Source organism: Lampris incognitus, chromosome 3, assembly GCF_029633865.1.
Source record: "Lampris incognitus isolate fLamInc1 chromosome 3, fLamInc1.hap2, whole genome shotgun sequence".
Lineage (NCBI taxonomy): Eukaryota > Metazoa > Chordata > Actinopteri > Lampriformes > Lampridae > Lampris > Lampris incognitus.
This window is the reverse complement of record NC_079213.1, coordinates 62291286-62363374: the sequence shown is the minus strand read 5'-3', so window position 1 is coordinate 62363374 and position 72089 is coordinate 62291286. Positions and strand designations below refer to the sequence as shown.

Genomic DNA, 72089 nt, shown 5'->3' with positions numbered 1-72089 from the left:
GTACTGTATCATCCTCCCTGCTTACTTGTTACATGTAGCACTGTATCGTCCTTCCCGTTTACTTGTTACATGTAGTACTGTATCAGCCTTCCTTCTTACTTGTTACATGTAGTACTGCATCATCCTTCCTGCTTACTTGTTACATGTAGTACTGTATCATCCTTCCTGCTTACTTGTTACATGTAGTACGGTGTCATCCTTTCTGCTTATTTGTCACATGTAGTACTGTATCATCCTTCCTGCTTACTTGTTACATGTAGTACTGTATCATCCTTCTTGCTTACTTGTTACATGAAGGACTGTATCATCCTTCTTGCTTACTTGTTACATGTAGTACTGTATCATCCTTCTTGCTTACTTGTTACATGTAGTACAGTGGCAAAGCGAAAGGGAAATCCGCCAGGCTATGTTGACACGATAAACAATTTCACTTTCATTCATAAGATAAGCAAAAAATAATAATGATAATAATAATAATAATAATTTACTGCCACTGAACAAACTTTGATTTAAAATGCAAGAAGACCAAATATGTAAAAAAAATAAAGTAAATGATAACAATAGCAGTATATCTATTATTTTGTGCACAAAATATAGATGGTTTCTCTGCTTAGATAAGACAGAATTAAGGAGGTTTTACCTCTAAAACAGCATGCAGGGCTCACCTTAATGGAACACCACTTTCAGTTTCTATTCAGAGGGCTGCAGGGTCAGAGGAGCACACAGGGACTGCTGAGCTACCTAAACTTTCATGCTTGAGCGTCCGGGTAGCGTGGCGGTCCATTCCGTTGCCTACCAACATGGGGATTGCTGGTTCGAATCCCTGTGTTACCTCCGGCTTGGTCGTCCGTCCCTACAGACACAATTGGTCGCGTCTGCGGGTGGGAAGCCGAATGTGGGTATGTGTCTGTTATGTCTGCACACATCGACAGTGCTGTATTTGATTTGGTGCTGTTCTATTGTGCTGGGATCGATTGGTGATGCCTGCGGGCTCTGGGTTGTTTGATCGGGTCTGCCTTTGATGCTTTGTCAGTCTAAATAAAGAATGCCACGGAGAGGTTGTGTCGAGCGACAGCGCTGTGTCCTGACGTGATTTAAAAATACAATATTGGCGACGAGGATGGCTGATATCTCTCTCCCACCACCTGCCCCCTTCCTGGCATTACCTGGCGAGCCTCCGGTACCATGGACTCGCTGGCTACATAGTTTTGAAAATTACATCATCGCATCAGGGCTCGACGACGTGAGCCAGGCTAGGAAGACGGCTCTGTTGCTACACTGCTTGGGAGCAGAGGGTCATCGTGTGCTCGGGACTCTGGGGAACGTCACAAGCTTTGCCGAAGCTGTGGGACTTATGAGCACCCATTTCGCTGCTCCACAGAGTGCCCTCCTTCGGCGATTTATAGTCCGTCAGCGACACCAACTGCCTGGTGAGTCTGTGCGGCAGTATGTAGCTAATTTGCGAGGGCTAGCTGGCTCATGCAAGTTTGGCGCGCTTCAGGACGAGATGGTTCGCGACCAGCTAATCGAACACACCAACAACGCAAAGGTGCGTGAGACTCTCCTGCTGGAAAAAGACGATCTGCTGCTGTCCAGAGCAATTACCATCGCACTACAGGTTGAGGGAGCAGCTGAGTGTGCTGCTATGCTCAATACACAGCAAGTGGCCACCTCCAGTCAAGCTGCCAACGACTCCTCCCTCTACTCACGGCTGCCCCTCGGGACGCAACCCAACCAGAGCGAGGCGGGCGCCGACTCTACTGGGGACGTCTTGCAACTGCAACGACGGCGTTCTCGGCCCCGCCCTCAACAGTCCTGTGGTAGCTGTGGGTCTCGGTCTCATGTTTCAAGGGCTCAGAACTGCCCTGCCCGTGGCCAGACATGCCGTAGCTGCGGTAAGCACAATCACTTTGCCAACGTCTGTCGATCTTCCCCGGCTGGGTCAGAGGGCCACACCCCCCAGTCTTCAATCGCCGTCATTCACAAGGTGAGCTCTGGGCCAGTGTCATTCAAATCATGCACAGTCAACATTAATGATGTGTGCATCCCCCTGCTGTTGGACACCGGTGCAAGTGTGTCTCTCCTGAATGTTGATACCTACAGTCAATTTTTCGGTTCACTGCCACTGTCCGCACCCTCAGCTGTCCTCTGTGGGTATGGTGACTCCAAAATCGATCTGATTGGCTCTCTCCAAGTGACTGTCCGCTATGGAACCAAGCTGGTGCCCAATGCAGTTTTTCATGTGGCACGCCGTGGGGCCAACCTGATGGGCCTGGACCTGTTCTCCGCTCTGGGGTTCTCCCTCTTAGACACAAGGGGGGCAGCAATCCTGACTGTCGCCACACCTTGGCAGCAGAAGTGGCCATCGCTGTTTATGGGGCTGGGCTGCCTCTCCGCCTTCACCCATCAACCTCTCCTCAACCCTGCTGTGAAATCTGTCATCCAACCACTGCGCCGCATCCCGTTGGCTCTCCGTGATGGGGTCTCCGCCGAGCTGCAACAAAGGCTGGAAGCTGGCATCATTGAACCGGTGGACGCGTCACCTTGGGTCTCAAACCTCATGGTGGCTAAGAAGAAGTCGGGGGGCCTGCGTGTCTGCGTCGATCTACGTGCAGTAAATAAGGCAGTGGTCCCTGATAAGTATCCACTGCCCACCTCAGAAGAACTCACTGCTCAGTTCTATGGCTCTGAGGTGTTCTCCAAGCTCGACCTCAGACAGGGGTACTTACAGGTGCCCCTCCACCCCAGCAGCCGAAACCTCACAGCCTTTGTGACACATGCAGGAGTGTTTCGCTACACCAGGATGCCTTTCGGTCTCAGCTCCGCCCCTAGCTGCTTCCAGAAAATCATGGTCTCCGTGCTGGCTGGCATACTGGGCGTGGCCATTTATCTGGACGATATAGTGGTACACGGGCCCACCAGTGAAATCCACGACAAGTGCCTTAACATGGTCTTCGCAGCCCTGTCCAAGCACAAGCTAACTCTCAATGCTGAGAAATGTGTCCTCTCTGTGCCAGCCATCGACTTCGTGGGGTTCCGGCTGTCAGCGAGCGGTGTAACTCCACTACAATCCAACGTGGACGCCATTCAGGCCATCCCTGAGCCCAGTTCGGCCGCCCAGGTCGCCTCCTTCCTGGGTATGACAAGTTACTACCTGAGGTTTCTTCCCCAGTACTCTGCGACCACAGCCCCCCTGCGCCAGCTGCTGCGTAAGGACGAGCCATGGGTGTGGTCAAAGGCATGCAGTGACGCTGTGCGTGATCTCAAGACTCAACTGACTTCACCACCAGTGTTGGCTCACTTCGACATCTCCAGCTCCACCTTTGTGACCTGTGACGCATCAGCCACAGCGATAGGGGCTGTGCTGTCTCAAACCCAGAACGGTGTGGAGAAGCCCATTGCCTTCGCCTCCCGTGCCCTCAACCTGACCGAGCAGCGGTACTCCGTGGGTGAGCGTGAGGCGTTAGCCTGTATCTGGGCTTGTGAAAGGTGGCACCTCTACCTCTATGGCCGCTCCTTCACCCTCAGGACAGATCACCAGGCCCTGACAGCGCTGCTGTCCACATCTGGGACAGGCCACAAACCCCTGAGGCTGCACCGCTGGTCTGACCGCCTCCGCCAGTACAACTTCAGCCTGTAGTTCACCCCAGGCAGAGACAATGTTGTCGCCGACCTGCTCTCTCGCTCTGTCTCCACCCCAGCTCCACAGACGGACACTGACTGTGTGGAAAAGGACATTGTCCAAATGCTACACACACCCCTCCAGGCCACTGTCTCTCTGCAGGAGCTGAGGGCAGCCTCCGAACAGGACCCTGTCCTCTCCCAGCTCCGCACCTACATCCAGATCGGCTGGCCTCACAAGGTCCCAGAGGAGCTGGCTGCGTTCGCCCGAGTCAGACAGGAGCTCTCCTGCTGGAACGACACCTGCGTGGCACATGGGTTTTGCACAGTGGTCCCAGCTGCTCTCCGTGCACGTGTTTTGAATACGGCGCATGAAGGCCACCTGGGCATTGTGAAACTGAAACAGCGCTGCCGAGACCTGGTGTGGTGGCCGGGGATAGACAGAGATATTGAGGCTCTGGTGAAGGACTGTTCTGCCTGCCTTGTGAGTGGCAAGACTGGCCACCAGGCTCCCCCACCCCTGCAACCTCTCGCCTGGCCCTCTCAGCCCTGGGAACACCTGCAGTTGGACATTTGTGGAAAGATCCATGGAGTTCCCCGCCACCAACACTTCATGGTGGTCGCCTACGATCTACACTCAAAATGGCCTGAACTCACCACTTCCAGCACTGTGACCTCACAGATCATCATCGACTTCCTGGACTCTCTTTTCTCTCGCTGGGGCCTCCCAAAGGCCATCACCACTGACAACGGCCCTCAGCTGGTCTCTGCTGAGTTCACTGCTTTTCTCGAAAGCAAGGGCATCCGTCATATACGCACTGCGTACTACCACCCCCAGGCCAATGGCGGCGTTGAACGTTTTCACCAGTCACTGAAGAACGGCCTCAGAGCACACATGGCCCAAGGGTGCTCTTTCACGCAGGCCATCCGTCACACTCTGCTGCACTATCGGGCCACACAGCACTCGACCACAGGCGTCTCCCCAGCCTCTCTCATGCTAGGCCGGGAACTGTGCATGCCCCTTGACAGGCTCCGCCCCTCCACACCCCAGGCACCTCCCTCTGGGGTCAGAGCCTCAGTCACTCGTCAGCAGACGCGGATGAAGCAACGGTTTGACCAGTCAAAACGAACCAGGGTGCCAGACATCAATGTGTCAGACTGGGTCAGGGTCCGCAGGCCCCACAGGGACAATAAAATGGCTTCATACTGGTCCTCTCCTCTCCAAGTCACCCGTCAGCTGGGCCCAGCCACTTACCTCCTCAGCGATGGCACTCGGTGGCACTCCAGTCGTCTACGGAAGGTGTCAGCACCGCCACACACAGCTGGTGACACAACCATAGCCATTCCCTCAGCATGGCGAGACGCCCCGGGGCTTCATGCAGCTCCTACACGGGCCCCAGACATTTCTGGGCCTCAGCTTCCCCTGCCATCTCCCTCCCCACCTCGGCCTGCCCAGCCTCAGGCCGCCCCGCGACCTGTTCGCACACGTTTACGCCCTGGCCACCTAGAGGACTTTGTGTCAACCTTTCATGTTTGAAATCCTGCCGGGGGGGGGGGGAATGTTATGTCTGCACACATCGACAGTGCTGCATTTGATTTGGTGCTGTTCTATTGTGCTGGGATCGATTGGTGATGCCTGCGGGCTCTGGGTTGTTTGATCGGGTCTGCCTTTGATGCTGTGTCAGTCTAAATAAAGAATGCCATGGAGAGGTTGTGTCGAGCGACAGCGCTGTGTCCTGACGTGATTTAAAAATACAATAGTGTCCTGATTGCTGCACTATTGCCTCCTCTGGTCGGTCGGGGTGTCGGTTGGGGGGGGGATAGCGTGATCCTCCCACGCGCTACGTCCCCCTGGTGAAAGGTGAAACTCCTCACTGTCAGGTGAAAAGAAGCGGCTGGTGTCTCCACATGTTTCGGGGGAGGCATGTGGTAGTCTGCAGCCCTCCCCAGATCGGCAGAGGGGGTGGAGCAGCGACCAGGATAACTCGCAAAATAGACTAATTGGCCAGATAAAACTGGGGAGAAAAAAAGGGGGGGATCCCCCCCAAAAAAACCTTTCATGCATTAATACCAGACAATAACAATGATTTTTTTTGTATTCTAGTCTTCTATTCTATAATAAACCTATTCTGTGTTTAAAGTTTATTGTAGCTCAGTGGAGAATATGGAGATCAGAATGTGCTTACCTCCTTCACCACTACAAAAACAGTCTGGATCCAGTTTTGTGTGGGGAATGGCACGATTTACTGGTTCTTCAAAAAGGCGGATTAGAGCTGGGCGATATATCGATATAGTATCGATATCGTGATATGGCACTAGATATGCGTTTCAAGGATTTATTGAGAATGGTGTAAAAAGCAAAGAAATACCAGCGGTCGACAGTCCCGTGGATAGAAACAGCTTGTGGATCAGAGGGGTCAAAGGAGAACATTGGTGTGCAGGAAGTCATCTCAGAATGCACCCGTTGTTCACCACTTATCAGACTTGGTCTCGAATGGGCTACATCAGCCCAGGACAAAAAATGTGAATTTGAATTTTCGGCCACTAATGTCTTGGAAACTGAAAAACTATTGTCTGAATTAAAATGCGACAGACCCTGTGGTCATGACAATCTAGACAGTAGACTCATAAAGCTGTCAGCTGGAATTGTGGCCTGTCTTATATGTCATATTTTCAATTTGAATTTTAATGAAGGAATTTTTCCTCAAGTATGGAAGGTAGCTAAAGTCACTTCTCTGTTGAGAAAAATAGAAAAGAATCATTTACTGGACCAAACAGTAGGCCAATCAATTTATTTATTTATTTATTTATTTATTTTTTATCTGTATTGAGTAAACTTATGGAAACAATTGTATTTAAGCAAATTCAAAATTACATCTCTATTAAAGGCATCAATTCTGACCTTCAACATGCTTATAAAACTGGCTATTCAACATGCACAGCTCTTACACAATTGACAGATGACTGGCTGAAATAAATTGACAGTAAATTATTGGTTGGAACAGTGCTGTTGGATTTTAGCGCAGCTTTGGATATCATCGACCATGAACTGCTACTGATAAAACTAGCTGCTTACGGCTTCCAACTCTCAGCTATTGACTGGGTGAGAAGCTAACTATTCAACAGACAACAATGTGTCATGTTTAATGGAACTTTATGAAGTATTACGACACTACAATGCGGCGTTCCTCAAGGAAGTTGTCTTGGACCTCTACTATAGGCAATATTTGTAAACGATATGCCACATATTTAAAAAAATGCTCGCACTGCAACTTATGCAGACGACACTACAATATATGTTTCCGCAAAGAATGCCACAGAACTGAACAGTCTACTTCAGGATGAGTTAATGCAGATTTCTGGATGGGGCACTGAAAATAAGATGAAACTGAAAATATTCAAAACAAAATGTCTCGTTATTTGCTCAAAGCATGCTCAGAGAAAGGAACACAGACTGCATTTCTTTGCAAGGTGCTGATATTGAACAAGTTAAGGAGGCCAGATTGCTGGGGGTTACAATAGGTGAAGCACTCTCTTGGGCTACTCACATTAATAATATTGTAACAAAAATGAGCAGAAGTATTTCAGTCATTAGGAGTGCCTACTTTCTAACTAACAACTACCAAGCAAGTCATACAATCCCTGGTCTTGCCACATCTTGACTACTGCCCAGCAGTCTGGTCAAATGCATCTAAACAAGAATTAAATAAAATCCAGTTTACTCAAAATAGAGCTGCGAGACTCGCTCTGCATTCCTCCATTAGAAACAGTGTTGAAAGAATGCGTAAAGGATTGTCATGGATGAGAGTCCATTAGTCATGATGGGTGACTGGTCGTCCTGAGTATAAGCCCTTGCCACCAGGACCAACCTGTCATGGAAAAGACCGTGCTCAAAGAGCTTGGATAACAAGAGCGGTCGTTTTTCTATAACAGCCTGAAGAGGGCGCTGAATGTAGCGATTCCGCCATTATGGACTGAAATCTGGAGAAATCTCAAGGCCAGTCGGGCAGCATGAAGACTAACGTCAAACAGCCGCGGATTCCGCGGAAAGAAATAAAAAATCGAAAACAGTGTTCAGCTATTAACTGTCAGAACTATCCGATGTCCATCTATCAGCAGCATCGACTAAAATATATCAGAACTATCCCACGTTAGTCCCCCTGAGGGTGTCCTTCCACAGTGTGCGCTGGACCTGCTGAGTGTGATGGCTCCACCGATATCAGCGTCTGGAATAGATCATGGTGGCAGTGTAGCTGGGTATATAGGCAGTAAGGTTGTACAGAAGTATAGTACCGGTGGTCACTGTGAAGAGTGTAACATCTCTACCACAGATGTCCCTGACGATCCACGGTACACATTTCTAAGCTACAAACAGGACACTGATCTCAAACTAGGAGAGAAGGGCCTTAAAGTGCCCAGCCGGGCACTGGCTGATCTAATCACAGCCCTGGAAAGTAGATGTCTGTGAATGTACTCATTCATCCAGGTCATGGTTATCCAAAGGAATTGAATCGAGCGCTCGATTCAATTCTCGATTCAATTCCACATTGGTGTCAGAATTGGGATGGTGAGACCGTAAGGCCATCGGAAACCACGAATGTAGCGAATTCGGGGGCCAACCACAGGAACTGCCGCAGCCGGGACGCGAACCCGTATCTCCCACACCGCGGGAGACATCGCTAACCACTCGACTAAAGGGTCCGACCAGTTAGCCAAGGGCTACCGAGCCTATTCATCCATGATCGTTACAATACCAAGTGAACAATAACTACATAACGGACACTTAAGGAGATGACACTAAGACAGGACATTAGAACAGAGTAGGCCTATAACTGATAATAAAGGACAATAAACAAATGATAACAATAATACAATATTGATAGATTTGATTGTCATTGCATTAAAATGAAATGTAAATAATGTAATCAATATGAAATGTACATTTCAATGTAAAATGGAATGTAGATATGTATTTCCAACGGCAAATGTGAATAATACTACCAAATGAAGATATATCTAACATTTCTGTCTTGAGGTGAATTATTTATTTCTTCTCGAATTCTGAGCGCTATCGTCAGTGTCTGCAGAACTGCAAGTGCACTTCTTTCCATTTATGATTTTGATGCATTTGCATCCACAGTTCAATTTTTTTTTGAGTTTCCGGTACTGTTCACACATGCGTAGTGAAAGTGCTGGCAGCAGGCTGTGCACTTGATCATTTTGCCAAAGCTAGGCCTCCTGCAGTACAGACGTTTGATTTCTTCAGCCAGCTGGGGGCTTGATTAAAGTTTGTCGGTTATGCTGCATATACTATAACTGGCATTGGTTTGTTGTCTTTTTAGCACGAGTTTCTTCCTTTCCTTTGGATTGGTTAGTTGGCTGCTGAGCGTCAGGAGGCAGGTGGACTGGTTGGGTTATCTGTTGCAGGTGTGCTGCCCCATGGGGATAAAATTGGACTGGTTGGGTTATCTGTTGCAGGTGTGCTGCCCCATGGGGGTGAAAGTGGACTGGTTGGGTTATCTGTTGCAGGTCTATCTGTTGCAGGTGTGCTGCCCCATGGGGATAAAAGTGGACTGGTTGGGTTATCTGTTGCAGGTCTATCTGTTGCAGGTGTGCTGCCCCATGGGGGTAAAAGCCCTGTGTGCTGAAGAGGCAGGAAGGCATTCTGGAGTTGGAGCAGCGCGGAGAAGGTGTTATGACAGGGAAATGGTGTTAAAGTCACTGTTAATCTGTTATCACAACTTGGTTTTATTGAGAGTCGCTGATCCTGATGGTAAGCATGGTAAGCATTTGAGGTCGACACCTCCGTGACGGCAGCCCGGACGGTGCGAGTTGTAGCTGGAGACACACTTCGTTGTTAGGTGTAGTTCTTACCATCTGATCCGTGCTGTGCCGATTTTATGTCGTTTTAATTGGGATGCACCTCTTAATTCTGCTGTATGCTGAGGGCTCTTTTCGTCATTGTTTAATGCCTGGGGGTGCCGTTTAGTCCACTGTGTTTAATAAAATCTTTCCCCAGCTGACCATTGCTGTTTCTATTGATTCGTGGCTACACACTCACAACCTCACTGCGAGAACCTGTTCAGTGTTTTGCAAAAGTGTTTCTTAATTGACCTTTCGCAAAGTCCCGCCCCCCTTAGTTACTGTTGCTATGCCCGTCAAGCGTTTCAGAACTATCCAGCATTTAGCCGGAAAACACCAAAACATGAAGGAAGAAATCAGCGCATTGTGTGGGTAAAAGTAACAGTAATAATACGTTAGCTGTATTAGCTATGAATAATAGCTAGTGGCAAGCTTAGCTTGGAGCAGACAGGTATTTTTGTTGATTTTGGATGGATTAAGTTGGCCATGGGGTCTGCTATACTGCCAAATCTATTGCCGACATTGCGCTTCTTGCGTTCTGGGTTTCGGGAAGGGAAAGAAAATTAACCCCCCTCCAAACTTTTCACATATCTAGTATCCGATTTGCAGATCCCATAGGCACACCGTTTCAGCATTTTGCTGTGTGTTTGAAAGCTTGACGGACCGTTGCTAAGGTAGGATTGGACAAGCACCGTTCTGGGGCGGTACTTTGCGAAAGGTCAATAGGGAGTGGTGTTGTGGGGGGGGGGGGGGGTTTAAAATTGCTCTGAAACACTAGCCGTCGGCTACATGTACGTTTATATGGATGTAAACTGGTCTTAACATGCAGGCTCTAGCAACGACTTTCCTGCAAAAGGACCAGAAAGAAACGTGTCTTTCTGATCAGCTTCTGCTCAATACAGATCTAGAGGGCATGTTAGGATTTGTGGAAGACCCCAAGCGCACGACACCAGACAGAGATGGGGTTAGCCGAAAACTGGCGTACTTTATTCAAACATAGGAAGGCAATGAGCGACAAGGAAAAAACGGAAAGTCCAAGAGGGAAAAAAACTCGCGGGTAATCCAAACGGGAACAAGGCAGGATACTTCCACGGGGAAACTTTGCAAGGGAAAAACATGAACCAAGGGCTGGGATGAGTTCGTAGAGAAAAGGACCGTGAGAGGAGAGTCGCCGCTACTGCGGGGAGGTTACAACACGAACTGACAACGGGCACGTGGGAGGCCACCAAACTTAAGCCCAGCCATGATGACTAAGCCAGGCCCTGACGAGCCGATTGGCTGCCGGCGTGGGGTGGGCGGGCCACGGCACGGGGTGGGCGAGCCATAACAGTACCCCCCCCCTCCTCCACGGGAGCCGCCAGGCGACTTGCCCGGCTTGTCGGGATGGGAATGATGGAACTCAGTGAGCAGCCCAGGGTCCAGGATGAGCTGGCGGGAGACCCAGCTACGTCCAGCAGCCGGCGGACCTTCCACTGGGGGTGCCCATCCACGATCACAGGGGGAGGTGGAGCCGGAGCCGGAGGCATCAGAGGACTGTGGGAGACAGGCTTAACCCGAGACACATGAAACACGGGATGGGTCTTCAAGGAAGCCGGAAGCTTAAGACTCACCGCCGCGGGGCTGAGAACCTTCCTGATCTCAAAGGGGCCGACAAACCGGGGGTTCAGCCTCTTCGCGGTGGACTGAAGCGGGAGATCCTTCGAGGACAGCCACACCCTTTGGCCTGGTTGGTACGTAGGTGCTAGGGACCGGCGTCGGTTGGCTCCCCGACTGGCGCGCTCAGCTGCCCGGAGCAGAGCGGCTCTGGTCACCTCCCAGACGCGACGACACCGGTTCAGATGGGCCTGCGCGAAGGGAACCGCCACTTCCGACTCCTGCGCAGCAAAGAGAGGCGGCTGGTAGCCCAGGGACATCTCAAAAGGTGAGAGGCCGGTGGCAGAGCTGACCAGGGAGTTGATGGCATACTCGACCCAGGGGAGGAACCGGCTCCAGGAGCTGGGCTTCTTGGCGGCCACGCACCGGAGGGCAGACTCCACGCTCTGGTTCATCCTCTCTGTCTGTCCGTTAGTCTGTGGGTGATAGCCAGAGGAGAGACTAACAGAGGCACCCAACCCCTTACAAAAGGCCCGCCATACCTGGGAGACGAACTGGGGCCCTCGGTCCGAGACGACGTCCAGGGGAAGGCCGTGGAGACGGAACACGTGGCTCGTCAGGAGGTCCGCCGTCTCAGAAGCCGATGGGAGTCTGGGGAGGGCCACCAGGTGCACTCCCTTACTGAAGTGGTCCACCACTGTCAGGATCACAGTGTTACCCTGGGAGGGCGGCAGTCCGGAGACAAAATCCAACGCCACATGGGACCAGGGCCGGCTTGGAGTTGGGAGGGGCTGCAGCAGACCCGCGGGTGCCTGGTGAGAGGCCTTGCTGCGAGCACAGACGGAGCAGGCCCCTACGAAGTCCCTGACGTCGTTCCTCATGGTGGGCCACCAGAAAGGTGAAGGTGCGGTGGACACCTGGATGGCAAGCAAACTGACTGGCATGGCCCCACTGGAGAACCCGGGGCCGGACTGCGTCCGGGACGAATAGGCGGCGTGGAGGGACGTGGCTTGGGGCGGGATGGGACCGCAACGCCTGCCTGACCACGGTCTCGATGCCCCAGGTAACCACGCCAACCACCCTGGCCTCAGGAAGGATGGGAGTTGGCTCCTCTGTAGCTGGCTCCCTCCTCGGGTGTTGTCGGGGCAGGGAGTCTGCCTTCGTGTTGCGGGACCCGGGGCGATAAGTCAGCGTGAAGTCATACCGACTGAGGAAGCTGGCCCACCGTGCCTGCCGACCATTGAGGCGCTTGGTTGCCCGGATGAACGTCAAGTTCTTATGATTCGTCCAGATGGTGAACGGCTGTTCTGCCCCCTCCAGCCAATGGCGCCACTCCTCCAGAGCAGCCACCACTGCCAGCAGCTCCCGGTTCCCGACATCGTATTTCTCCTCAGCGGGGAGGAACCGGCGAGAGAAGAAGGCGCATGGGTGGACCTTCTGGTCAGACGCTGACCGCTGGGAGAGGACAGCCCCCAACCCGGTGTCCGAAGCGTCCACCTCTACGATGAACTGCCTCTTGGGGTCGGGGTGGAGCAGGACCGGGGCGCTGGTGAACCTCTCCTTGAGGGACTGGAACGCAGAGCGGGCAGCCGGGGACCAGATGAACGGCTGGGAGGGGGAGGTCAGCCTGGTGAGAGGTTCTGCCACGCAGCTGTAGTTCCAGATGAACCTCCGATAGAAGTTCGCAAACCCGAGGAAGCTCTGTAATTCCTTCCGTGATGTGGGATCGGGCCAGTCCACCACAGCCTGGATCTTGCGGGGGTCGGCCCGGGTCTGTCCCTTCTCAGCGACGAAGCCCAGGTAGTCAACGGAAGGGGAACGGAACCGGCACTTCTCTGCCTTGACGAAGAGCCGGTTCCGGAGGAGACGTTCGAGTACCCGGCGGACATGCTGGACATGTTCCTCGAGGGTCCTGGAGAAGATGAGGATGTCATCGAGGTACACCACCACAAACTCGTCGAGCATGTCGCGGACAATGTCATTCATGAGAGCCTGGAATACCGCCAGGGCGTTGGTGAGGCCGAACGGCATGACCAGGTACTCATAATGACCCCGGGGCGTCTCAAAGGCTGTCTTCCACTCGTCCCCCTTTCGGATCCGGACCAGATGATAGGCACACCGGAGGTCCAGCTTAGTGAAGACTGTAGCCTGGGTGAGGGGCTCAAGGGTGGAACTCATGAGAGGAAGGGGGTACTTGTTCTTGACGGTTATCTCATTGAGTTGGCGATAGTCAATGCAGGGTCGGAGGCCCCCGTCCTTCTTCTTCACGAAAAAGAATCCAGCTGTCACCTGGGAGGACGAGGGCCGAATGAGCCCCGCTGCCAAGGACTCGGAGATGTACTCGTCCATCGCAGCTTTCTCGGGGATGGTCAGACTGTAGAGACGACTGCTGGGAAGGGGTGCCCCAGAGTGGAGGTCGATAGCACAGTCATAAGGTCGATGAGGAGGAAGAGATTGGGCCCGGGTCTTGCTGAAAACCTCACCTAACTCATGGTACTCAGGGGGAACAGAGGAGAGGTCGGGAGGCGGGGTACTAGGGGCACGTCGGGGGGATGGGGCGGGAGCAGCCTGGAGACATTGGGCATGACAGGAGGAGCTCCACTCCATGATGGTACCGGAGGCCCAGGCGATGTGTGGCTTATGCTGCACGAACCAGGGGCGCCCTAGGATCACAGGGACTAACGGGGACTGGATGATGTAGAACCGAATTCTCTCCACATGGTTACCTGCTATGGTGAGAGAGACAGGGTGGGTGCGTTGGGTGACGCTGGCCAGGCAGCGCTCGTCCAGCGCGAAGGCCTCCATGGGCTTCTCCAGCGTCTCTAGCGGGATGTTAGCCTTGGCCGCAAACTCCGAGTCCAGGAAACACTCATCAGCCTCCGAGTCGAGGAGTGCACCCACCGTGAGCCGCTGGTCAGCCCAGGCCAGGGTAACGCTAACTAGATGGTTCTGTGGGGCAGGACGGCGGGAACAGGAAAGTCGGCTCACTAGGATCTCCCGGGGCCCCAGTGAGCCTAGTCTTTTGGCCGAGTGGGGCAGCCGCTGATCAGATGTCCCTTCTGGCCACAGTAGAGGCATTGACCCGCCTTGAACCGGGCCTCCCGTTCGGCCGGACTAAGGCGCGTGCGCCCCAGCTGCATAGGTTCCTCCCCCGTCGTGGTCTGGGGCTCGGGGGGAGAAACGGCCACAGGGAAAGAGGGGCGAACAGGAGTAGGGATCCTGTTAGGAATGCTGGACGACTGGGGAATGGAGGGGGATCCACGCAGGGCTCGCTCGCGCCTCCTCTCCTGGAGGCGTCCGTCGATGCGGATGGCGAGCTTGATCAGGTCCTTGAGGGAGGTGGGCTCCTCCCGGGTGGCTAGCTGGTCCTTGACAGCCTCGCTGAGACCTCTCCGGAAGGTGACCTGAAGTGACCGGTCGTTCCAGCCGCTCTCAGCTGCGGCCAGCCTGAACTCCACCGAGTAGTCTGTGACACTGCCACTGCCCTGCTGGATACTGCTCAGCCGAGCACCAGGGTCCTGGCCACCGACTGGATGGTGGAAAACCTTCCGTAGTTCCGCCTCAAAGGCCTCGTAGGTGAGGCAGAAACTGGCCTTCAAGGACCAGGAAGCAGTGGCCCACTGAGCTGCTCGGCCTGTGAGCAGGTTGGTCACGTAAGCGACCCGGGCAGCATCAGACGTGAACATGCTGGGTTGGTGCAGGAAGACCAGCTCACACTGCATGATGAACGTGGCACAGGTCTCAAAGTCGCCATCAAACGGTCGTGGGCTGGAGAGGCAGGGCTCCCGGGGAACTGGGTTGAGCTCCACAGGGTTAACCGGGGCCGCGGGCCCAGGGGGCGGGTTACCCACGACTCCAGGGGCAGGCTGACCCGGCGGCTGGATGGTGAGAGCCGCCGTGATGGTTTGCAACTGCCGCAGGATCTCTGCTTGTTGGCTCGCCAACGCCGCCTGCTGCCTCGTTAGGTTACCCACACAGGCCTGGAGGGGCGGGACCCAAGTCTGAAGATCTCTCACCGCGGCGGAGGCCGCCTCTAGCTGCTGGGTGTGGGAGTTAGTCAGGCGGATCTGTTCGATGAGGGCCGCTCGAAGCGGGCTGGCCGGTACGCTCTCCGTGTCGGCTTGGGTCGTCATGGTCAGTTCGTACTGTTAGGGTTTGTGGAAGACCCCAAGCGCACGACACCAGACAGAGATGGGGTTAGCCGAAAACTGGCGTACTTTATTCAAACATAGGAAGGCAATGAGCGACAAGGAAAAAACGGAAAGTCCAAGGGGGAAAAAAACTCGCGGGTAATCCAAACGGGAACAAGGCAGGATACTTCCACGGGGAAACTTTGCAAGGGAAAAACATGAACCAAGGGCTGGGATGAGTTCGTGGAGAAAAGGACCGTGAGAGGAGAGTCGCCGCTACTGCGGGGAGGTTACAACACGAACTGACAACGGGCACGTGGGAGGCCCCCAAACTTAAGCCCAGCCCTGATGACTAAGCCCGGCCCTGACGAGCCGATTGGCTGCCGGCGTGGGGTGGGCGGGCCACGGCGCGGGGTGGGCGAGCCATAACAGGGCATCGTCTTTAAATGATGTTTCTGCCCAGTCTACAACACGCAGGGCTTCAAATGTTGTGTTACTCTTTCTTGCAGCTGCAAAATGTAATCCCCCAGCGAGGATGAATAATATAAAACATCCATCTCGTCTCTTCATCTCCTTATCAGGAAGAGAATAAAGGTTGCTTACATTCACAGATCGATACTGCCTCTCCTGAAGATTACCGGGATGACGTCACGTGTGGACGCTGGTTCAACCGAGAGTCCCATCCGGTGTTGGTCTCCTGTGAGCGGAGTATTTTTAAGGGTTGCTCTGCTCTTCTTCAGGTCGGCGTTCGACTTCAGCACGTATTCACAGCACGCGTGTCCCCCACAAACCAGCGTAGGTGTGTACTCACAAGAAGAGAGCCGTCCCCATAACAACGCTCCACCCATCCGTTCATCCATTAGCCAAGCCATTTATCACAACTGGGGTCGCGGGATGCTGGAGCCTATCCCAGCATTCATTGGGCGGCAGGCGGGGAGACACCCTAGACAGCCCCCCCCCCCCACACACACACACACCTATAGGGATACTTTAGTACGTCCGAGTCACCTGACCTACATGCAGGGTCCCAAATTAACACTCGCCACCCGCCAAAAGCAGTGGCGCCCCCAGAAATTTTTCATAGGGGTGGCCAAATGAGGCCACTGAAAATCTTGGGCTGGCACACCAAAACCAAAAGCCATGACTGAATTTCGGGAATTCTATGATGCTGTTGTAGTATACTGTATAGGCTAGTGGAAAACTGTCAATATGAGAGTTAAGAAAAATATACATTATTGATTGAAATGAACAGCACCTAATGTAAAATATCAGATAGAAGCATATTATGCATAATCAGAAGCATATTCTGCATATGCGACTCGTGGCTGGGGGGACCAGGGATAGTATCAGGGTGGCCTTGGCCACCCCTGGCCACCCCTTGGGGGCGCCACTGGCCAAAAGGCGAGTAGATTTTCTGATTGGCAAGTAAATCTCAGAAGCCTACCCGCCACATGGCGAGTAACGGGAAAAAAAGAAAAGAAAGTGAAATTCAACCACTTAATCCCCCCCATCTCTCTTGCTCTCTCTCTTTCTCCTCAGCAACAGCAATAACCGAAATTAACCAACCAAAGTGCATTAAAACAATAACATAGCAACAGCAATAACAGAAACTAACCAATCAAAGTGCATTGGAATGTTGCTAGGTGCTACTGGCGGGTAACATGACGCACACACTCGAGAGGAACAACGACAGCAGCACCGTCAACCTCGGTACTAGTCTACCCTATTCTTTCAACTAAAGTTAGCGAGCAACATCAGTTACGTGGCGATATTTACAAGGCACAAAACCACCATCAGAAAGACAACCACGCCCCGTAGAGGAGGAAGAAGCCACCATCACCACCAAACCGGAAAAAAATAAAGTTTAGTGAAAAGTGGAGGTATGGCGATAAAGGAGGCGCCAGAGGCTGGCTGGAGTATAACGCACAGACCGTGATAATGAGTTGCTCCGTCTGTCGCCAGGAGACCAAAAACCGCAGCAGTTCATTCGTCATCGGTAACAAGATAATGAAGGTAGGAAACATCAGGGCACATGAGACCTCCAGATGCCACATCACCTGTACGAAGGCCTCTCGGGCTCAGTCGGAGCCTGTCCTCGCAACATCCTCCGTAAAGGCGCTAATAGGCATGTCCGAGCAGACCAGCATGAGAATGCAGAACATGATTAGGACTGCACAGTCCAGTCCCCCCCCCGACCACAGGCGGCGCTAGCGCAGCGACACACATACCCACATCCGACTTCCCACCCGCAGACACGGCCAATAGTGTCTGCAGGGACGCCCGACCAAGCCGGAGGCAATACGGGGATTCAAACCGGCGATCGCCGTGTTGGTAGGCAACGGAATAAACTGCCAGGCTACCCGGAGGTCCAGGACTCAGCCTTATGTGGTACGCGCTCTACCAGGTGAGCCACCGGGGCGCCAAATTCAACGAAGCGCAAAACGCAAGATGAAGAGAAGTGTCTGTTCTTACCCACCAGCAGAGGGAGTTAGTCTAGCTCAGGGGTGGGCAGTCCTATCCAGACAGGGCGGGTCTGGGTGAAGGCTTTTGTTCCGACCAAGCAGTTACACACCTGTGTCTCCTCATCAACCAGCAGAGTCTCTGCTGAGGAACCCGATTAGGAGACACAGGTGTGTAACTGCCTGGGTGGAGCATGACTTGTTAATAACGAAGCCTACACCACCTCCCTTTACCCTGCCGGTCACCGGCATGGAGGGGTCCATGCAGTGCACAGAAAACCCCTCTGGTTGTGTTGCCCTGTCAGGTGTATTGAGTCTCTGTAAAGCAGAACACACAACAACAGAAACAACAGCTTCCAACACCTCAGCCATTGTTCATTTTAATCGTTTTCTTTTTCTTTCTTTTTTTTTTTACAAAATATAATAATTATAAATCATCATACATCATAGAAGCAGAACAATATATAAATTGCTTTAAAAAAAAACAAGACTTGACAAAAGGCAGTGCTTCTACTCCCTTTCCTCCCCTGGCGGTCACATCCGGAGCCTCCTGCATGTAAACGGACAAACGTCTCAACAGACGTGGATCTCCAACCGGCTCCTTCGACACATCTCACGTATGTTTCAGACAGACATGGGAAATAAATAGAGGAGGGTAGGAGGGTAGGATGGAGGCGAGCCGAGGCTGGGTCAAACTACGATAAAATGTCTCGTTTCTTGTCCTGTGAATTTTGCTTTACCTCATTTTGGGCCGGGAAAATATGACATACTGGTGGGGAAAAAAACAACAACCCCCCCCCACACACACACATTTGCATATGAATGAATAAATAATTGAATTTATCTATTAAGTCCAAGTCTGAGGCCATGGTTCTCTACCGGAAAATGGTGGATTGCTCCCTCCGGGTTGGGGATGAGTTGTTGCCTCAAGTGAAGGAGTTCAAGTATATCGGGGTCTTGTTCAGGAGTGAGGGTAGGATGGAGTGGGAGATTGACAGGCGGATGGTGCAGCATCAGCAGTAATGTGGACGTTGTACTGGACCATTGTGGTGAAGAGGGAGCTGAGCCGGAAGGCAAAGCTCTCAATTTACCAGTCAGTCTTCGTTCCAACCCTCACCTACGGTCATGAGCTCTGGGTAGTGACTGAAAGGGTGAGGCCGCGGAAACAAGCAGCTGAAATTAGTTTCCTCCATAGGGTGTCTGGGCTCAGCCTTAGAGATAGGGTGAGGAGCTCAGACATCCGGAGGGAGCTCGGAGTAGAGCCGCTGCTCCTTCACGTTGAAAGGAGTCAGTTGAGGTGGTTCGGGCATCTGATTAGGATGCCTCCTGCGCTCCTTCCTTTGCAGGTTTTCTGGGCATGCCCAACTGGGAGGAGACCCTGGGGTAGACCCAGAACTCACTGGAGGGACTACATGTCCAGCCTGGCCTGGGAACCCTTTGGGATCCCCCAGGAGGAGCTGGAGGGCGTTGCTGGGGAGAGGCACATCTAGAGTGCCCTACTTAGCTTGCTGCCACCACAATCCGACCCCAGAGAAGCGACTGATGATGAATGAATGAATGAATATTAAGTCCTCAAAAACACATGAGGATGCTCAAATTATGGGATCTATTTGCACTACATGGCATTTTTAGAATATACAGATGTTTAATTTATTCTAAAAGTATGTTCAAATACACGATTTTGTCTAGTACTTGACATGTTTTTACATATTGACATATACATTCATGATTATCTCTGCTGATATAGTCGTTCACTTGCATGAGTGGACTTCAGAGGTTATCATTGCCATTTAACATATTTACACATATACACATATGGGCCTCTTTTCAAAGTACATCACAGCATATTTCAATGGGAGCTCAAGGTAACACACTGCAGTAGTTAATTTAATCAACAAAAACAGCCTTAATCTGCAACGCTGCAATGCACAAAAAACCAAAAACAAAATGAATGCCATGGCGCTCTGGATGGCTCCTCTTAAAAGAATGGATTGTGTTGACTTTTCTGTTCCTTACTGGGACTCAACCCCAAAAAAATCTATATCTATCCAGGCCCCATTTTTTACAAATCAAATCGACCGGTAGGATTACTTGTCCATCCATCCATTATCCGAACCGCCTACCCTGCTCGCAGGGTCGCGGGGATGCTGGAGCCTATCCCAGCAGTCATTGGGCGGCAGGTGGGGAGACACCCTGGACAGGCTGCCAGGCCATCACAGGGCCCACACACACACACACATTCATACCTAGGGAGAATTTAGTACAGCCAAGTCACCTGACCTACAGGTCTTTGGACTGTGGGAGGAAACCGGAGCCCCCGGAGGAAACCCACACAGACACGGGGAGAACATGCAAACTCCACACAGAGGACGACCCAGGACGACCCCCAAGGTTGGACTACCGCAGGGCTCAAACCCAGGGCCTTCCAGCTATGAGGCGACCGCGCTAACCACTGCGCCGCCGTGCCGCTAGTGGTCCTTCCACAGGTTTCCGTAGGGTTACTTGTGTTTGGCCGAAAAGAAGGTCAAAGCTGCAGCACAGAAACACCTGACTGATGGGGGCTGAGCAGTCTTGCTGAAAGTGAAGGACGTCTCTCAGGTGGGTGATATTTGGCTTTGGACCGTGACATCATTTGTTAAACCCCCCCCCCAAAAAAAACCAAAACTGTCTTGTTGGAACTCTTACACTGAGTTGCGATGCGACTAAGGGAAAAAAACAAAAAAAAACAAAGGACATACCATTTTTCCAAATGTCTTCAAAACGGACGTCTATCCAGAAACAGTTAGAAAAAAATGATTCAAATCTCTGTCCTGGTGTGGAGATCCCCAGCGTTGCAGAACCTGAGTGACTGTGTTTGTGTTCAGTGAATTACTTGTACTGTAGTAGCATTTACAATTACACAACACAATATTATATACAGGCTACAAAGCATACTCTGTTCATCAAGTAGATTCTTTAAAGGTACTTTACAAAACATAAACTAGCATGGCATCACGACTGAGCAGAGTGTTGACAGATCACTCTACACCTTGCAAAAACTGTATTGTGACCCCTCAAGTCAAAGCGAGGAACTAGGAGAGAGCATTTGTAAAAAGCCTTCACAAAACCCCCCCCCAAAAAAACAAAAAAACGAGCACACGCACTGAAGTAAAACCCAAAGTCATTGTGCCAGGATTTGCAGGACCATCACACGGTGCTCTCGCATTGAATTCCACTTTGTTTACAAAAAAAAATCATATTCAGTTCTCCACGAAGTGTTTGAGGGGAAATTAAGGAGGACTGACTCGTGTCTCAAAGGTCCAGAGATTGACAAAGATGTCAGAGATGGTGGTTGTACAGACTAAAGACAGACAGTTATCATCTGAGCTGACAAGATGACAGGCTCTTTATAGATAACGTGGAGAAATGCAGCTTGTATTTAAATGCACTGCTCTGATATGATGTGGATAAGAATAATTACGATGCATTCACGCTGCCAGCAACTGTGTTTATTGTGCCACCATCCATTTGTGCTGGTAAACTTGCTGCTTGGGGTCTTGTTCATGAGTGAGGGTAGAATGGAGCGGGAGATTGACAGGTGGATTGGTGCAGCATCAGCAGTAATGCAGATGTTGTACCGGACCATTGTGGTGAAGAGGGAGCTGAGCCGGAAGGCAACGCTCTCAATTTACCAGTCAATCTTCGTTCCAACCCTCACCTATGGTCATGAGCTTTGGGTAGTGACAGAAAGGGTGAGATCGCGGATACAAGCGGCTGAAATGAGTATCCTCCGTAGGGTGTCTGGGCTCAGTGATGGGTGAGGAGCTCAGACATCCGGAGGGAGCTCGGAGTACAGCCACTGCTCCTTTCGACGTGAAGGAGCCAGTTGAGGTGGTTTGGGCATCTGATTAGGATGCCTCCTGGGGGCCTTCCTTTGGAGGTTTACCGGGCACGGCCAACTGGGAGGAGACCCCTGGGTAGACCCAGAACTCGCTGGAGGGACTACATGTCCAATCTGGCCTGGGAACGCCTTGGGATCCCCCAGGAGGCTGGAGGGCGTTGCTGGGGAGAGGGACGTCTGGATTGCCCTACTTAGCTTGCTGCTACCGCGACCCGACCCCGGAGAAGTAGCTGAAGATGAATAAATGAATGAATGAAGTTGCTGCTTTCTAGCTGTGGCTCTGATAAGTGGACCATAAAGGAACCCAGATATGTACATTCCTTGATTTGGAGCAAATGTAGGGACTTTGCATGCCTGGTTTCTCCCGTTTCTAGTGGTTGGTGTACACACAGTGACGCTGTGCTTTGTGACCTCCACTGTGCTTCTAGAAACAATTCTGTGTTTTTTTAATGTCCAGCTAATTGTATTGATGCATCCTCAATAATCCAGGTAAGAAAATGACTGAAGATGTCACTTAGTTGAGTGATGAAACGTATCTGTCAATAAACGTCGTATCCAGATGAACTGATTCAACCTTCTTTGAATGTCCAGTTAATTCAACTGCCTTGGTAGAAGCCGGTCCCGGATACCAATTACCTAAAAGGGATAAACAAGAGTGTCGCTCCACAACAGCCAGGGGTTTCGCTGTATTTCTGTTCACTTCAGAGACAGAGGTCCCCCTATCCACAGAAGAAAAAGAAAAAGAAGAAGTCTTCATTAATCCCCATGGGGAAATTCATTCTTTCCAATTTACTCATTCTACTACTATAAGGAGCAGTGGGTAGTCATCCTTCAGTGAAATATGCAAGACAATGAAGTTTAAACAGTACGCTTCCTGTCTTGGACAATTTTTTTTTCAACTTCAGAGCAAGGTTGAGCACCAATCAGAGCTCTCTCTTTCCCATTAAATCAGGAAGTATATTTGGCTCTTTGATTGGACCACACTTAGTTCACTGGGTGAGGGAACGGGGGTGCTGGACGGGAGGCGGGCACAGGAAACTCCCAAATGGCCCGAAGTCCAAAGGGAGGGTAGCAGGTGAAGGTGGGGAGGCGGAGGGCTGGCCAAAGTCCACCTGCAGTGTCTGCGGGGTGCCGTTCCCACAACCTGCAGTGATGCGATCTCGGCTCCCCAAGACAAAAGGCCCGTGCAGCTGGAGCTGGTAGAAGCCAGTGCTCAGGAGGGGATGCTCGCCAGCGGGGGACAGGGGGTTACCACAGGGCCGCATGGAGTTCCAAAGAGAGGGCTTGGCCTGGAGTTGGTTTGGTGGTGAGGGGCAACATCTACCAGGGCCAGGTCCCCGGAGGTCCTCCGTTGGTGGGAGTGGAGAGAAGGGAGAGCTGAACAGTGGCGGAAGATATTCGCTGACGTAGAGCTCTGACATCCCCCCACCTGGAGTGAAACAGAGGAGTTAAAGACAATACGTTAACCTCTATATAAGATCTACCGCCTGCTCAGGGTAAATTATATTATCACTCTCTGATATAGACACTCGCTAAGCATTTTACATTGATTAAATGTCAGAGGGACGTCGAAATATTATGCATCATCTAGGCTAATGCTGGGTTGAGTTTGGTTGAAAAGTGAAAGGCTATTAAAATATCCAAAAGTATTCTAGCACAATACATAGACTTATATGTCATGTACTTTGTTGAAGTTGTCTGATCATACATAAATATATAATAAATAAAACAGTTAGGTCTAGAAGTGGAAAATTAGCCAGATATATGCCGAGCCAGATGCGAGCTAAGTAAGGCGTAGCCATGTGCAGATTAAGACTAGTGTTCAGCGGGTAGAAGGCATTATTTTTGTTTTTTTAAACCAAGAAATTTTGTTGGTACTAAGGAACAGCCTGACTGCCGCTGCCTCTTTTAACACGAACATAGACTTTATTGACATTAGCCAAGATTGTGTTTGGAATTCTTGTTTTTTAAAGACAAACATATCCAGATTTCCAATATTCAAATGCAGAACAGAATAAACATCAAGCTTATTTATCTATTTATTATTTTTCTTAATCTGTATTTATTTCTATTTTATTTTATCATGTATTTATTTATTTTATTATGGTTATTTTATTTTACTATTATTTATTTATTTGTTTGTTTGTTTGTGTTTGTCTACATGGTGATGGTGGTCGCGTGGCTCGGGTCCTGGGCTGTTCCGGTGGTGTCTGCACACCGCTTGGCATCCTCCTCATCGTATTCTTCATATATTTTATAATTCCATTATAATTCTGCTCATGTCAATTCTTTCAATGTTGTATTGTGTAAATTGTGTAAACACACCATCTATTGCATTGTTGTCCGTCTTGGGAGAGAGATCCCTCCATTGTTGCTCTGCCTGAGGCTTCTTCCTGTTTTTTCTTCCTGTTGAAGGTTTTTTTTTTTAGGGAGTTGTTCCTTATCCGATGTGAGGGTCTAAGGACCCTCACATCGGAAGGAAGTTGTGTTGCTGTAAAGCCCTCTGAGGCATATTTGTAGTTTGCGATATTGGGCTATACAAATAAAATTGACTTGACTTGACTTAAACACAACGTCATATCCCCTTTTACCTTTCATATTACGGTTTACTAGTTTTATCCATACTACTTTTTGTTATCTACGCTACTTTTCTTAAATTTTACGTTACGTCCAAGTGTTACAGTAAACAACACAAAGTTGAACTAGATGTGAAAATTTACCCGGCAAATAAAACTGATTGATTCTGATCCTCACACAATCCTGACCTCTTTTAAATTTATTTACTTCGATTAAATTCGTTTTGTTGGACATTTATATTATATTTTTAAATGAACTGAGGTTCAACATTTAAAGAAAAATAATTCATGTTTATGGAGGTAACACTAAGGGTGGTCTGACAGGACGCGGAAGCAGGGCAGGCTAAGCTAACTGCTAGCCCATGCAGATCAGCAGTTCCGCCAACACCGAGGGCGGTATGGCGGCAGCCTCGCCTAGCCTTGGCTGTGTTTTCAGTGTGGTCGTGTGGAGTGCAGGGAGGTGTGTTGAAGGCGTCTAGCTGGGAGAGCTGGCGCTGGATTGGCTGAGGGAGCTTGGTCTGCTACATCCTGTGGGCCCAAGGACCACGGCCCTGACCGGAGCTGTGCCCGAAGAGGAACACACCCAGCGGGAATGACAGGATGTGGAAGCGGGGCAGGCTAAGCTAACTGCTAGCCCATGCAGACCAGCAGTTCCGCCAACACCGAGGGCGGTCTGGCGGCGGCCTCACCTAGCCTTGGCTGTGTTTTTAGTGAGGTCGTGTGGAGTGCGGGGAGGTGTGTCGAAGGCGTCTAGCTGGGAGAGCTGGCGCTGGATTGGCTGAGGGAGCTTGGTCTGCTACATCCTGTGGGCCCAAGGACCATGGCTCTGACCGGAGCTGCGCCCGAAGAGGAACACACCCAGCGGGGATGACAGGATGTGGAAGTGGGGCAGGCTAAGCTAACTGCTAGCCCATGCAGACCGGCAGTTCGAACAGTCATCCTGGCTGGCGTTCGTTCTCCTGGACAGTGATTTTTTTTTTGTTTAGTTTAGATATATGTGTTAGTTTGGATATATGTGTTCTTGTAGTTCTTGGATGTGTGTCGGTGTCTTTGTGTTGCACTGCTGTGGGCTGGGGGAAACGATGGTTCATTTAATTTCAGGTGCGCAAGTGCATGAAATGAAACAACAAAGTGTTTCTGATTCTGATCCTGATCCATGCGTCCCCTGAGTTAGCATTTACTTCTTGTAACATTTGCTAAAAGAAGGAGGTCATAGATGTGGTGGACATGGACCCTGGGGAGGAGGTTGTTTTCCTGCAGGGGTGTTGTTTGGATTTAATCGAGTTTACCGGACACTCATATTGATCAGCGAGGTTGACTTTTGACAGAGAGGAATGCAAGAAACCCCGCCGTCAGGTTAAATGAGATTGTCTGGACGCCATTTCTACTAGTCAATCAATCAATCAAGTTGCATTTGATATAGCGCTTTTCTAGCTGCAACAGCCACTCAAAGTGCTTTACAGTAGTAAACTGTTGAACATGAAGTAATATGTACAGCGGTACAGAGTGTACCTTTTATTGTATCACTCATGTAGTCCTCTGAAACTTTATTTAAATCTTGAAAAAAGCCCCAACATTGGGTAATTATTAGCCACTAAGGCAAATAAGCCCCCACTGAAGTAACGGGGTGGAAAGGATACGGTTTGATAGTTCAACTGTTTTTAAGTTAAATCTACCCAGAAACCAAACATCTACTTTAAAGACCCTTTCACCCTCCCGCCCCACCCCCCGCCCACTCATAAAAAGGAAGTCTTATTCCAGGTGTTTCATGTATTTTTGGACCCCCCCCTTTTTTTCTCCCCAATTGTATTCGTCCAATTACCCCACTCTTCCGAGCCGTCCCGATCGCTGCTCCAACCCCCCTGCTGATCCGGGGAGGGCTGCAGACTACCACATGCCTCGTCCCATACATGTGGAGTCTCCAGCCGCTTCTTTTCACCTGACAGTGAGGAGTTTCACCAGGGGACGTAGCGCGTGGGAGCATCACGCTATTCCCCCCCAGGTTCCCCTCCTCCCCGAACAGGTGCCCCGACCAACCAGAGGAGGCGCTAGTGCAGCGAACAGGACACATACCCACATCCGGCTTCCCACCCGCAGACATGGCCAATTGTGTCTGTAGGGACGGATGACCAAGCCGGAGGTAACACGGGGATTCGAACTGGCGATCCCTGTGTTGGTAGGCAACGGAATAGACTGCTGCGCCACCCGGACGCCCCTCGTGTTTCAGTCTTTTAAACTTCCTCTCTGTCTGTTGTCTGTCTGTTGTCTGCCTGTTTACCTGCAGGCCCTGCCTGCTTTCTGCAGCCAGTGTGCACCAAGCTCACGGCTTTAAGAGAAAGCGTGGCGTTCGTCTGCGTCGGGGACGGCCCTCCTCCTCTGAAGTTCCATATGAACACACACACACACGCACACACACACACAAACGTGCATAACACATGCATGCATGACAATGCGTCCACACCCGCACACACACAGACAACAAATCAAAACAATGGGCAAAACAAGTAACCAAATGTGGTAAGAGAACATTAAAACTGCTCCAAATCATAGAAGGAGAACGTGACATCAAACAAAAGCCAGAGCATGTAACTCAAGATGAGACATCCATATACACAAATGGAATGAGAAGACAGCGTTGTGGACAGGCTGATGCTGAAGTGACTTGGAGGTGACTGGACAAAATGCCGAGTGCTTGTGGGACACATGTAACAGTCCCTCACATGTGGTAACATCCGCCCATGTTTAAACTGGACTGCCACCTCGTCAAGCCTCTGTTTTACCCCGCAGGTCTGGTTCCGGTCTTACCTTGTCTGTCCAGGTCCATGCTCGGCTTTGGAGATGGGGTGGACTCCTGCAGCTGGGGGCCCATGGAGCCGTGGGACAAACCCCCGGAGTTACTGCTGCCCTCCAGCTCCCCCGCATCACCGTCCTGATCCATGTCCTCTCTGTGACATGCAACAACACCACCTCATGTGACAACTCAACAAAACAACAGACATCACTGACGACAGGGCACATCAACAGCACTCCTCCTTGTGAGGAGTATTCGGTAGTACATGCAGACACTTTGAACCATAGTGGTGGTGAGAGCGTACTCTGGTAGCTTAGAGTAGCACCAAAGTGGGCATCTGGGTCGCATAGTGGCCTATTCTGTTGCCTACCACCATGGGGATCGGCGGTTTGAATCCCCGTGTTACTTGGTCAGGTGTCCCTAGACACAAACGGCCATGTCTGCAGATGGGAAGCCGGATGTGGGTACGTGTCCTGGTCGTTGCACTAGCGCCCCCTCTGGTAGGTCGGGGCACCTGTTCGGGGGGGAGGGGGAACTGGGAGTGTTAGCGAGGTCCTCCCACATGCTACGTCCCCCTGGTGAAACTCCTCACTGTCAGGTGAAAAGAAGTGGCTGGAGACTCCACATGTATGGGAGGAGGCATGTGGTAGTCTGCAGCCCTCCCCGGATCAGCAGAGGGGGTGGAGCAGCGACCAGGATGGCTCGAAAAATTGGGTGGTTGCCAGATACAATTGGGAAGAAAACGGGGGGGGGTCTAAAAAAAGAGAACAAAGTGATTACAATCTCTATATTAACCCAAGCTCCCCAAAACAGAGACTAAAAGGTAAAAGTATTCCCATGACTGAGGCAGAGGTTTAGGCCACTCAAGCAAGAGAATCTTATTCTTTCAGTTTGCCCCCCCCCATATACATTTCCACTGTATAAGGCAGTGCCGTGGAAAGTGACACAAGAGCAAAAGGATGCCAAACCACAAAACTCATAAGCTGCTATCAAACTAAGTCGATGTAATGATGGCATTTATAATAATCTTTATTAGCCAGCTAAATATTCATGTTCTTATTCACTATTCTTCTCAAAGCCTTGAGGAGAGAAATTACTTTACTTGGCTGTTTGCTTGGTTATAACAACATCCATCCATCCATCCATCCATTATCCGAACAGCTTATCCGAATGGAGCCTATCCCAGCAGTCACTGGGTGGCAGGCGGGGGGACACCCTGGACAGGCCGCCAGTCCATCACAGGGCCGACACACACACACACACACACACACACACACACACACACACACACACACACACACACACACACACACACACACACACACCTAGGGACAATTTAGTATGACCAATTCACCTGACCTACATGTCTTTGTACTATGGGAGGAAAGCGGCGCCCCCGGAGGAAACCCACACAGACACGGGGAGAACATGCAAACTCCACACAGAGGACGACCCGGGACGACCCCCGAGGCTGGACTACCCCAGACAACCCAATAACAACATCGTCACAAGATTTAACTGCAGCAGGTATTTCACTTGTTTAAAGGAAAGTGGGGTTTTAAGACATGGTGGCACGTCTTGTTAAAACAGACGAAAAGCACTGCGGAGGCACAGCGTTCCATTTCTATGACTGTCACGGGAAAAAAAAATCTAGGAGATGGACATCATTTACAAAAGATCGCTGCAACACCAGTTTAAGGTCACCAGCACAGCTCTTATCGTGCCAGAAATAAAGCTTGTGCAAAGAGCACAGTTGTTCAAGAGCAGCATAAGAAGAGAGGTTTGAGCGAGGCCGTTGCTGGCCGGGAACTGCAGCGCCTACTGTGAATGAATAAATAAACAAGCTGGGGCGCAACTGAAAGCGCTTCTCAGAATCAGAGTCGTGGGATGAGTTAATGGGATGGTCACATGACTCTATAAACTTACTTCATAGTATCAGATCTCAAATTCTAGCATATGATGGAGTTGCACCCTGTTGTTCTCCTCAATCTGTACGTTGTCTCGCTGCTTAAAACACCCTCTTTTTTAAGCTTCTCCCTTCGATTAATGACCGCACTGTGGTGAAAATCAATAAATAACATCATTTCACGTAGATTCAAGTGATCAGACTGATTCCTGCAAGAAGTAGGCGGTCACTAAAATGGTTGGTAATAGCGTGTGGAGCCGGGGCACTTCTGGCATGATCTCCTCTGGAGTCTTCTGGTTGCCAGTTAGATGATGACTCACTCCTGGCTGCATGCTTGTTAAAAAAAAAAACTGTTTCACCTATACCACATTTCCATGGGGAAAGAAAGCAAAACAAATAGAATAAAATAAAGGCTCAATCTCGACATCACTTCCTGCTATACTTTGCTCCTCCCTCCAATTATCTCGTTTCACCAATAACTACAGTACTCTCCACACTGAAGATTTGGTACCGATTTTGCAGACACTTTACATTTTTTTCTACATCCCTCCAAGGCCCTCCCGATAGAAGTCACCTATTTGCCCCATCCTTAATGGATGACACAGTCTAAAAGGAAAGTTTAAGGACATTCCAAGACCTATTTGTAAATGACATGTCAAGATTAGGCACTATCTCACCTCCTGTTTTCCTAATTCTCCTGCTCTCCCTCCCAAACAGCCCTGAGACGAGCTTATAATTTTACTCCCCCGACAGAGGGCAGCTATTTCCAACATATATATTCAATTATCATGGGCGGCATGGTGGCGCAGGGGTTAGCGCGATCGCCTCACAGCAAGAAGGTCCTGGGTCCGAGCCCCGGGGTCGTCCAACCTTGGGGGTCGTCCCGAGTCGTCCTCTGTGTGGAGTTTGCATGTTCTCCCCGTGTCTGCGTGGGTTTCCTCCAGGGGCTCTGGTTTGCCCCCACAGTCCAAAGACATGTAGGCCAGGTGACTCGGCCGTACTAAACTGTCTCTAGGTGAGAATGTGTGTGTGTGTGTGTGTGTGTGTGTGTGTGTGTGTGGCCCTGTGATGGCCTGGCGGCCTATCCAGGGTGTCTCCCCACCTGTTACCCAATGACTGCTGGGATAGGCTCCAGCATCCCCGCGACCTTGATAAGTGGTTTGGATAATGGACTGATGGATGGATGGATAAAGCAGCAGTATAGAATTAAGCTAAATTTTAATCAAATCTAGCTTTATTGTGTTGTCTATGTTGTGCAGAAGTGATATCAACTCTGCTCAAATGCAAATGTGGAGGAAGATGTAGTGCATTTAGTTTGGAATAGTTGAAATGATTGTTCTTTTCCTTCTTTTTTTTTTAATTGCTTCATTTGCTGCACACCTCTCTATTGGCATGGCATAGTCGGAGGACAACCAGCAACTTACCCCATACCAGGGTTTGTATTCACGTTGTACTTGCACATGTCTGTGGTAAATGGTATTTTTTCATGCAAATTACATTTGCTTTGCATTTTATTGCATAAAAAGTAGTTACTTTGTTTTGTAAAGAGTTACTTTGTTATGGTAGACAGCAGTTTTTTGTGTCACAAGTGAAATTAGCAACACTAGCGTTTAATGTTGTGCTCCATCTCCATCTCGCAAAATGGGGTGCCTGTACAACTTTATTGGACTCTGGAAAATTGTACCTCCTCTTAAAGGAATTAGAACACTTGAAAATGAACATTATAGGACTATCAGAGATCAGATGGAGTGGCAGCGGCCATTTTGAATCAAATAAACACTGCAACATATACATTGGAAATGACAAGGGCGGACGTAATGGAGTGGAAATCATTTTAGATCCTACGACTAAGAAAAGCCTAATAAGCTATGATCCAGTATCTGATCATATCCTTATGGTAAAAGCTTGACACAAGACCAACAAAAACAACACTTATCGCAGTCTACGCACCAACCTCTCAGAGCACAGAAGAAGAAGTAGAGGATTTTTATGACCAGCTACAAACGGTCAAAGACTCCCTGAAGCACAAAGATCCACTCATAATAATGGGAGATTTCAACGCAAAAGTTGGAGAAGGTGAACAGAGGAACAGCGGTCTCGGACCGTATGGCCTAGGACAACGTAATGACAGAGGACAGAGACTTTTGACTTTCTGTCAAGCAAATAAAATGACCATCACAAATACGATGTTTAAACATCACCCAAGAAGATGCTATACATGGATTTCACCTGATCAACAATCAAGAAACCAGATTCACTACATTTTGGTAAATAGAGGTTGGATGACATCTTTTCTCAACTGCAAAAATCGACCAGGAGCAGATTGTGACACCGACCACATCTTGGTTTGCGCAAAAGTAAGAATCAAAACATTCAAAGCACAAACAACAATGCCCACACGAAGACATGATGTAGAAAAACACAAAGATGAAAGCATAAAGACGAATTTCCAAATTAAGACAGAAAATAAGTTTGAAACTCTCCTCACAACCATCTCAGAAGAGACACCGCCTGAGGAATTATGGCAAAGCATCAAATCTATAGATTTGCCCGCCACAGACACAACATTAGGGAAAAAGAAACAAAAGAAGACAAAGCCATGGATAAATGATGAAACTGTAAAAACTGCCGAACAAAAGAGAAAGGCTAGAATAAGCAACAATTTAAAGGAATATAAGAATCTCAAAAGAAAAGTACAGCGACAGATTCAGCGAGATAAGCGTACTTGGCTGGAACAGGAATGCCAGAAGATTACTGAATTCGACAAAGAGAACTAATCAAAAGAATTCTTCGATCAAATCAAGTCTGTGAAACGAAAACCCTTTTCACCTAACCAACTATGTGTGAAGGACAAAGACAAGAACACTATAAATGAAAATGAAAAAGTCATGAACAGATGGAAAGAATGTGGAGAAGAGCTTTTTTGCCTCCCGCAAAATGAAGTCAGCCTAATCGTAGCAGAAGTAAGAACAGAACTTGAACCTCCGCCACTTATGAATGAAATTGAGGATGCTATAAAACATCTTAGAGCAGGCAAATCGCCAGGTTTAGACAATATACCTGCTGAACTAATTATACATTCTGGAAACTCAGGAAAACAGGCCATCCACCTGCTATGCACCAAGATTTGGCAAAAACAAGAGTGGCCACAAGAATGGAAAAAGCAAGAATTTGTAATGCTCTACAAATCAGGCGACCCAAAGGAATGCTCAAATTACCGGACCATAGCTCTTATTAGCCACACAAGCAAAATTTTACTTTACATCATTTTAAACAAACTGAAGAGCAAAATAGAGACTGAAATGGCAGAAGAACAAGATGGTTTCAGAGCTGGAAGAGGAACAGCTGATATGCTATGTGCATTACAAGTCCTCATTGAGAGGATTAATGAATACAATGAAAAAGAGGGGTACATAGTTTTCATAGACTACAGTAAGGCTTCTGATAATGTAAGTCATGCAAAACTCTTTGACACAATGGAGAATATGGGCTTTCCACCTCACCTCGTATCACTCATAGCATCGCTATACAAAGACCAAGAAGCTATTATCCGTTGGAACAACAACCACATAAGCCCCTTCAAAATTCAAAAAGGCGTTCGTCAAGGATGCATCTTCTCTCCTCATCTCTTCAGTATCTACACTGAACAGATCATGAGAGAAGCAGAAGTCGAGAATTCAGGAATCAAAGTCGGAGGCAGAAAAATATCAAACCTGAGATACGCAGACGACACAGGTCTCTGTGGAAACAACCATCAAGAAATAACAGACCTCCTTGACAACATAAACAACAAAGGCCAGCTAAAGAATATGAAATTAAACACAAAAAAGACCAAAGCAATGCACATTGGGAAAGGCACATACCAACCTATCAAAATAGAGGGTGAAGAACTTGAAAGAGTTGAAAACTTCAAATATCTGGGCTCCTTGAAATCTCATGATGGCTACTGTTCCAAAGATATCCAAACATGTATTGCCATTGCAAAAACAAAAATTATCGAACTGAAAAATATCTGGGAAGACAAAGACCTACTCAACAAACTAAAAATAAAAATTCTAAAGGCAATAATATGGCCTACAGTGACATATGGGGCAGAAGGCTGGATACTGAGACAAAAAGATACAGATACAATACAATCTGCTGAAACGTGTTTCTACCAAAGACTCTTAAATATCAACTGGTGAGAGTAAAGAACCAATCCCAATCAAAGCATCCTACAACAACTTGGCGTCAAACGAGAACTATATGGTGCCACTGTTAAAAGAAAGATGAGTTTCTTTGGGCATTCTAGCCGAAACAAAAAATGCTCTCTCACAAGAGACATCATACAAGGGAAGATGGAGGGTAAACGAGGACGTGGCCGCCTCAGGATGAAGTATAGGGACCATTTAAAGGTATGGACAGGACACTCTATTGCTGAAATTTTCAACGCCATAAGAGACAGGGACAGATGGGACAACGTCATCGGGCAGGCAGTGCGAGCAGTTAATGCCCACAAGGACGATGCTGGATGAGTGAGTGAGTGTACAACTGCAGGAAGGTCTGGGGGGAAAAGTGTGTGCTTTTGCACGTGTTATGTTCTCCTAGAGAAGCCTACAGCTGCCAGGTGAAAAGTAGAGAGGCATGAGGTAGGCTATCTCCCATAATGTGCAGCTGTGTTGTGCAGGAGCAACATGGGAAACTAAACATTTACACACATCCTGCACATGTATGCCTTCATTTTCCAGTGACAAGCATTGTTGTAATGTAGGTTAAAAAATTAAAAATAATAATAATGGATTACATTTATATAGCGCTTTATCTAGACACCCAAAGTGCTTCATGTTGAAAGTAGGGTGATGCACAACAGCCATTTTGGACCAGAACACTCACCACACATCAGCTTGAAATGGAGAGGGAGGAATCATTGAGCCAATTACACAGGGGGGATGAGTAGGTGGCCAGATGGAGAGAGCCAGGTTGGGAATTTTGCCAGGACATTGGGGAGCCCCCTACTGTTTGTGATAAGTGCCTTGGTATCTTTAATGACCACAGTGAGTCAGGACATGAGTCAGGTTTAACGTCTCATCCGAAGGATGAGATGATGGGATGGTGTAACAATGTCAGGAACACAGGCCATTAGGCATTCATCCACCAAAAGAGGCAATTTGTGCCACATGTAAAAAGGGGGCCAATATAACAACTTTGCCCAACAAGCAGTGTGGTGGAGCTATGGGTTCATTCCAGAGGACCAGGTCACTTGTGTCCAAGCCCCTACTTACATGTTCCCAGACTGCAGGCTGTACTTCTTGCGGCCAAGCTTGGCTGAGGTCTGTTGAGTAAAGTACTCATGGCGGTCCGACTTCTTCCACATGTAGTAATACTCCACACACTCCCCCACAGAGCGTGTTCGTACCTGGAAAGAGCACATCTAAAATGACTAAACTTGTGTATATGGAATAAATACTTGAAAAAATATTCATTTATCATAATGTTTTATTCACAAGCCTATTTTTTTTGCTGGAAGCAGGAACTATTATCCATCCATCCATTATCCAAACCACTTATCCTGCCCTCAGGGATGCTGGAGCCTATCCCAGCAGTCATTGGGCGGCAGGCGGGGAGACACCCTGGACAGGCCGCCAGTCCATCACAGGGCCAACACACACACATTCACACCTAGGTACAATTTAGTATGGCTGATTCACTTGGGGCCTCATTCATCAATCGTTTGTATGTACAAATTTGTTCTTACACACCCATGGAATTTTTTAGCCCTCCAAATTGTCTGGCAGGTAGCAGCAAAGCCTGGTGGTTATCTGTAATTCCTTCCCCCTAACATCTATTGTCTACCTCTTGCAACGAGCAATCACTCAGGCCTGCAACATCAGTGTTAACTAACTAGTGTCCAAATTCAGGGTTAGCCAGGTTCTACTCTGGTCTGTCAGACAAATCTGAGAGCAAAAAAAAATCCATGGGTGTAAGAGCAAATTTGTACGTACGAACGATTGATGAATGAGGCCCCAGACCCACATGTCTTTGGACTGTGGGAGGAAACCGGAGCACCCGGAGGAAACCCACGCAGACATGGGGAGAACATGCAAACTCCACACAGAGGATGACCCGGGACGACCCCCAAAGTTGGACTACCCTGGAGCTCAAACCCAGGACCTTCTTGCTGCAAGGCGACCACGCTAACCACTGCACCACCTAGGAACTATTATTAATTTCTCATATACGGTGTGCATGCTGCACACAGATAAGACAGTCTGTACACATACAGCTGGTAGGTCAGATGAAGCAGGTCTGGACAGGTCAGTTTTGGGACGCAATATGAAAATTCACTGATGATACATTCGTGCTTATGTGTGTTTGAATTTTTGATTTGAAAGCACTTACCTTGTTGGCCTGAATAAGGTGAAAATTCTTTCCATAAGCTCGATAGCCCTGTTCAAAGTTCCTACACTCCTCTTCACTCCAGGCACACAATTCTTCTACCGAGGAGAAAGCAGAGCAGGGGTGTAGTTGTGATTCTTCTCAGCTTTGGATCAATTCTTATTCATCACAAATGTTCAGTTTTAGTTAGGGTTTTTTCTGAGTTTTTTTTTTCATTTAACAATCTAAAGCCACCGCAATATCGACAACTATGTGCAATAATTCCATGCACTATTTGAACTTTAAAAGCCGTCGCTGTCTTTTATTGTCTCATCATCATTTTTACTACCTCACTTATTTATACTAAATGTTGTTTGCCCTTGATTTTAGCTTGTTTTTTTCCATCTTTTTCTCTCCAATTGTATCCTGTCAACTACCCCACTCTTCTGCGCCATGCCGGTCGCTGCTCCACCCCCTCTGCCAATCCGGGGAGGGCTGCAGACCACCACATGCCTCCACTGATACATGTGGAGTTACCAGGCGTTTCTTTTCACCTGACAGTGAGGAGTTTTTCGCCCAGGGGGACGTAGCGCGTGGGAGGATCATGCTATTCCCCCTAGTTCCCCCTTCCCCCAGAACAGGCACCCCAATCGACCAGAGGAGGCGCCAGTGCAGCAACCAGGACACATACCCCACATCCGGCTTCCCACCTGCAGACATGGCCAATTGTGTCTGTAGGGATGCCCGACCAAGCTGGAGGTAACACGGGGATTCGAACCGGCAATCCCTGTGTTGGTAGACAACGGAATAGACCGCTACACTACACAGACGCCCCCTAATGTTAATCATGGCAAGTTGCAGCCTTGGTTTGTAACCACAGATCAGGTCTGGGGTGAAGCAGATGAATCTGAAGCCTGACATTGAAAACATGAGTGCTATGGGAACATTATCTAACTCCATTTGTAAATATCATTCAAATCTAAAAAAACCGAAGTGGGGGCAAAGGAGGAGTTCATGGAGAGTCAATAATGGCTGCTAGCCACTGTCCCTGACTGATGACACGTCGGAGCTGCTTCATCACTACGTACAATGTCGAGGGCAGGGGAAGAAGGAAGATCTTACCACTGAATACTTTCACATTGAAGCGTAATCGTCTCAGGGCCTCTTCGGCATTGAAGTTGCATTTAACTAGTTCATACAGCGCCTGGGAGCAAAACAGAACAGGCAGGGGTTGAGGCTAAAAGACACAACCTTCAGAAGAAAAAAAAAAACGACTGTAAAACGACTTCCACATCTGTAGTGAGGGTCACAAAATTTCTGTTGCACATGAGCTCTCGGCTAAAAACACACTGTCCACGTGAATCCAGGTGAGCTCTGATCCTGTATGGATTCACCTGACAAATGCAAGTCACTCTTCAGAGACATGGATGGGGGTGAGAGGACCTCTTGATATTTTTATTCTCCTAGAAACAGTGAAGTGGGCAGTCTGTAAGGAAATTATCAGGAATCAGGAACACTTTATTTGTCAAAATATCGTTTCCCCCAGCCCACAGCAGTACAAAGACAAAAACACATATCCAAGAACTTCAAGAACACACATACTACACATTTATCAAAACAAAACAAAAAAAAATCACTGTCCAAGGGAACGAATGCGAGCCAGGAGGCCTGTTGGAACTGTCGGTCTGCATGGGCTAGAAGTTAGCTTAGCCTGCCCTGCTTTCGCATCCTGTTAGACTAGGGTTGCCAACTCCTTGAAATGGAAATAAGGAACACGGGACAGGGGTTGGATGGATGGGGGGGCGCGGGCATAACAGATATAATGTGCCTTACACTACACACACACACACACACACACACACACACACACACACACACACACACACACACACATACATAATTTATATATATATTTTATATATAATAAGGAATTATTCCTTATTTTAAGGAACGGTTGGCAACCCTATGTCAGACCGCCCTCGGTGCTTCCTTCTCAGGCGCAGCTCCAGGCAGGGGCCGTGGTCCTTGGGCCCACCAGCCGCAGCAGACCAGGCTCCCACAGCTGATCCAACACCAGCTCTCCCAGCCAGACATCATCGACACACCTCCCCGCACTCCACACGACGACACCAAAAACACTACCAATTGCAGGTGAGGCCACCGCCAGACCACCCTTAGTGTTATCGGAACTGCCAGTCTGCATGGGCTAGCAGTTAGCTTAGCCTGCCCTGCTTCTGTGCCCTGTCAGACCGCCCTCGGTGTTACCTCCTCGATCGCAGCTCCAGGCAGGGCCGTGGTCCCTGGGCCCGACGCAGCAGACCAAGCTCTCCCAGCGATCAAACGAAGACAAAACTTAAACGCAGACATGGACAAAGACACTGCATGGACGGTACTGGATGAGGCCGCCGCAAATGTGAATTCGCGCCGCCGTGTTCCCACACTGGAAGCAGATTTATGGATTTCACCTGCCAAATGCAATTCACTCCTCAGAGACATGGATGGGGATGAGAGGACACAGTGCTCTTGATATTTTTATTCTCCTGGAAACAGTGAAGTGGGCAGTCTGTAAGGAAATTATAACCAACACAAGAACGGCCCCTAACAGTTTGAATTAATCAGCCACTGCACAACCGCAAACTGAAATACCATTCATGTTCACTAGATGGATTTTTACTTAATTCATATGGAATTTTGGTTTCACGATTATTCTTTGCTGAGATCACAGAAAGTTGAATCAGTTCTTCTGGACCAGACACGGGCAACTGACGGCCCGGAATTCAGTCCCCATCCTCACTCAGTACGGGCCATGGGTCACTTTCCAAATACCAGTATATTGTTGGCCTCGCAGGCGTTGGAAGCAAGCAGGCCATTTGACTACATTGAACCGGATCCCAATTATAATTATACTGTCCACTGATAGAGGGCGCTCCCTCGAAACACAAGAGGCCTGTAGCCAAGCATCTGTTTGCACATGGTCTCGTCTTGGTCTCGGCAGGCCTCTTCCACAATGACACGTGATGAGGAGAGACACGAGTGGCAAAAAAAAGAAAACGACCTAGAGAACCGTGTCTTCCAGGCAAGATGGGAAACAGAATATCTTTTTCCATCCATCCATCCATGCATTATCCAAACCGCTTATCCTGCTCTCAGGGTCGCGGGGATACTGGAGCCTATCCCAGCAGTCATTGGGCAGCAGGCGGAGAAGACACCCTGGACAGGTCACGATGCTATCAGAGGGCCAACACACACACATTCGCACCTAGGGACAATTTAGCACGGCCAATTCACCTGACCTACATGTCTTTGGACTGTGGGAGGAAACCAGAGCAGCCGGAGGAAACCCACGCAGACACGGGGAGAACATGCAAACTCCACACAGAGGACGACCCGGGACGACCCCCAAGGTTGGACTACCCCGGGGCTCGAACCCAGGGCCTTCTTGCTGTGAGGCGACCCCGCTAACCACTGCGCCATCGTGCCGCCCTTTTTATGGAATTCAAAGGCAAACCTGTGTGTCTAGTGTGCCTGGGAACAAAATCAGCCACGAAGGATTTCAACTTGAGTCGCCACTACAATACCACGCACAAAGACAAATATGGGGGGTGCCCCGGTGGCTCACCTGGTAGAGTGCGTACCACATAAGGCTGAGTCCTTACCACAGCAGCCTGGGTTCGAATCCAGCCCGGGCCCTTTGCTGCATGCCATCCCCTCTCTCTCCCCTGCCTTTCCTGTCTCTCCCAACTGTCGCTATTGAATAAAAGGTGGAAAATGCCACAAAAAAAAAATTAAAAAACCAAAATCAAATATGGCATGTACACCGGAGGTGCCAGAGCCACCATCATCACTGACCTCAAAGGCAAAATACATCGGCAGCAGAGCCTTTTCACCAAAGCCACATCTACACAGGAGTCCTCTCTCATGGCGTCCTATGCTGTTTCCCTTGAGCTTGCTAAAGCAAAGAAGCCCTTGTCAGATGGCGAAACGGTGATGCCATGTGCAGTAGAGATGGCTAAAGCTCTTGGAGGTGAGAACATGGCTGTGGGTGAGTTTCAATGGCTCCATCAGTGTATGTGTGTGTGAATGAGTGAATGTGAGTCATACGTTATAAAAAAGCGTTTTGAGTGGTCGGTAGACTAGAAGAGCGCTACATAAAATGCAGTCCATTTTGAGCGAAATGCTTGTTTATTTGAATGGGAGGGCAGAGAAGAAATGCACGACAAACATGAATATTAGTTGTTGCACTCAGTGTGAATGTTAACTTTTGTACCATTATTGAATGATGATTTTTGAGACCTCATTGCACTGAAATAATGGTATATCACTCAGGAATATATATATATATATATATATATATATATATATATATATATATATATATATATATATATATATATATATACATATATATATATACATATATATGTATACATATTATAATTTTTTTAAAAATTAATAGCTATAATTAATTAATTTAGTGATGGGGTTGCAGTATCCCACTGGTGGAAGTGCACGGTCACAAGCTTGCCCCCACTAGGGGACGCCAAACTCCACGGGGGCATCGCGAAGCCTTCTTGAGTTTAAGGCTGTCAGTCATATATGTATAAAATACATATATGACTGGCGCCTACATAATCCAACTTCCAGAGAATATACATACTACTCCCCACCTCATGGCACACTCTCTAGGATTGATTACCTCTTTATCTCAGACTCCGTTGTGTCCTCTGCAATATCCTCTATTATTGGTAGTATTCACATTTCAGACCACGCTCATGTAATGGTCAGCATTCTACCCTTTAACAAGTTGAATAGGACTCCAGGATGGAGGATGAATTCAAGCCTTCTTCTGGATGCTGGCTTCAGAGAATCCTTAAAAGCCCAAATAAACCCCTATAAGGAAACTAATCTACTAACATCCCCATCAATGGGAACAGCATGGTAAGCCATGAAAGCCTTCCTAAGAGGACATGTCATTCAGCATGCCTCTTTTAAGAAAAAACGGAATATGGCTAAACAAATTGAATTAGAAAAACAAATTGAGACAGCTGAGACCGCCTATATACAAAAAGGTGGAGGTGGGATTACATCAAGGATCGGCTCTGAGCTATTTCTTGTTTGCCATGGTGATGGACAGGTTGACGGACAAGATCCGGCAGGAGTCACCATGGACGATGATGTTTGCGGATGACATTGTGATCTGTAGCGAGAGTAAGGTGCAGGTTGAGGAGAGCCTTGAGAGGTGGAGGTATGCACTAGAGAGAAGAGGAATGAAAGTCAGTAGGAGCAAGACAGAATACCTATGCGTGAATGAGAGGGAGGACAGTGGAATGGTGAGGATGCAAGCAGTGGAGGTGACGAAGGTATATGAGTTTAAATACTTGGGGTCAACTGCCCAAAGTAACGGGGAGCGCAGAGGAGAGGTGAAGAAGAGAGTGCAGGCAGGGTGGAGTGGGTGGAGGAGAGTGTCAGGAGTGATTTGTGACAGAAGGGTACCAGCAAGAGTTAAAGGGAAGGTTTACAAGATGGTTGTGAGACCAGCTATGTTAAATGGTTTGGAGACAGTGGCACTGATGAAAAGACAGGTGGAGCTGGAGGGGGCAGAGTTGAGGATGCTAAGATTATCACTGGGAGTGACGAACAAGGACAGGATTAGGAATGAGTATATTAGAAGGACCGCTCAAGTTGGACGGTTTGGAGACAAAGCAAGAGAGGCAAGATTGAGATGGCTTGGACATGTGTGGAGGAGAGATGCTGGGTATATTGGGAGAAGGATGCTGAATATGGAACTGCCAGGGAAGAGGAGAAGAGGAAGGCCGAAGAGGAGGTTTATGGATGTGGTGAGGGAGGACATGCAGGTGGCTGGTGTGACAGAGGAAGATGCAGAAGACAGGTAGAAATGGAAACGAATGATCCGCTGTGGCGAACCCCTAATGGGAGCAGCCGAAAGTAGTAGTAGAATAAAGACATATACTTGAAAAAATCTCACGAGGATAAGAGCGCGTGTAGATGTGAACACCAGCAGTATTCACGGAGCTAAACTAACAGAGCAAGCTGGCTAAATTAACTAGCACACAGGAAAAAAAAAGGAAAAAGGAAAAAAAAGGCGGATGCAAAAATGGCCAAGCATCAGGGAAGAGAATGCTGAATTTCTTAAAAAGAAAAAGAAGAGGAATTACCAACACAGTTATATTGAGCTTGGCTTCATAGAGGCAATGGACAAAGTTAGAACTGAATGTGTCATCTGCGGTGACAAATTGGCAAATGAAAGTATGAAACCCTGCAAACTGCAGCAACACCAGACTGCTAAACACCCTGAGACGGTGGGTCAACCCAGGGAGTTTTGCCCCCCCCTTTTTTTTGTAATTGTACATGGGTGGGGGTGGGGGGGGTCCTCAGTGTATACAATGGTAAACTAGGGGTCCCTTGAGAAAAAGGTTGGGAACCACTGCTCTATATTATCAAAGTTGCCCGTCCCTGATCTGGACAGAACGTTTAGTGACAGATACGTTTCATCACTCATATATAAGTGACCTCTTCAGTCTCAACTGACTGCAGGTATCCCCACCTCTGTCACCATCTTACAATGCTGTGATTGCAAACATTCCCCAATCTGTGTACAGTACACGTGGCCATTGTAACTGTAGTTCATGGTCACACCCATATTTGCATATGACACTGGTCGTTGGTTTCGGTCATTATGCCACTGTATTGTTTATAAGGGTGGGACACCTGCAGTCAGCTGAGACTGAAGAGGTCACTTAGATGAGTGATGAAACGTGTCTGTCACTAAACGTTGTGTCCAGATGAACTGATTCAACTTTCTGTGATTTCCTTACCTGGATTATTGAGCATGCATAAAGACTCTCTGCTGAGATCTGTGTAATGAATCTGCAATTGTCTCTGTGAGCTGTAAATATACCTATACAAATATGCATGTGTACCGCTCACAAAAACCTGGTTTCAAATATTAAGGAGGTCTGTATGATATTAAAGGTAGAATCTGTAATGGTGTGGAACAGCGGCCTTTAAGGTATTTTATGATGATTGTAAAAACATTTTGCTATTGGGTGGAATCACCAGGTGGCGCTCCTCATTAAGGTGCCCCCCCCCCATCGACAACTCTCTCTGTGCACCTCCCTTCACATTTTCCAGATTTCCACTTTCCACATCCCTATCCCCATCCCAAAAGTCAAACTTATAATATCCTCCAGAAATCTCAAATCTATCTCCCCCTCAGCTCTTTCTGCCTCTCTTGCCAGTAAAATCTCTGCCTCTCCTCCCCCACTGTCTGATAATCCCTCCGATCTTGCCAATTATTATTATTATAATGACTCACTCTCCATCTGTCTTGATCAGCTGGCCCCCATTAAAAACAGCTATCTCCTCACTCATCACAGATATCATTAACTCGTTTTTCAGCTCTGGTTCGGTCCCTCATACACTTAGACTGGCTGCTTCACCCCACCCTCAAAAAACCTGGGCTCAACCCTGATATCATGAGCAATTTCCGGCCTCCAATCTCCCCTTTCTGTCAAAAATACTGGAAATTGTTGTCACCTCCCAACTGAAAGTTCACCTTCTCAACGACTTGTTCAAACCATTTCAATCTGGTTTCCGCTCATAACACAGAAACAGCCCTCCTTAGTCACTAACGACCTCCTCCTCTCCGCAGACTCTGGCCACCTTAGCCTTCTCATCCTCCTCAACCTCAATACAGCTTTCTACACCATCAGCCAAACCATTCTTCTCTCTCACCTTGAATCCTCCCTCAACATCACCAGCGCTGCCCTCTCCTGGCTAAAGTCATATCTCACAAACGGACAACAGTTCATCAACATCAACAGCTGCACCTCTTTCACTGCTCCTCTGTCCCAAGGCGTCCCCCAGGGTTCGGTCCTTGGTCCTCCCCTGTTCATCCTTTACATGCTCCCCCTTGGTAACATCACACATTGTCATGGTCTCCACTTCCACTGTTATGCTGATGACATCCAGCTCTACATCTCTACTAAATCTATCACCACTACACCTTACTCCAGTCTGACCAACTGCCTCACTGAAATAATATCTTGGATGTAAGCAAACTTCCTCAAACTAAATTGTAATAAATCTGACATGATCATCATCAGACCCAAATCCCTTGACAAAACCACTCAAAACTTCTGCCTCACCATTGATAACTCCACTCACTGTCCCTCCCCACACATCTGCAACCTTGGTATCATTTTCAACAGCAACGTCTCCTTTGAACACCATGTCAATCAAATCACCAGGGGTTTCATTTATAAAACAGTGCATATGATCCTTAATAAAAGTGCACATGTGCACAAAAGCTGAAAATGGCGTGCAGCAAAAATAGATAAATAAAATCACACTTAAATGTGTGAGAGGCATCATTATACAATCTGGCTTTGATTCACCACCTCACCATTTGTGTTGACGTACAGGGGTACCAATTCTCCCGTCAAGTTTGTTATAGTTTGTTTTAATCACAAATTTTGCATGGGAAGTGGTGTATACCTCTTTCTGGCTCCGTTTTGTGTGTATGCAATGGTTATAAATGAGGCCCTAGAACTGTCTTTTTCCATCTGAAAACATGACTCATCTCCGCCCATTACTCTCCTTCTCTGCTGCTGAAACCTTGATCCATGCCTTCATTACATCACATCCAGAACTGACTATTGCAACAGCATTCCCTACAGCTCATCATCCAAAGTCCTAAACAAACTCCAGTATATCTACAACTCTGCTGCCTGCCTGCTCACCCACTCCAGCAGCCGTGACCATATGACTCCTGTCCTCCCGAACCTCCACTGGCTCCATGTCCCACAATGGATCCAATTCAAAGTCCTTCTCACTCACAAAGCCCCTCATACCTCACCGACCTGCCCCACTACCATAATCCTTCCCGCGGCTTTCGTTTCTCAGATGCCAACCTCCTGTCTCCACCACACAGGACCAAGCACCAGACCCGGGGTGACACAGCCTTCTGCCCCCTCCCTCTGGAACTTCCTCCACATATCAGAGATTGTGCCGATCTGTCCATATTAAATCATCAATCAAAACTCACCTCTTCAGAATTGCTTTTAATGTGTGAATAATGTTGTTTGTTTTATGTTTTTGGTGTGTTGTTTTTATGTTTATTTTAACATAAGTAAAGCTTCCGAGTACTGTGGAAAGCACTCTACAAAGAAAATGTATATTATTATTATTATTATTATTATTATTATTAATGGGTTTTACAGAGACTTTAACGAACTACCAAAATAATATTTTTCTTAAATTATAAAGTACAGTATGTACCAGCACAGGAAACCGCTAAAGGGCCTCGAAGTCTGAAGAAATAACAAAAAGTGATGGTGGGGGGTAGAGTTACTGGAAAGATAATTTTATTTGCTGAAATTTGCACAAGGTATGCGGGGCTGGTCTTACTGCATATTCCTCCAACATGCACACGGACACAATTTTCCTTCACAAGCAATGCAGCCCTCTGAGAGGGAGTTGTTGGGTTGCCAACTTGCTCAAGGACTCTTTAGCAACATGGGTGGACACAACACAGGCCCAAATGCAGCTCACAGTTTGAGCCCAACTTCCTCCCACTGCCAGAGAAGGAAGCAGCATAGTCAGCCTCTCTCTTTTCAAGGCCAACGGGGTAATGGGGGCTGGTATTACCTGTTCGTTGTCACGGACGGTGTCCACTGGTATCTGTGTTTGTGCTGCCATCTCCTGGCCACCCAGCCTCTGAGCACACAGCAGGAACTCCTCCACCTCCTGCATCGGTAGCACCCTTGGACTCCATAGCAACTGGTCTTTACTTTCATGGGCTGGAGAGAGGTTGGGGGGGGGGGAGAGAGGGGGGGAGAGAGAGAGAGAGAGTAGGGGCAGTGGCAGGGGATAAATTGTGAGAAGATGGAGATGGGGAAGGGGAAGAAAAGTGGGGCAGCATATAAGTGTGTCAAGTGGGAAAGAGGGGGATGAGAAAAAAGGACAGCAGGTGGAAGGGAGCATACGAAGTGCAGAAAAGGAAGATGAGAAAGAGGAGACGAGAAGGAGAAGATTATAAAATGAAGCACTTTAATTCAGTGTATTTGAGAAGTTTCATGAAGACTCTTGATACAAAATACAATTTTAACATGTTTAACTCTGCTAAAATCTTTTTTTTTTTAAATCAACACCAGAAACACATGACTTCATCAAATAGTTTTTATCATCGGTGTCCAAAACAATCATTGTTTTTCTTTTGGTAAACTGTTAATCCCTCATGGGAGAAAATTCTCAGCATTCACCATTATGATCACTGCAGGCACTGTATTTGTATATTCACCCAGACGCCTGGGCAGAGAAGGTGTTGTGGTGCTTACCTCTCTCCTGGTAGCTGTATGGGCAGAGAGGAGGGATTTTCGCCTGGTACATGGAGCCCACCATGATGTCCTGAGAACAGAGTCAACCAACGAGTCAGCAAGCCACAGAACATGCTTTTTGCCTCTGACATTAAGATTCAAGCGTAACAATTTCTGTTTAGGACAAACAGGTGACTAACTATAAGACAGAGATGTACTGTACCTGAGGGAGTCTGAGGCCAACTTTGACCGTGTGGCTAAACTAGACTCAGAGCAGACAGAGTGGACCATATTAATGAAACTCAGCAGTAACTACTACTAGTAACTACTGCTAGCCCACGGCCCCGCCCGAGAGGAAACACCGAGGCGGTCTGGTGGTGGCCTCGCCTAGCGTCGACTGTGCAGTGTTTTTGTCTGCATTATGCCTTTGTGTTGTCGTGTGGAGTGCGGGGGAGGTGTGTCGAAGGTGTCTGGCTGGACAGCTGGCGTTGGATCGGCTAAGGGAGCCTGGTCTGCTACATCCGATGGGCCCAAGGACCACGGCCCTGCCTGGAGCTTGCCTGAAGAGGACACACCAAGGGTGGTCTGACAGGACGCGGAAGCGGGGCAGGCTAAGCTAACCACTAGCCCATGCAGACCGGCAGTTCCGACAGTCATCCTGGCTGACGTTGGTTCTGTGGACGGTGGAGTTTTCGGACTGTGTTGCACTGGGTGGACTGTGTTGTTGGCTGTTTTTTCTTTGTTCTCTCTGTTTTTGTACGTTTTTGGTTGTGTTGTTTTTGGAGGTTTTTGGATGTGTGTTTTTGTCTTGTGTTGCACTGCTGTGGGCTGGGGGAAACGGAATTTTGTTTCTTTTGTGTACGTACGCATACATAAGATGAAGTGACAAATAAATTGTTACTGATTGTTCCTGATTCCTACCAGCATTGCGCCAATGCAAAACCAACACCGCGGTACTCTGAGCTCATTCATGAAAGCACGGTGGCGGTGGCTCCCCCTGCAGACAATCTACCATCTTGTTATTGGTCAGCGGTGGCCAAAGGAAAGCAAATTGAAATCAATATGTAAATAAAGTTTTACATATTGATTACCCTCTGATCATCCATGGCCGTGTGCACACGCAATGGTCTGCCAACTTGATTGGTCAGAAAGGCAAAGAACACCGATGACAGCATAACTGCGTAACACAGTAACTAAGAGAAGTTTGCCATGTCTGACGGCAAAATGTCTTTGTGATCTAACCGCGGGATACTGCTTCTGTCTGGGCATAAATTACTGCCAATCTCAACTGTACCTGTGTATACCAGTATAATGAGGTAGTTGTACCTAAATGATAAGGCGTGTAACATAGGGTAGCTCTACTTGTACAATGAATGCATGTTTTATTATGAGGAGTGCGAGGTTGTGACTTGACTCGCAAACTACCAAGACAAATAAACAAATGTCTGACACTAATCTGTAAATTTACGGGGGTGTCCGGGTAATGTAGTGATCTACTCTGTTGCCTACCAACACGGGGATTGCCGGTTCGAATCCCTGTGTTACCGCCAGCTTGGTCGGGCGTCCCTACAGACATAATTGGCCATGTCTGCAGGTGGGAAGCTGGATGTGGGTATGTGTCCTGGTATTGCTGCACTAGCGCCTCCTCCAGTCGGTTGGGGTGCCTGTTCGGGGGGGGGGGGACTGGGGGGAATAGCATGATCCTCCCATGCACTACATCCCCCTAGTGAAACTTCTCACTGTCAGGTTAAAAGAAGTGGCTGGCGACTCCACATGTATCGGAGGAGGCATGTGGAAGTCTGCAGCCCTCCCCGGATCGGCAGAGGGGGTGGAGCAGCGACTGGGACAGCTTGGAAGAGTGCGGTAATTGGCCAAGTATGATTGTGTGTCCGACATTTTTCTGTAAGAAGCGGGGTTGTTGTGAAGTGTCTAGTGTGTTAGTGTAGTGTTCTGTGCCTGTCACATCTCACTCTCAACCTTCACCACTGGCTAGCAGAAATGCTAACAGGAGAGCTGAGTACGTAAGTCTCACCCTGCCAGTACAGAGCCTCTCCAACAGTAAGCCCTATGTAGTGCCTCCTTAACACATGGTAATTGGGTACACCTTGGACCCTGGCTGAACTACAAGGGACTCGGAGGAGGTCTGGCACCTAGACGTGCGGTACGCAGGCCCACCAGTGTGTGGATACTCCCTGGTGACATCACTTGACAAGTAAGCTGTCACTATGGGGCAACCTCTTTATCTACTGAGCCCGTTGCACTATGGTGTACCGCTTAGGAATGGGTTATGAGGTCCAGAGAGAGACTGTTGGGTGGGGGGGCACGACACCGCCTGTCTTAACTACTGTGCAAGGCGTGATGTGAGGAGAGTTTGATGAGAAAAGCACTTTTGAGGAGAGCTTGTAACGGACCAACTCAAACAACATTCGTCTGTGACATGTGCACGATATTGTGTCTCTAATGCAGCCCGATGGCCCACAGGCGTGCTTCCCGAGCTTCAGCTGCATCACAGTCATCATCGTTTTTGATGGACTGCCGAAGGAACAACTGGGAAGAAAAAGGGGGAACCCCCTTCCCCCCAAAAAAATCTAAATTTAAAAAGCAAATCATGTATTTGTGACACAACTTACAATCTTGTTTTTTTATAGTATAGTATTTTTTGCTTTTTCTTATCATAGCAAACCATCTGCAAATGTATCAACTACATTTTGTAAAATGAACGAGTACGCTACCGTCAGTTTTAATCAGTATTTCCTTTTCAAGTCATTTAGAAAGTCTGCAGTTTTTTTGACAGTATACCCCTACGGAAAATTAAACTACAACTTGTCGTACTTGCATTAAAAGATGTGAGGTTGTAACTTGAACTGCAAACCTGTCACACAAATGTACAAATGTGCATGCCAGTCCATGAAGCTGAAGAACAAAACCTGTGTGTGCAGCGTGCTTCAAGTCTGCAACACAACCTGCAAGCTTGTGACAGATTTACTGGTTGTAAATATCCATAAATGTGCAACACACATTCTGCAAAATTTTGAGCACGCTGCATACACTATTTCCTTTTGTGACTCACACTGAAAACCTGTGCAGCAATATTTGTCTAATTCTTTACACTGGAATTGACAGTGTCACACAGCGGGGGACATCCATGAACAGAGCATTCCTGGGCCTTCTGGCAACGGCCCTGTCAGTGGCCTACCTTACGTTCTTCATTGGAGGGAATGGAAGTATCGTCCGAGTCTTCTTCCGAAGAGCTGACTAACGTGTCTTTGTCTCCACCTGAGGGCAAAACATGAGCGACATGTCGATCTCTCAGTAGTGAGTTAGGATTGATTGTTACCCCCCCCCCATTAACTCTTTGTCAGGCCACTCCCCCTAACTTCAATGGCTGTGCGGTTTAACCCCAAAGGACTCGTCCATCCATCCATCCATTACCCAAGCCGCTTATCTGAATTCGAGTCGCAAGAAGCTGGAGCCTAACCTAGCAGTCACTGGGCGGCAGGCGGGGGGACACCCAGGACAGGCTGCGAGTCCATCACAGGGCCGACACACACACACACACACACACACACACACACACACACACACACACACATTCACACCTAGGGACAACTTAGTACGGCCGATTCACCTGACCTACATGTCTTTGGACTGTGGGAGGAAACTGGAGCACCCGGAGGAAGCCCACGCAGACACGGGGAGAACATGCAAACTCCACACAGAGGACGACCCGGGACGACCCCCAAGGTTGGACTAAACCGGGGTTTTCTAACCCAGGACCTTCTTGCTGTGAGGCGACCCCGCTAACCACTGCGCCACTGTGCCTCATTTAGAATCATATACACAAAAACAGAATTAACTGCTACAGTTTTGGGAAACTTAAAACTTCTCACTGGGCTTCAGTACAGTCAAATGGGGGAAATTGCTGGAGCCTTCAAAAACACCGATTTATCCACAGTTTTCAGTCACGTGACAGTGGCGGGCAAAACAAAGTTCCAGCATGGCGGCCAACAGTGGAAACTCAGTAGAGCAGCAGCACAGACCTGTCAATTTTCCAGCTGTTCCAAGCAATGACTATTTGGATCACCTTACGAAAGAAGAAAAACAAAGATATATTAACAAACTGCAAGTTTTGGGCACTTGCGATCCATATACAGCACCCGCCGTAGTATTTCAGTCTCTAAAAACAGCGAAGTCCCTGCCAGAGCTCCAATTTGGCGATGTTTACATATATCTCGTGGAGAATCCCTCTCCTTACACTCCTGCCAAGATGAAAGCTTACAAAAGTACAGACAGTTATATGTATTTTCGTTCTGAATGGGTCAATAATGCTGCCGTTTGGGAAGTGTTTTGCCCACCAGGTGGTCGTTCCAATATGAATGTGACGTCACGTGAAGACTATGGATTGGGGAGCTTGCCGGCATATCGGATTTTGCTCATAATCAAAACATATTCTGAAATAACATAAAACAAACAAAGAACTATCTAACTGTGCCGTGAGCCTCCCGTCTTCAAAAAGCGGATACATCATGGCTTTTGTATGCAACTGCCCCACTGAGTTGTTTCAAAGGCCAGATTCAGCAAAGTGGCAAATTTCTCAATACTGAACAACGTGATGCCGGACAACTTTTTAATGAGGTCCGGGCTCAAAACAAAAGATGAACCTATTCTTTACACACATGGGAGAGACTGGAAGTGAAATAAGTGACTCAAGGATTTTGGTTCTGGAAACGACAAATGGTTGGAAAATTCCAGGTGGGAGGGCACAATGAAGATCGTTCTCCTCAAACATAAAAAAATGAAGGATTCAATCAAAAACGAACACATTAAAACAGCATCCCACGCATCCTAGATACATACTGGAAGGTATCTCCAGGATTCTGTCCCCCTCTCCTTAACCAACATATAAGAAGTGTTGTCGCTCTCCTCCAGGAACACCAATTGCCTTGCATTACTTTCCAGCTGCCCTCAGTCTGCACTTAAAAATACCCAAGTTACTGCAAACTCAGCAGCCTGAGTACTCACGCCAGCCGAGAGACACTGGCAGGGCCCTCTGTTTCAAAGCCCCGTCTCTCTGCCACAACATTTCTGCTGTTTTTGGGGACTCAGACACTGTCAGAAACTGAACTCGAGGCCTTTTTTTTTGGCAAAATATGGCTTTGCTCCTACCTCACCGATCATTGTGTTCTCTGTGAATACTCCCCTGCAGTCTGTCAGTCATCTGCTGTTGCTGAATACGCTGGTACCGAGCGATGCTCTTACACCCACATATGAATATGGATGCACATGGAAATGTACATGCACACACACATTTGCACACACACATGATCTGCCCCCGTTTCCTCGTCCCTGCCCCTGTTTCCTCTGTGATTTGCCTCATCAATCTGTTGTTTTAGATTTTCCTCTTTAATATGACGTCTGTCAGGAATAAGTATATGAAGTAAAAAGGGACAGATGCAGATGCGGAGGGGGAGCATAGTGAAGGAACCAGGGGTTTAATTTTTAAAATTATAACCGTTACGTAAGCACAAAACGGAGCCTGAAAGAGGCGCATGCCACTTCCCATGCAAAATTCGTGCTCTGTAAAAACAAACTTGACGGGAGAATGTGCACACCTGTACGCGAACATAGATATGGTGAGGTGGTGAACTGAAGCCAGACTGCATAATGACGCCTCCCACACATTCAAGTCCTTTTTTTTTTTTTTAGTGCATGCCATTTTCGGCTTTTGTGCACACGTACACTTTTTAGTGAGGATCTTACGCATTTTTTTTATAAATGAGACCGCAGGACTTTCTCAGTCAACAGAGACACGGATTTTCCAAAATGAACTGCAACTCCATATTGTCAGAAACTGAACGTCTCTTGTTCACACAACAGAAATGGACTGGGACCAAGATATTGTAACGACCACGGATGACTAGACCCGCTAGCCCTTGGCTAACGGGTCGGACCCTTTAGTTGACTGGTTAATGTAGTCACCCGTGGTACGGGAGACCCGGGTTCGCGTCCCAGCTTCTGTGATTCCCAGTTGCCCCTCGAATTCACTATAATATGTTTGTTGTTATACATATGAAATTAATTCTTTTTTTGGATTTTATCCTCCTTTTTCTCCCTAATTGTATCCCCAATTACCCCACTGTTCTGAGCCGTCCTGATGTCCACTCCACCCCCTCTGCCGATCTGGGGAGGGCTACAGACTACCACATGCCTCCTCCCGTATATGCAGAGTCGCCAGCCGCTTCTTTTCACCTGACAGTGAGCAGATTCACCAAGGGGATGTAGCGCATGGGAGGATCATGCTATCCCCCCAGTCCCCCCCCCCAAACAGGCACCCCGACCTACCCAAGGAGGCACTAGTGCAGCAACCAAGACACACACCCACATCCGGCTTCCCACCCGCAGACATGGCCAATTGTGTCTGTAGGGACGCCCAACCAAGCCGGAGGTAACACGGGGACTCGAACCGGCGTTTCCCGCGTTGGTAGGCAACGGAATAGACCGCCACGCCACCTAGATGCCCCATAAAATTAATTCTTCTCTGTATTATTTGTGAGATGAAATAATAACCTGGTCATACCTGTCATTCTGGGGAAAATTACAGCACATTTGGACCTCAGGCTTTGCCAAAGAGGAGTTATAATAAAGTGATTAATATTTACCTCTCCTAACTTCCCCTTTGCTGGGAAAAGTGTGAAAAACTAACTATAAACTCAAATATTAAAAAAGTGACAACCTGAATGGGTACACACTTACACACATTTGATTTTAATGTGAATGTGTCTGTAAGAGATAAGAGTGGAAAAAAATCATGTCGGGGATGCGTTTGTGTGTCCATGCATGTGCGTGTGTGTGTGTGTGTGTGTGTGTGTGTGTGTGTGTGTGTGTGTGTGTGTGTGTGTGTGTAACCTTGCAGGCGTTGCAGCAGGTCGGAGGTGTTTGAAGTGACAGAGGGGGTGAGGTCATCAGCTGAGGATTCCTCTTCTTCCTCCCCAGGAAACAGATCCTTGGTTATTTGATCCTGGGACTTGAGAAACAATGGAGCGGAACAGGAGAGGAACTTTTTTTCCGGTCTCAATTGTCTTTCCCTGAATTATGTTTCATCAAATATTTCTTCGTCAAGTTATGTAGCAAGCAAAATTCCCAGCTTTGTGCAATATTATTCCAAAATTGCTATTTTAGCCTCTTGTATTCAATCTAAAAAAAATAAAAAAAATCACCCAGCCACTGAGGATGCACAAGCCAGTGCATTCTTAGTGCCGGTCCCAAGCCCGGAGAAATGGGGAGGGTTGTGTCAGGAAGGGGATCCGGCATAAAATCTTTGCCAAATCAAATATACAGATCATGAATCAGATGTCCATACTGGATCGGTAGAGGCCCGGGTTACCAACGACCACCACCAGTACTGTTGGCCAGCAGGGTGTCGGTGGAAACTATGGTACTGTTGGGCGAAGAAGAGGGGGAGGGCATGTCCAGAGGCAGCAGGAGAGGGGGAAGGGTAGGAGTGAGGAGGTGAGAGTCTGAACTTTGGATGTTGGCACTATGACTGATAAAGGGAGAGAGCTGGCTGATATGATGGAGAGAAGAAAGGTAGGCATACTGTGTGTGCAAGAGACCAGGTGGAAGGGGAGTAAGGCCAGGAATATCGGAGGTGGGTTCAAACGCATCTACCATGGTGCGAATGGGAGGAGAAATGGGGTAGGGGTAATCCTGAAGGAAGAGTATGTCAAGAGTGTGCTGGAGGTGAAGACAGTGTCAGACAGAGTGATGAGTATGAAGCTGGAAATCGAAGGTGTGATGATGAATGTTATCAGCGTATATGCCCCGCAAGTTGTGCGTGAGATGGAAGAGAAAGAAGAATTCTGGAGTGAGTTGGATGAAGTGGTGGAGAGTGTACCCAATGGTTGGTGATTGGAGCAGACTTCAATGGGCATGTTGGTGAAGGGAACAGAGGCGATGAGGAGGTGATGGGTAGGTATGGTGTGAGGAGCGAAACGTGGAAGGGCAGATGGTTGTGGATTTTGTGAAAAGGATGGAAATGGCTATGGTGAATACATATTTCAAGAAGAGGTGGAATATATTTAACATATAGTATACAGGTGGACTATATCTTGTGCAGGAGGTATGATCTGAAAGGGATTGGAGACTGCATGGTGGTGACAGGGGAGAATGTAGCTATGCAGCATCGGATGGTGGTCTGTAGGATGACTTTAGAGACCAAGAAGAAGAAGCGAGTGAAGGCAGAGCCAAAGATCAAATGGTGGAAGTTGAAGAAGGAAGACTATTGTGTGGAGTTCAGGGAGGAGTTAAAACAGGCACTGGGTGGTAGTGAAGAGTTACCAAATGGCTGGGCAACCACTGCAGAAGTAGTGAGGGAGACAGCTAGGAAGGTACTTGGTGTGTCATCAGGACAGAGGAAGGAAGACAAGGAGACTTGGTGGTGGAATGAGCAAGTACAGCAAAGTATACAGAGGCAGAGGTTGGCAAAGAAGAAGTGGGATAGTCAGAGAGACAAAGAAAGTAGACAGGGGTACAAGGAGATGCAGCATAAAGCAAAGAGAGAGGTGGCAAAGGCAAAGGAAAAGGCGTATGGTGAGTTGTATGAGAGGTTAGACACTAAGGAAGGCGAAAAGGACTTGTACCGATTGGCTAGACAGAGGGACTGAGCTGCGAAGGATATGCAACAGGTTAGGGTGATGAAGGATAGAGATGGAAATGTGCTGACAGGTGAGGAGAGTGTGCTGAGAAGGTGGAAGGTGGATGGTACTTTGAGGGGCTGATGAATGAAAAAAATGGGAGAGAACAGGTTGGATGATGTAGAGATAGTGAATCAGGAGATGCGGTGGATTAGCAAAGAGGAAGTGAGGGAAGCTATGAAGAGGATGAAGAGTGGAAAGGCGGTCGGTCCCTGTGGAGGCATGAAGGTGTTGAGGAGAGATGACAGTGGAGTTTTTAACTATATCATTTAACACAATCTTGAAAAGTGCAAAGAAGCATACTGGTACCGATTTTCAAGAATAGGGGTGATGTGCAGAACTGTAGCAACTACAGAGGTATAAAGTTGATCAGCCACAGCATGAAGATATGGGAAAGAGTAACAGAAGCTAGGTTAAGAAGAGAGGTGATGATCAGCGAGCAGCAGTATGGTTTCATGCCATGCAAGAGCACCACAGATGTGATGTTTGCTTTGAGAATGTTGATTGAGAAGTACAGAGAAGGTCAGAAGGAGTTAAATTGTGTCTCTGTGGATTTAGAGAAAGCATATGACAGGATGCTGAGAGAGGAGGTGTGGTATTGTATGAGGAAGTCAGGAGTTGCAGAGAAGTATGTAGGAGTGGTGCAGGTTATGTATGAGGGCAGTGTGACAGTGGTGAGGTGTGCAGTTGGAATGACACATGGGCTCAAGGTGGAGGTGGGATTACATCAAGGATCAGCTCTGAGCCTTTTCTTGTATGCAATGGTGATGGACAGGTTGATGGATGAGATCAGGCAGGAGTCACCGTGGACTATGATGTTTGCGGATGACATTGTGATCTGTACTGAGAGTAAGGTGCAGGTTGAGGAGAGCCTGGAGAGGTAGTGGTATGCACTGGAGAGAAGAGGAATGAAAATCAGTAGGAGCAAGACGGAATATATGCGCGAATGAGAGGGAGGACAGTGGAACGGTGAGGATGCAAGGAGTAGAGGTGACAAAGGCATATGAGTTTAAATACTTGGGATCAACTGTTCAAAGTAATGGGGAGTGCAGGAGAGAGGTGAAGAAGAGAGTGCAGGCAGGGTAGAGTGGGTGGAGAAGAGTGTCAGGAGTGATTTGTGACAGAAGGGTACCAGCAAGAGTTAAAGGGAAGGTTTACAAGATGGTAGTGAGACCAGCTATGTTGTATGGTTTGGAGATGGTGGCACTGATAAAAAGACAGGAGGTGGAGCTGGAGGTGGCACAGTTGAAGATGCTAAGATTTTCACTTGGAGTGATGAAGAAGGACAGGATTAGGAACGAGTATATTAGAGGGACAGCTCAGGTTGGACGGTTTGGAGACAAAGCAAGAGAGGCAAGATTGAGATGGCTTGGACGTGTGTGGAGGAGAGATGCTGGGTATATTGGGGGAAGGATGCTGAATATGGAGCTGCCAGGGAAGAGGAAAAGAGGAGGTTTATGGACGTGGCGAGGGAGGACATGCAGGTGGCTGGCATGACAGAGGAAGATGCAGAGGACAGGAAGAGATGGAAACAGATGATCTGCTGTGACGACCCCTAACGAGAACAGCCAAAAGTAGTAGTAGTAGTAGTAGTAGTAGTAGCAGCAGCAGTAGTAGCATTCAATTGCAAAAAAAATTATGAAGTCTTGATGTTTGAAAACAGTAAATTTCTGAAACCCAAGTCTTTAATAGATGATGCTACTATAACAGGGGTAGGTTACAGCCAGGTTATATTCAATGATGGTTAAATTTAGCAATATATCATGTCATGTAATTCCACTGGTCTAATTCATGAACAGAATCAGCGGCATTTCAATTCAACTTAGCCAACAAATATGTGCTCAGGTTTTGGCCCCACTCTGAGCCCTGACAACACATAGCAGTGGGGCAGTGGGTGGGTTTGTCCACATAAAGGCCCATCACTTACTTTAATCTTATTACCTTTGGAAAAACTTTGAATGTTTAGCAAGCTGTCCCGTCCTGAGGTAAAGACTCATCATTTCCTTTTTTGAGTCATACTGGACTGGCTAGCGAAGTAGTGGACAGAAATCTAAATTTTAAGCTTTGATAGCATTTAAAATGCTGTGGTTCCCCAAAAGGCTGAAATTTCTGTCATAGTCTCACATCTTACTTTCCATGTACTGACTATCTACATGCATTTTCTTTAGCAGTTTTTGCCCATGTGGAAAATAGTCAACTCTCTATAATAACATGGAACATGCCTTGCAAACAAACCCCTCACATTGTAGGGCCAGAGATAAGAGTATAGCCTATGAAGTTGTTCAGAGAAAGCTGAATCAGTTCATCTGGACACAATGCCTGAGGCCATCCATGTGAAGAAGGAACGACCATCCCTGAACCGGATTTTGCTCATGGCAATTTGCATATGAAACCGGTCGCTGGTTTTGGTCATTATGCCACTGCATAAGGGGTGCAGAGACCTGCAGTCAGCCGAGACTGAAGACGTCACTTAAGGCCCTGACACACCAGGCTGACGGTCGGCCATCGGTCAATGTCGGGCTGTTGGTGAGTGTCTGTGACCCTAGTTTTTGCGGTGTGTCCTGCACCGTCGGCACTAGTCAGACTCCTGTCAACAGCTTTTTGGCCAATTCAGCATGTTGAATCGGCGGAGCCCGTCGGTGAGAGAGATCCCTCTGATTGGCTGTTCAGCTTATCAAATCTGTGCAGAGCGTACATGCTAGTTGGCCGTCGGCTGTAGTCTTTGCGGTGTGCTCAAGTGCTACTTTTTGTTCCCAGACAGCAGGCGACGTGAGGCGATGCAACAGACGGCCCTCATCGCCTCTAGTCAGTTTGGTGTCTGAGCCCCTAGATAAGTGATGAGACGTAACTGTCAATAAAAGTTGTGTCCAGATGAACTGATTCAACTTTCTTTGATTTTCTTACCTGGATTATGGCACATGCATAAAGACACTATGAAGTTGATCTATAGAGTCCCAAGATAACACTTGTCCAAGGTGCTCAACTTAATTGTTGTTGTTTTGTTTTTTTGGTAGGGGTCCTGGCGTATCTCACCTTGTCCAGTGTCATATCAGGCTGGCTGGTAGCCAACTGGCAGGTCTCCCTCTCTGAATGCCTGAGAGGCTCTGACACCTCATAGCCGTACAAAGCCAGCAGCTCCTCCAGGGGTAGCTCACTGGCCTGAGAGTGAGAGAGAGAGATTTATGTCATCAATCACTGAACAAGCCATTTACAAAAAAATACAACCACCTTCAAGACACAAACAAATAAATAAATACTCCAACATAAATAACCCGCATCAACTCCACAGAAAAAAAATAAGTTGGTTTTCTTTTGCAGAGCACAACACATCACCACGAGCCCAGATAATACTGAACTGATGACCTACGTCATTCATTTCTTTGTAATAATTAAAATCAATCACTATCCTGGCTTTCACCATCCTAGTAAACAATAATTTTACATCAATGGCTACCGAGTCATCAATCTTCCTCTTTCTGCTTACATAAACAGCCATTTTTGCTTGTCCCAAGATAAAATTCATGAGTTGACATGTCTTTTTCAGACCGTTTGTATTTAAACACAAGAACGAACACTTGCTTGGAGAAACCTGCCCTAACTTTTTGAACAAACTCCAACAACCCAAACAGTGGTACCAGGCGCATAAGTAACAATGCAAAGCAGTTTCTTAGTAAGGACAAAAAAGACATTTATCACTCACATCTTGACTAATAACAGAGAGGAAAACATTAACTTCTCCCACCCCATGTAAAACTCTCCACTGTAAGCCAGCTACCATTTCTGTTAATGGTGGTTTATAAACGGTTTATATAAAACCCTCCAAGCAAGTTTGACATCATCTCCCAAGCACAGATGACCTCGCTAAGCAGTGTCAACACGATTGTGTAGTTTACCCTTGTTTAGACACTTAACCAGCACAGACATCAAAACTGGGACAAATACCTAAAAAGAAGGAAAAGGATCATCTATATGAGGCACAATCAAACCATTGCTGTTTTCATTCAACAGGAGGCATTCATGTCCCGTCAGACAGCGTTTCCAGTGCTCAAGCAGCTTGTTGATGATCCTGACAGATCGCACTCCCAGACCAGCTGCTAGAGCAGCTGCATTGTCCAAATCAGGTCCACCAGTGTTCACTACCAATCCAAGGGTTAGAATTCCTGTTCTGCAGAACACTTCTGTAACTGCTGATCCTGCCCTGCAGGGGCTATCCAAACATCCTCCACGCACCACAGGCTTCCTCTAGAACCAGTATAAGGAGTCACTTTGCACTTTCCTCTCTTTCACCATCTTTTTCCACACGGTGAAAACTCCACGGTAGAAAAGTGGCAACGTCTGGAATTTCAGTCTTTAGATCCATGAGAAACAGTGAGTCATGCAGTCTCAGACCACTAAACTGCTGCAAAGCTGTGCGTGACAGTGGTCTCCACACCAAGTCTTTTGGGCCAAATGGCAGCTTGAAGGTGGAAAGCAGCCCCTCTACTGGCCAAATGTATAAGTCCTTGTCCTCCTTTAGAAGAAAAAGGGCAGCCTGAGGAATCCAATGCAATTCATCCCAAAAGAAATCAACCAAAACAAACCAAAACAAAGCAAGAGAGGCAAGATTGAGATGGTTTGGACATGTGCGGAGGAGAGATGCTGGATATATCGGGAGAAGGATGCTGAATAGACCCTTTTATGACCTACGTCATGCATAGTATGCACGCATTTTGGCAGCAAAAGACGCAACTTCTCCATCTCCAGTCAACGCAGAGTGCAAGTGGATTTTTGATCGATTTACTACATTTTTGAAATGTCATCTTGTTGTGTTGTGGGTTGCCAGAACAGGTCTAGCAAAACTAAAGGTATTAATTTTTACCGCATTCCATCGGGGAAAAGACCGTTCAATGCAAACAGGTGAAGATTGTGGCTACAAGTAATAAAACGAGTCTAGATAAATACATAAGTGGCTATCATAACACATAGAAGTTATATTATAGCATAAATAAGAGGTTATAGCATACAAATGTATAGTCGCAAATAATAAAATCAATTTTTTGCTGCCAAAATGCGCGTGCATACTAAATCACGTGATCACTGTTTACCAACTGTAAAAGGGTCTATATGGAGCTGCCAGGGAAGAGGAAAAGAGGAAGGTTTATGGATGTGGTGAGGGAGGACATGCAGGTGGCTGATATGACAGAGGAAGATGCAGAGGACAGGAAAAGATGGAAATGGATGACCCGCTATAGCGACCCCTAACAGGAGCAGCTGAAAGTTTTAGTAGTACTAGTAGATTTCAACTGTGTGTTAGATCCATACCTAGACAGATCTTCCATCTGTAGAATAGATAAAAAAAATTTGAGCGTCTTCCTTAATACTGTCATTGATAATACTAATATTTCTGACATCTGGAGGTATCACAAACCTGACTAGTAGAGAATACATACACTTTTTACTCAGCAATACACAACTCATATGCCAGGATAGATTACTTTCTCAGTGACGCAAAATTGATGCCATATGTTCTAAATGCAAAATATCATAACATTGCGATTTCCGATCACAGTCCTCTCACCCCCTTGCACTTTAAATATATAGAATATGGTGAAACCACAAATGAACTGGAGGCTAAATCCTCTGTTATTAACCAAAAAAATAGTTCTGTGATTATCTAAAAACTCAGATATCCCTCTACTTTGACACTAATGACAATTCAGACACCACCCATATAACCCATGACATAGCTATGCAGATGACACCCAACTATACATTTCTGTAACCCCAGATGATTTTAGCCCCATTGATTGAGCTAACCTAGGCATATATGACATAAAGGTATTGATGTCATAAAATTTCCTACAGCAGAATCAAGACAAGACAGAGATCATAATATTTGGGGCAAAAGCCCAGAGACAGAAACTGTCTGTGCACCTTCAGTCATTAGACCTTCATGCCAAGGACCAGGTCAAAACTAATGCATGCTTTCACAACCTCCAGGTTTGACTATTGTAGGGTTGTCCTGAATACAATTTTTTGGGCTTTGGAGCTTCAGTAGTGATCCACAACGAGTAATCAGAGCTTCAGAGGGGGGGGGGGTGCTCAGCCAGACATTTCTATTATCTCCAGCAGGTTGAGCTGCTTGTGGTGTACTTCCTGGTTGGCTGCAGCCCTCAAGGTTCTTTGCCTGCTGGTTGAGATGGGCTACAGTGAAGAACAAGCATATTGATATATCAATCCAGAAGGGTGGCATCCCAGGCTTCTCCAGGTGTTTGGAACACACAGTTGTCCTCAATAAGCTGATCCAGGAGGCCAAGTAGAGCAAAGGCAACCTAGCAGTTTTCTGGCTCGACTTGGTCAACGCATATGGATCAATCCCTCATGACCTCATCAACACAGCTATTAAACACTACCATATCATCCACCACATCAGGGCAATGATCACCAGCTGCTCTGGAGGATTCTGGTTACAGTTCAAGACTCCCCATTTCACAACCCAGTGGTTGGACCTGGGAAAAGGGAATCGTAGTGCGGAAAAGGGAATTGTGATATGGAAAAGGGAGTCGTAAGAGGTTGCACTATTTCCCTCAGCTTGTTTATCATGGGAATGAATCTGCTCATAACAGTGGCAAGGAAAGAATCCGGAGGGCCGACAATGGAGTCCAGCACCTGCCACACTCCAATAAGAGGCTTTATGGATGACCTAATCATTACATTACATTTCTTTACATTACAGTCATTTAGCCGATGCTTTTATCCAAAGCGACTTACAATAAGTGCATTTAACCATGTCAAGTCAATTTCCTTTGTATAGCCCATTATCACAAATTACAAATTTGCCTCCGTGGGCTATACAGCCATACAACAGCCTGTCCTTAGACCCTCACATCAGATAAGGTGGTGTGAGGGGTCTCTGCTGATTCTGCCCGCCTGTTTCCGGGCTCTAGAGGTGTACAACTCCTGCAGGGTGGACAGGGGAGCACCAATGATTTTTTTCTGTTGTCCTTACTGCTCCCTGCAGTCTGTTCCTATCCAGACCATGATGGATTTGCACAGGACAGATTCAAAGACTGTGGTGTAGAACTGGCTCAACAGCTCCTGTGGCAGACCAAATTTACTCAATTGCCGCAGAAAGAACATCCTCTGCTGGGTCTTTTTGAGGATGGAGTTGATGTTGGTCTCCCACTTCAGGTCTCTGGAAATGGTAGTTCCCAGAAATTTGAAGGTCTCCACGGTTGCTGCAGGGCTGTTGGATATTGTGGGGGGGAGCAGTGCTGAGGGGTGTCTCCTAAAGTCCCCCATCATCTCCTCAGTCTTGCGCATGTTCAGCTCCAAGTTGTTCTGACTGTACCAGAGCACCAGCCACTCAACCTCCTGCCAGTTTACAGACTCTTTGCCATCCTGAATAAGTTAGATGACCATAGTGTCATCTGCAAACTTCAGGGGTTTAACAGCTGGGTCGCTGGAGGTGCAGTCATTGGTGTAGAGGGAGAAGAGCAGTGGGAAGGGGACACATCCCTGGGGAACACCAGTGCCGACTGTCAGTTATATCAGAAGTGACTTCCTCCAGCCTCACCTGCTGTTTCCTGCCTGTCAAGAAGCTGGTGATCCATTGACAGATGGTGGGGGATACAGTGAGCTGGGAGAGTTTAGAGGAGAGGATTTCTGGAATGATGGTGCTGAACGCCGAGCAAGTCCACAAACAGGATCCTTGCATATGTCACTAAGCAGTCAAGGTATTAAAGGATGTAGTGCTGTCCCATGTTGACTGCATTATCCACTGACCTGTTTTCCTGGTAGGCAAACTGCAGGGGGTCCAGCAGCTGTCCTGTGACATTCTTAAGGTGGGCCAACACCAGTGGTACCAAAGACTTCATGACCACGGAAGTCAGAGTGACTGGCCTGTAGTCATTCAGTCTTGTGATGGAGGGTTTCTTGGGGAACCGGGAGGATGGTGGCACATTTAAAGCAAGAGGGGACGTCACACAGCTCCAGGGATCTATTGAAGATCTGCGTGAAGATTGGAGCCAGTTGATCAGCACAGGCTTTAAGACAAGATGGGAAGACACCGTCTGGACCCAGTGCTTTCCTGGTTTTCGGTCTCTGGAAAAGCCAGCTCACATCATCTACACGTATCATGAGTGCAGCCTGAGTATTAGGGGGGAGAGTAGGGGGGTTGCCAGAGGTGTGATGGGGGCTGTTGTTGTTGGGCTATAGTGGGTGAGGGGTGCGAATCTGTCCCTCAAACCTGCAATAGGATATATTCAGGTCGTCAGCCAGGTCTTTGTTTGCCTCAGCATGGGGGGATGGTCTTCTGTAGTTTGTTATGTCTTGCAGGCCCCTCCACACTGACGTTGTTTTGCAGCTTTTCAGTGTAGCTTCTCTTAGCTCCTCTGATCTCCTTTGACATTGAATTTCTGGTCAGCTTGTACAGGGCTTTATCCCAATTAAAAGAAGAATAAAAAAAGCCACTTTATTTTGTCATTGTACAGTTACAACAAACGTGTTGTCTTCATTTAACTCATCCTATTGTATAGGAGCAGTGGGCAGCTGCTTTCCTATTGCCTTGATCAGGGCACAGGCAGGAGGTTTAACCCTAACATGCATGTCTTTTTGATGGTGGGGGGAAACCGGAGCATGCGGAGGAAACCCGTGCAGACACGGGGAGAACATGCAAACTCAAGATCAAGAACTTTATTGTCATTGTGCCAAGCACAACGAAATTGCAGTTGTGTCAACCTCAAAATGATGCATACATAAAAGAAATAAGAAATATAAAATCTCAGAAATAAAAAGTACAGCATCTAAGCAATATAAATGCAAAATATAAGCCGTATATAAGGTATAAAATACAATACCAGGACACGATACAATACAAGTTATGAGGTGCAAAAACATCATCAGCAAAAATGCAGTAAAGATGCGGTGGACAGATATGAAGTGGCGTAAAGTGACATGTGAGTAGAGATTGCAAATACTGCACATGACCAATGGTAGCAGCACAGTCTTGTCGGACTGAGATGTCTGAGTTCATTAGTGCCACAGCTTTTGGAAAGAAGCTGTTTTTCAGCCTCTTTGTGCGTGTGCGGATTGAGCTGAAGCACCTACATACCTGACTGCAGGGGCTGAAACAGATGGTGTCCAGGGTGTGTAATAATTTTTATGATGGTCTTAGCCCTCCTCACACAGTGAGTGCAATGAAGATGTTCTAGTGAAGGCAGCTCAATGAGAACAATGTCCTGTGCTGTTTCCACAACACTCTGGGGGGCTTTTTTGTCAGCTTTGGTGCAGCTGCTGTACCAGGCTGTCATGCAGTTTGTTAGGATGCTCTCTGTGGTGCATCTATAAATGTTGACAAGCAGCTTTTGGGGGAGGTTGGCTCTCCTTCCTTAGCCTCCTCAGAAAATAAAGGCATTGTTGTGCCTTACTCACCACTGCTGAGCTGTTGTCAGCCCAGGAGAGGTCCTCTGTGATAGTGACTCCCAAGAACCTGGAGCTGGGGACTCTCTCCACAGACTCTGTGTTGATGTGGACAGAAAGGACACAGAAAGGACACAGAAAGGACCTGGGACGGCCTGGGGTTCGAACTCAGGACCTTCTTGCTGTGAGGCAACAGTGCTGACCACTGGGCCATTGCTGTAGGCATCCTGCTTGGCCTGCCGAAGTTGTCTTAGTTTGGCTGTGAACTATAGCTTGTTATTGTTTTATGTGCAGAAGGTCTTGGTAGGCACACACGTCTTCACAAAAGCTGATGTAAGATATCAGTGTCAGTTATTTCATCCAGGTTGCCAGTTGCAGCTTCAAATACACTCCATTCAGAGCAGTCAAAACAGTCTTGCATTTCCTGCTTTGCTGGTCCATTTCGTCACTGTTTTAACCACAGGCTTTGAAGATTTTAGTTTCTGCCTTTAGGTTGGAATAAAATGAACCAAGCAGTAATCAGTGCCCCAAAGCTGCCCAGGGGACAGAGCGATATGCACCATTAAGAATTGTGCAGCAGTGGTCCAGTGTGTTAATTTTCCCTGGTGGGTAATATGCTGTCTGTATTTTTGTAGTTCTCAGTTTAATTTTGTTCTGTTAAAGTCACCAAGGATCATGAAAAGTGAGTCCGTATGTTTTTGTTTCAAGCCGGTAATCTGGTCGGCAAGGATTTGCAGTGCGTCATTCATGCTGGCCTGGGGTGGGATGTAAACACCAACCGGGATGAAGGATGAAAACTCGCGTGGTGAATTAAATGGCTTGCAGTTTGTGAATAATCACTACAAGTTCAGGCAGCAGTGTTTATTTAACAATGTGATAGCCATACACCATCCTTCGTTTATGTGGAAACAAATTCCTTCACCCTTCGCTTTCCCCGACAGCGCCATTATGCGATCTGCTCGGGGTAGGCAGAAGCTCAGCAGATGTAACCTACTGTCGGGTGTGGATCCGCTGAGCCAGGTTTCAGTGAAACGAAGGGCAGCAAAACATGCAAAGTCCTTGTTCATCCTATGGGGGGAGGCAGTTTGTCCATTTTGTTGGGCATGGAGCGAAGACTCCCCAGGTGAATCGCTGGTAGTGCAGATCAAAATCCTCACTGTCGGAGCCTCACCAGCACACTGACATGCTTCCTCTGTCTGCACTGCCTCCGTGCCTCACAGAAAGCCACTGTTCCACCAACTAAGATCTCCAAAAAATCTTTCCGGGTTTGTGAAAACTGGTGAAAAACTGTCTGGAGTTAACTGCCTAATGTTAAGCAGTTCTTCTCTAGTGAAAGTAATCAGGTTTGAGTAACTGGACACACAGTGAATAAATGAAAATAAAGAAAGTACTAGAGAGTACTGTACCAAGGCTGCCCTCCACCATCTTGTATCTTGAACTGATGTGTTGGAAGCAGGAAAAATGGGCAAATGTAAGGATTTGAGCGACTTTGACAAGGGCCAAATTGTGATGGCTAGACGACTGGGTCAGAGCATCTCCAACACAGCAGGTCTTGTGGGGTGTTCCCAGTATACAGTGGTCAGTACCTGTAGCATAGGCAGATACCACAGTGTGGGTGGGCACAGAGAAAATCCGTTGGGCCTCATCCGTCCGAGGCCAATCATATGTGATAGGTTCCGAAACACATATGTTGACCAAAATAGGCAATTACAACTATACTTGCTCGAATGCAACACATTTTAATCATACTAGGCTTATACATCATCAGAGGTCAGGTTACAGGCACCAACACAAACATTAACAGCATCACATAGCCTGGCACGGTGGCCACACACACACACACACACACACACACACACACACACACACACACACACACACAAACACACACACAAACATAAAATTCAACTGTACACTCAACAAAAACTACACCCAATAAACAAAAATACTACAGTCTGAAATTGTAAAGTAGCTTACTTCTGTTGATTACAGCAGGAGACCATGGGGCTTGGTGTTGAACACTGAAATTATTTCATTATAGTCCAACGAGTCAGTCAGTTCTCTTTCAAAGGGGAGCAGGGACAAAGAGTTCGGTCTGTATGTCATCACTGAAGCCCTGATGCCAGTTTTTATCCCACTCACAGCTGAAAAGAGTCTTTCAACAGTGCAGCTTGTTATGGGTAGGGTGACCAGGGCCCATAGGAGATGATTCGTTTTGGGAAATATGTCACCGGGGCATGTGTCGAGCTCTTCAACAAGTGATGGAAGGCCCTGTCCGCTGTGACCTTTCTTATTCAGCTGCCGTACAAACACTTCATGTTCCGCATCTTGCACAGCGATGGAAACGTGTGTGCTGTTGGGCTGTATTAATGCCTTGTCACCAAAAGTGTTTGACCGAGGAAAGCAATAAACTTGTACATGTCCACCTTAAAATGAGTGCTCAGTTCCATGATCTGCGTGCCTAGTACATCATTCCAAATATTTGTTTAGGTCTGCGTTGTCCATTACACATGAAGCTTTGCCCATGGTAGACTGAACCCGCGTATCGCCCAGATGAATGGTTGTTGAGAAAATTGAAGGACAGACAGGCAGGCATGGACTCCTTGCATCTTAGTTAGATCATTGTTATTCCGAGGAATTTTGAACATCCCTCTCAGGTTGACTGTGAATGAGTGAGTGACCACAATTTGCAATGCATAGCCCACGGTGGCAGTTGCGTGGCACTGTGGTAAAAACAGAATAGACCAGTTCCATCACAGTTATGGAACAGAATCACATAACCATCATAACAAAAAACATAAATTGTAAATAGGAATAAGGCCAGTCTTTACAAACACACCACTCAAGCAAGTAATTCCCTGATTGTTACCTTAAGTCAGAAGCAACCACAGGGGGGTCTGGAGTCATGTTTTGATATTCTGACTACTCATCCATAGACCGTTCAAAAAGACCAAAAAAAACCCCACTGTTTTCTAATGATTTCCCATTCACATACCACATTAGCTAACTTTTTTTTAAAATTATTTTGAGATACTGTATTGATCCCCGTGGGGAAATTACACTCTGCATTTAACGCCTCCTAGCTGTGTACCTAGGAGCAGTGGGCAGCCACTGTGCAGCACCCGTGGACCAACTCCAGTTCATCTTGCCACCCAGATAGCATCCGGATGTGGGCCACTTTAGGCAATGATGCGACACTGATGGCCTTCTTCTGGCCCTGACAAAATGGATGTGAGCCTGAAGTGGCCCACATATATAACAGGAAATATAGCCCGAATATGCCAAATCAAATGTGGGCCCTTTTTGGCAAAGATGCGGTGCTCTCGGCAACATGTAATCTGGATGTGACCCTGAAGTGGCCCATGTGGTAAATGGTAAATATGGCCCAAATATCACAAAACAAATATGGGCCACCTTTGGCAAATATATGGCACATGTGGCATTGCTATGGCTTGGTTCTGGCCCAGATCTGGCAAACAAGAGCAGACCGCCCAAGTGCCATCATTCCACACGGTATGTGGGCTGGATGAAAGTGCCGGTGTGGGACGGGTCCGGGCCACAGCAATTTTGTTATCTGGGCATGCCTTGATCTGGGACACAGACAGGAGTATTAACCCGCACATGCATGTCTTTTTGATGGTGGGGGAAACCAGAGCACCCGCAGAAAACCCATCGCAGACACGGGGGAGAACATGCAAACTCCACACAGAGGATGACATGGGATGAACCCTAAGGTTGGGCAACACCGGGGTTTGAACCCAGGACCTTCTTGCTGTGAGGCGACAGTGCTAACCACTGCGCCACCATGCTGGGAGCTAGCCAACTCTGTGAAGAGAAGTTCAAGTGGTGATGTGAACGTGAGCGCACCACCACGCATGGATTGCCACAGAATTATGTTTATTATGGTGGAGACAGATGTTCAGAAATTGCTATGTAATGAGCGGATAAACACATCATTGGCATATTTTTACTATTATTCATTTAAGGAACCTTACTGTACAGAAAAATAAAAATCTATAACCTGTGACATAAAAATGGGCAATGTTTCAGAGCACCCCCTAAATTTCTCAAAGTAGGCTTGTAGCTCTGCCGTAATTCAAACTCTGTCTCTACATCCATCCATTATCCAAACTGCTTATCCTGCTCTCAGAGTCGCAGGGATGCTGCAGCCTATCCCAGCAGTCATTGGGCGGCAGGCGGGGAGACACCCTGGACAGGCCGCCAGGCCATCACAGGGCCGACACACACACATTCACACCTAGGGAGAATTTAGTAGATTCACCTGACCTACATGTCTTTGGGTTGTGGGAGGAAACCGGAGCACCTGGAGAAAACCCACACAGACACAGGGAGAACATGCAAACTCCACACAGAGGACGACCCGGGATGACCCCTAAGGTTTGAACCCAGGGCCTTCTTGCTGTGAGGCGACTGTGCTAACCACTGCCCATGCCGCCCCGTCTGTCTAACTTCAACAAGTTGCCGCCCTGTCTACGTCTAACTTCTAAATTCAAACTCCATCACACTAAGTTAAACACCATTCATAAAGGGAATGCTTGAAACTTTTAACCCGATAAACGTGACATTAAACTATCTTCACCCACTGTTTCTGTTCCTCTGTACAGCCAAGGCTTCAACCACCGCAGGACAGGAGTGCAGAGAAGTTCACATGCTGGACACCATACAGGAGTTCACATGCCAGGTCAGGTAGACGCAGGCGCAACAGGACATGAGAGCTCGGCACACAAACAAAACGTATGGCTATTTCTGTTTCCTTCTTTCTTTTTTTTACTTGTGGGTAACGGTGGCCACTGGCAACTGTCAGGGGAAAAAATGGTCGCAAAATTAAAGAGTTAGTCGCCATCTGGAGCCCTGTCTATAACATCCTATGGTATTTGGATAAACCACAAAGGCAAAGTGCTTTCTCCATTACACAATATAAAAAAGGTCATGTATGGTTACCATGTTCTGGAATTAAACAGACAATGTGCTTTAAAGCTGCAACCTGCAACTTTCTCGTTGTTTTGTCCATTTGAAACGAGAAGGCAATATGCTGATTCTGCTGGACACACAACATTACAGTAGAATATACAGCTGGATGTGGGAGGCAGAGAAATAGACCTGTTCATGCTGATTTACTTTAAGGTGTAGCAGCCATTACCGCTTGTACGTCATCAGGTCACCAGTAAATAATCTGCATCCTTGTAAAAATGGCATTCTCGAACCAAAGCTAACTTAGTCTAATGTATCACAAGCTTATCATCCATCCATTCAGTCGTCCATTATCCAAACCGCTTATCCCTAACGGGGTCGTGGGGATGCTGGAGCCTAGCCCCAGCATCACTGGGAGGCAGGCGGGGAGACCCTGTACAGGCCACCGAGCCATCACAGGGCCCACACACACACACACACATATTCACACCTAGGGACATTTCAGTATGGCCGAGTCACCTGACCTACATGTCTTTGGACTGTGGGAGGAAACCGGAGCACCCGGAGGAAACCCACGCAGACACGGGGAGAACATGCAAACTCTACACAGAGGACAACCCGGGATGACCCCCAAGGCTGGACTACCCCAGGACTCGAACCCAAGACCTTCTTGCTGTGAGGCGATCATGCTAACCACTGCGCCACCATGCCACCCATGTATATATCCATCCATCCATTATCCGAACCACTTATCCTGCTCTCAGGGTCGCGGGGATGCTGGGCCTATCCAGGCAATCAGTGAGCGGCAGGCAGGGAGACACCCTGGACAGGCTGCCAGACCATCACACAGGGCTGACACACACACACACACACACACACACACACACACACACACTCACTCACACCTAGGGACAATTTAGTACGGCCGAGTCACCTGACCTACATGTCTTTGGACTGTGGGAGGAAACCAGAGCACCCGGAGGAAACCCACACAGACACGGGGAGAACATGCAAACTGCACAGAGGATGACCCAGGACGACCCCAAAGGTTGGACCACCCCGGGGCTCGAACCCAGGACTTTCTTGCTAACCACTGCGCCACCATGCTGCCATAAATATATGTGTGTGTGTGTGTGTGTGTGTGTGTGTGTGTGTGTGTGTGTGTGTGTGTGTGTGTGTATAAATATAGATATGTGTACATAAACTAAATATATCGCAACACTTTTCTATGGCAATATTGTTTGTCCGACAGAAGCATCACCACATCAGCATCACATTTAAATCTTTTTTTCTGCTGGCGTTGTCTCTAACATGTAAGTGTTTGCCACTAGCCCGGTGATTGTCCCCCTACTCGGTCAAAACGTCACACGGGTATTAACAGTGTCTCCAAAGATGTCAGTTAGTATCGTGTAAGCTGACTCCACGGTCCAGATGGATAGAATAACGATTTATTAAGGGAGAAAAGTCACAGATTACAGCTTTAAGGGGGGAAAAGATAGCTTATGATACGTAATAGACTCGGGCCTCTGCTTCAGTCTCCTAGCTGTGCAAACTGCACTGGGTGTCTCACTGGAACATCGGTCCGTGGTGTTCAATGCGGGATGAAACTGAGGTCAGTGTTTGCAAAGTCTACCAACTAAAATCTCTTCCGCTTGATCCCCCGATTTAATGAGGGAAATCCAACTATCTTACAAACACTGTGTTTTAAATCATCAGTAATGATCTCCCACCAGACCGCATGTTCCTATCACAGCGTCAAGCAAACGTGTGTGCTTGCTGAGAACACAAGTTCTTCGAAAACTGAGGGAGTATTTTAGCTACGCCGGTCAACGCAGCATGACAGCCCGTGCAACAGGAGCCAGTGAGGAGTGTGTCAAATCCAATGGAACTTTTTTTTGTAACTTTACTTATCTTTCTTACAGCCGGGATAGTTTGGCACTCAAATTAACAATAATTTTTACATCAGATTTTGAAAACTGGTTCCGACAGCCCTGGTCCACACTACCTCAATGCAGTCAACAACCAAAAGCAATCAATACTGATGAGCTTCCGCCATGTCAAACAGGAGTTTCATCCTCAGTTGGATGTACTCTTACCGTGTGGGATCGAGCCGTCATCTTCATGGGGTGAGGAGAGCGCTTGGCCCCCCGGCTCTTCTCCAGCTCCTCTAGGGCCGGTTCAGACTTCTACTGCTGCTGCTGGCGTTGGTGTGGAAGGACCACATCGCTGTGCCTCAGAACCTTTGCTGGGCCAAAAAAACCACGCTCAGTTCCAGAGCCCATCCAACCATCTGGGGAAACGCAAACACACACACACACACACACACACAGTCAAATATATGAATGTGTTCAATACATGGAAAAAAGACCTGAACTTGACATACACACACACACATACAACACAGGAATCTATTATTAGGGATGCACCGATATCCATTTTTTATACCGATTCAGGCTCATAATCTTTTAGCATCAGCCGATACTGAGAACCGATCCAGTACTTTTACTGAACAGTGCAGACTTGAACCATTACTTTGGGGTCAATAGGCAAAATGATTGAGGGTTGTTTTTTTTTTTCACCATTAAGAAATACAGGCTACCATACGCCAAAAAATGCAGTAACTCAAACAATTTTGCTTGTTATTTATGTCGTGTTGCTCATGGCTTTTGTATCAGATTTTATCCATCCATCCATCCATCCATCCACTATCCAAACCACCTATCCTGCTCTCAGGCTCGCAGGGATGCTGGAGCCTATCCCAGCATTGATTGGGCGGCAGGCGGGGAGACACCCTGGACAGGCCGCCAGGCCATCACACAGGACTCACACACACATACACACACACACACACACACACACACACACACACACACACACACACACACACACACACACACACACACCTAGGGACAATTTAGTATGGCTGATTCACCTGACCTACATGTCTTTGGACTGTGGTTGGAAACTGGAGCACCCGGAGGGAACCCACGCAGCCATGGGGAGAACATGCAAACTCCACACAGAGGACGACCCCCCCAAAGGTTGGACTACCCTGGGGCTCGAACCCAAAACCTTCTTGCTGTGAGGCGACCGCGCTAACCACTGCGCCACCGTGCCACCTGGTATCAGATTTTAGTCTTGGATAAAATCTCGGAGAATGATTCTCCATTTTAGCCTGGTATCAAGCAGATATCCGATACTAGCATAGGTATCAGTGCATTCCTATCTATTACATGCACCAAAAAAAGAAAAAAAAGAAAGTGCATGCAGAAAGTGCATGCAAAAATGAAAAAAGCAACCCCGTACACACGCACACAGTCCCCCGTGTATAACTATGAAGACATGCATTGGAAAACACAGTATGTGGTGATGAAAGCATTGGCCTACAGCAGCATACTTCTAAAGTGCGTACAGCATGTGGCACTTGTTGAGGCGTAAACCTTGACCTGTGTGCGCGCACACACACACACACACACACAGCAAAAGAGAGGCTGATCTGAGCTCAGCCCATTATAGATCAGCTGACTCCAGACTTTTAAACCCCCTTTTTTCCCCA

The 72089-nt window shown here is 47.7% G+C and overlaps 1 protein-coding gene across 1 annotated transcript; it reads right to left on the bottom strand.

Annotated features, from left to right (window-relative positions):
- Positions 1-22645: 22645 nt before the first annotated feature.
- Positions 22646-70732, bottom strand: mier2 (mesoderm induction early response 1, family member 2). Its single transcript, XM_056277101.1, has 12 exons — positions 70630-70732; positions 57236-57361; positions 52416-52527; positions 48706-48785; positions 45531-45600; positions 44842-44993; positions 36295-36376; positions 35197-35291; positions 34080-34213; positions 26927-27066; positions 26400-26497; positions 22646-22974 (listed from the first exon to the last, which is right to left on the bottom strand). The coding sequence occupies exons 1-11, from the start codon at positions 70654-70656 to the stop codon at positions 26442-26444; spliced, it is 1074 nt and encodes a 357-aa protein (XP_056133076.1). The 5' UTR covers positions 70657-70732; the 3' UTR covers positions 22646-22974; positions 26400-26441.
- Between the last annotated feature and the right edge of the window lie 1357 nt (positions 70733-72089).

Excerpts from the sequence above, each read along its gene's own strand:
- mier2 (XM_056277101.1), bottom strand. The coding sequence starts at position 70,656 with ATGAAGATGACGGCTCGATCCCACACG. Across the intron at positions 52,528-57,235 it reads CTGATATGACACTGGACAAG|GATCAAATAACCAAGGATCT; the intron begins GTGAGATACGCC and ends CTCAAGTCCCAG. Across the intron at positions 45,601-48,705 it reads CCTCCAATGAAGAACGTAAG|GACATCATGGTGGGCTCCAT; the intron begins GTAGGCCACTGA and ends CTCTGTTCTCAG.